This window comes from Quercus lobata, chromosome 5 (assembly GCF_001633185.2).
Source record: "Quercus lobata isolate SW786 chromosome 5, ValleyOak3.0 Primary Assembly, whole genome shotgun sequence".
Classification (NCBI taxonomy): Eukaryota; Viridiplantae; Streptophyta; class Magnoliopsida; order Fagales; family Fagaceae; genus Quercus; species Quercus lobata.
The window spans coordinates 87,215,154-87,287,242 of record NC_044908.1 but is presented as its reverse complement, the minus strand read 5'-3'; the positions used below and the strand labels follow the sequence as shown (position 1 = coordinate 87,287,242).

At 33.9% G+C, this 72,089-nt stretch overlaps 4 protein-coding genes, 1 long non-coding RNA gene and 1 pseudogene across 5 annotated transcripts; 5 read left to right on the top strand and 1 right to left on the bottom strand.

Annotated features, from left to right (window-relative positions):
- Positions 1–21,270: 21,270 nt before the first annotated feature.
- LOC115991402 lies at positions 21,271–23,598 on the bottom strand. Its single transcript, XM_031115097.1, has 2 exons — positions 23,425–23,598; positions 21,271–21,825 (listed from the first exon to the last, which is right to left on the bottom strand). Exons 1-2 carry the CDS (start codon positions 23,596–23,598, stop codon positions 21,271–21,273), a joined length of 729 nt encoding a protein of 242 aa, XP_030970957.1.
- An 11,167-nt stretch (positions 23,599–34,765) lies between these two features.
- LOC115988455 (receptor-like protein kinase FERONIA) lies at positions 34,766–37,690 on the top strand. The gene has a single exon (XM_031112029.1). The coding sequence runs from the start codon at positions 34,771–34,773 to the stop codon at positions 37,396–37,398; it is 2,628 nt and encodes an 875-aa protein (XP_030967889.1). The 5' UTR covers positions 34,766–34,770; the 3' UTR covers positions 37,399–37,690.
- Positions 37,691–42,543: 4,853 nt separating this feature from the next.
- LOC115988460 lies at positions 42,544–43,134 on the top strand. Its single transcript, XR_004091524.1, has 2 exons — positions 42,544–42,830; positions 42,909–43,134. It is a non-coding gene; the product is annotated as an uncharacterized LOC115988460 (long non-coding RNA).
- Positions 43,135–51,440: 8,306 nt separating this feature from the next.
- Positions 51,441–52,149, top strand: LOC115988458 (DNA-directed RNA polymerase III subunit 2-like). Its single transcript, XM_031112033.1, has 4 exons — positions 51,441–51,537; positions 51,726–51,796; positions 51,874–51,954; positions 52,049–52,149. The coding sequence occupies exons 1-4, from the start codon at positions 51,495–51,497 to the stop codon at positions 52,124–52,126; spliced, it is 273 nt and encodes a 90-aa protein (XP_030967893.1). The 5' UTR covers positions 51,441–51,494; the 3' UTR covers positions 52,127–52,149.
- A 5,513-nt stretch (positions 52,150–57,662) lies between these two features.
- LOC115991401 lies at positions 57,663–60,681 on the top strand (annotated as a pseudogene).
- A 6,696-nt stretch (positions 60,682–67,377) lies between these two features.
- LOC115988698 (cytosolic sulfotransferase 15-like) lies at positions 67,378–68,476 on the top strand. Its single transcript, XM_031112296.1, has one exon. The coding sequence runs from the start codon at positions 67,399–67,401 to the stop codon at positions 68,404–68,406; it is 1,008 nt and encodes a 335-aa protein (XP_030968156.1). The 5' UTR covers positions 67,378–67,398; the 3' UTR covers positions 68,407–68,476.
- Positions 68,477–72,089: the final 3,613 nt, after the last annotated feature.

The following is a 72,089-nucleotide window of genomic DNA, read 5'->3' as shown; positions in this document are numbered from 1 at the left end:
TAGCTAGGCAGTGCCTCGTGGCTACAATTATGCATCAGCCTATAACTGAGTCCTTGGCCTTTACTGAGGGAGGCTTATAGCAGTCAAAGTCTCCGATTCCACCTGTAAATGGGCCTTCCGATGATGCAAAATGTGAAGATTTAGAGAGAACTGCTGTTGGTGATGACCCAAAGAATTTTTTTCAGCTTGGGGCTTGATTACCGCCTCAGGAAAAGGAAGAGTTGATGGAGTTTCTCAAGAGGAATGTTGATGTGTTCGCTTGGAATGCCTACGAAGCTCCGGGGGTGGATTCGAGCTTCATCTGCCATCATTCGAATGTCAGTCCATCTGTCATCCCAAGAAAGCAGCCACCTTGGCGCTTATCCAAGGATCATTCTAATGCTGTCAAAGATGAGGTGATGAAACTTAAGCAGGTTGGGGAAGACAATGTAAATTGATTGATCGAAAACTGAAATTTCAGCATATATTGTCATATATGGCTTACTAGACGTGCTGAATTTTCTTATCTACTATTCTACGTTTTTTGCTGAATATTATCCACTATTCTACGTTGATGGGTCTAGTTTGGCTTTATATATGGTGCTAAGATGTCTTTTTCCAAAATAAACTTTGATGATGTACATTTTATTTCAATGAGTTTTACTAATTATTCCTTCTATAGATTCAATGAATATGTGTAAATGTTAATTTCAAATACAGTTTAAAAGTCTTGTAATTCACCTAACCTTTTGAAGGCGAAAATAGGTAACTAACAATAATTTTCCAACTATATAGTTAGTAGTTCCGGTTTCCAAACTATATTATTTACTAGCATCTTGAGTCTTAGAGACTCGATTTTGGCCTATAAATCGAGTCTTTGAGACTCGATTTCCATGGTTTGATGTTGCATTTTTTTCCTACCTGGAAATCGAGTCTCTAAGGCTCGATTTACAAACAAAAAAAATTTAAAAAATTTTAAGTCCAAGTCTCTCGTACAAGCACAATCAGAAAAAAAACAATCATATTCTAAAAATTTGAATAAAATTCATCAAATTGTGAAAATTCCAAAAGAGACAAAGAAAGAATCATACAATCTGTAATCGCCTTGAGTGGAGCAGGTGACGTCGGACCACGGCAACAAATCTCCATCTCCACAAGGATTGTCTCCAACCCAAGCATACACCACTCTCCACCCTAGCGACGCCTTGATTTCGTTCAAAGCTTTCGCTGCAGCCAAAAAACAACAGAGAGAGAGAGAGAGAGAGAGAGAGAGAGAGAGAGAGAGAGAGAGAGAGAGAGAGAGAGAGAGAGAGAGAGAGAGAGAGAGAGGATTAGATCAGAGCTTGGGTTGCGTGCTGCCTGGGCGCGGCCTGGGTCTCGCGCTGGGTCACGCACGGTGGTGGTCTGCGATCCAGCACGATTTCTGTTTTTTTTTTTTTTTTTCTCTGGATTCTTCTCTGATATTCTGGTCTGAAATTTATAAGGGTTATAAATCGAGTCTTAGAGACTCGATTTCCATGTGGTCACCACGTGAAAAATATGCTACATCAGACCATAGAAATCGAGTCTCAAAGACTCGATTTATAGGCCAAAATTGAAATTTTGAAACTCAAGATGCTAGTAAAAAATATAGTTTAGGAACCGGAACTACTAACTATATAGTTGGAAAGTTATGGCTAGTTTCCCATTTTCGCCCCTTTTGAAGTTACCAACAAAGAAGTCTAGTTTCAAATAGACCAACTGTTTTTTTTTTTTGTTGTTGAAAATATAGCATCCTTATCAAGGATGCTAAAAGGGGTATATGCTAAATTTTAGCATCAAAACACTAAAAAAGCAACTCCATCAAAGCTTTCAAATTGTAAAATTTTTGGCATACTTGCACAATGAGCTTGTATAATACAAGCTCACTGTAGCTTAAATTGTTAAAAAAAAAAAGTTTTTTATTCTCATGTGGTGAGGTGGTTGGCTGGTTGTTTGTGTTAAGTTGTTTTATTATTATTTTAATAAGTAATTTATATTATTTAAATAAAATGGTAAAAAATATAGAAGTTTTGATGTTTGATGTATTTTAAAGTGGAATGGTATAATAAATAAAGTAAAATTTTCAAGTTTTAAATGCTAAAAATTTTAGAATTCTTGATAAAAATGCTCAGAGACGTGCTAAATTTTCTTATCTACTATTCTACATTTTTTGCTGAATATTATCCACTATTCTACGTTGATGGGTCTAGTTTGGCTTTATATATGACGCTAAGATTAAACATGGCAAAACGGGTCAGAATTTTCTGACCCGACCCGAAAAATACCCGACTCGAACCCGATTTTTTTGACTTGAAGCAAAAACGGGTTGACCTGTGACCCGACCCGACCCGACCCGAACCTGAACCATTTTTAAAAATTTTTTTTTTGGGTAAAAAAAATAGTGAAATTAAGACAATATTGGTTTAATTGTTTATTGTGAGATTTAAGGAAACAATTGATACATTTACATAACTAAATGCAAATTAATTGAAAAATAAATGGTTGAGCATTCTGTAATGAGTAAAGGTTTTTAGATATCAAATAGCAAAGTATATGCCAAGATAATCTAGTTACAGTAAAGTTAAAAACAGATTTAAAATTGTAGATATGTGTGAGACACATTCACAAATGTGAAAATAGTAAAGCAAAAGTATCAAATTAGCATAAATTATGAATGTTTATATCTATTTTTTAACAATTTATGTTAAAAATAAATGGCTTTTCAAAATAAATTATGATATTTTCTAGAGTGTGTGCTGCTTAACAATGATATGATCTTCATAAAAGAGACTAGGTATAAATAAGTAAGCAATCAAACTTTAATGTATATCTCAAATGGAAATAGAGTGTCAACCACAATTGATAATAGATTATAAAATTAATTTTTAAAATTGTAACTTTCTTATATGTTTTTATTCTTTATCAAATGAGTTATCCAATAAGTCATTTGTAATTTTTTTTTGAAATGTTAATATTGTGTAAAAATAAAACTTGTATATTTGTTTTACTTATCTTTGTGTTGTTTTGTTTTAGATAGTAATGTTAGGATTTGTATAATTTTAAAATTATTGAATAAGTATTAATAAGTTTAACTGAGTTTATTCTTGATATAAGTAGTGAATTCAAAATAATGCATTTTACATCAAGTAATATGTTGCATAACTATCTAAATGGCAAATACATATTGTTTTCTTTATAAAAAAAAAAAAAAAATTTCATGTGAAAAATACGGAGCAACCCGACCTAACCCGTAACCCGATTGACACGAACCCATTTTCAACCCGTTTAAAATGACCCGTGACCCGTGACCCGATTGACCCGATTCGAACTCAATCCAACCCACCCATTTTGCCATGTCTAGCTAAAATGTCTTTTTACAAAAGAAACTTTGACGATGTACATTTTATTTCAAAGAGTTTTACTAATAATTCCTTCTATAGATTCAATGAATATTTGTAAATGTTAATTTCAAATACAGTTTAAAAGTCTTGTAATTCACCTAACCTTTTGAAGTTACCAACGAAGAAGTCTAGTTGCAAATAGACCAACTGTTTTTTTGAAGATATGAATGATGACTTTTATAACGCACATGATTTTTTCAATTAAAAAAAAAAAAACACGTACAGAGGATGAGTCCAGATGGTACTCTTCTTTTACAAGTGACTTTTGACCCTACATGGTACTCTTCTTATAGGCCTTATCCTAGGGAACTACTGGTGGCAGAACATAAAAGAAAAATATGATGCTGTGTGTAATTTTGGTGTGAGACAACAGTAGACAGTCGTCCAGTATTTTTTTTAGTAGTCTCTTTTTTGATTGGGTGTTGTTATAAGTTTTTTTTTTTGAATTATTTGATTATTAAATAAATGGTATTTTAAATTTTTTTAAGTCATATTTAAAGGTTTTAAAGGAAGTGTTAGGAAGAAGTTTTTTTATAGTGACTTAACTGAGATAAGTAATTTTATCTTAATTAATTTTATTTTGTTTATACTAATATATTTTAACTACTAAAAATTATTTATAATTGTTACAATTTTATTTAATTGTATTATTGATTGAGACTCTAAACATATACAAATTGAAACTCTAAATATTTAATTATAAATCTTTAAAATCCAACCATTATTAGTCCCTCCCAAGTCCCAACTTTATGAACACATTTCTCTTTTTGGTTTTCAATTCAACATGTCTTATCAGTGAACTCTGCTTCTTGAAACACGTGTCATAGACCCTATGCTTTCCAATTAGTTATGTAACTTTCCTTTTACACTATGAGTGCGTTTGGCTACTGTGTTTTCCTGCGTCTACGTTTCTGTTTTGCGTTTTCTTTGTTTTTTTTTTTTCTTTTGCCCGCATATGTTGACTTTGGTACACAAAAATTACTGATTTGCACTGTAGCAGTACTGTTTATATACTGTAGCAACACTGTTCACGCATTAAAAAATATTAAAAATGGGTCCTACGTTACTTTTCACACATTTAAAAATTATTTTGCTACAGTGTTTTCAGTTTTCAGTTTTCAGTTTTAGCAATAATAAGCTCAATCCAAACGGACCCTATATTGAATTTTTTTTTAAAATTTTTTAGAAACAGGTCAGTGCCTGAAAATTTTATTAAGAAATAGAACAATCCGCTAAAACAAAAGCGTTTACATGTGACGGAACAGATTCCATCAAGTACAAAAATTCTCCATATCATTCTATCAAGATGTGTTACATCTTCAAGTGTCTAACATAGGTAATTCAATAGCTCTTAGTTATGTTGCATGCATCCCAAATTTTGATCCAGTATAAACTTGTTTAGGTTATTATTGCCGTAGGGGGGTGCCAGGGAATTTTTAGGGGATAATTAAAGTTAAAGCAAAAATTATTATTTTTTAGTATGGTATTATTGACAAGTTTTCAACAATATTGGTGACAAAAATTATATATAATATATTTATCTATATATTTTAATTAAAATTTTTTTTAAGCATTTTTATCGATCAATAAAATGTATTAAAAAGATCTCATTGTATCCTAAAATACAAAAAATTAAAAAGAAAAAAACAAAAATAGTCAAATTTCAGCTAACAAAATTAAATTTTAAGAGAAAAATTTATTAATTCATTCTTGAAATATACTAAAATTAAAATCAATACAAGATAAATTAATAATACAATATAATTATCTTAAAATATGCTAAAATAAAAATTTTAAACTTTAAAAACAAAAAAAAAATCTCTCAACTCTCTACCTTTCCGTCTATATTCTTACATTTTTTTTCCTTTATCTTCATCTTGATTCTTGATCTTCTACCATAAATTCAGCGGACACGTTTATTTGTTTCACTGTACAGTGCACATGCCGGCCCTAGTTTTTACTTTTTAGTCATAGGACACGTTTGTTTATTTCACTGTACAGCGCACAAGCCGGCCCCGGTTTTTAGTCATAGGACACGTTTATTTATTTCTACAGGCTGCCAGGCTAGGAAAATATTAATACAAAGGTTAAATTACGCAGACTATTATGAGGTTTGTGATAATAACAATTAAGGTTGCGTTTGGATTGGGATGAAAACTTCTGCGTCTGCGTTTTGTTTGGTTTTTTTTTTTTTTTTTTTTTTTTTTTTTTTTTTTTACGCGTTTTTGAGCTTTTTGAGTGTTGCGGCTACTGTTCATGCACTGTTCAATGAACAGTAGCCACAAACTTTGACTTTTTCAAATTTTTTTGGACCAATCAGTGCACATCGTGTACTGTTCATGGATCCACAAATTTCACTTTTCAGCAACTTTTTTATTACAAATGGGTCTCACGGTACTATTTACACATTTAAAAATTATTTCGCTACAGTATTTTTCAGTTTTCAGTTTCAATTTTCAGTTTTCAGCTGTATCCAAACATACCCTTAAAGTGTAGGAGAAATTGGAGGGAACTACCACCCATGATTATGTGATTAAAATAAGAGCATCCATCTACGCATAAACTGTGCAGTGTTACAAGTACGATTTCGCATAAAATTAGTCTTTTATTCTCCTTTAGTTGTGTCTAAAAGCAACTAGTGGAAATTATTTGGGGTTAGGAGATACATTTGAATTTAAATGTAACTGATGTGTAAGAATGCCTTTATTTAAAGTAGATTATTTCAGTATTATTTATGTATCTTGATTTTTTTTAAGAGAGTTTTAACTTATGAGATCTCCTTTTGATAATAATTTTTTATCATCAGACCAAAATATCAATCGATTTTTAGTATAGGTGGGGGATTGAACCCCAGATTTTTTATTAAACCGTTAAAAACTTTACCAATTGAGCTAACTGGAACCCACTATCCACTATGTATCTTGATTTTTGAATGAAAGAGAGAATGAAATAATTTTAAAACCAAAAAAATGTTTTTTTCTCCCATGTTTAGAAGATTAGTCACCTCAAATCAGACTAAAATTCTATTCATTTTCCCAAATATAATACAACTTGTCTCATAACATTTTCAATGGATTATAAGTTTACTTTTTGACAGTGAGAAAGGGGTTTCCAGTTAGAGTGGGAGTCTGTTGGTGGGGTGGAAAAATGGATTTGAACCCATTAGAGTAGTTCTGCAAATCAAAATTTACCGATGTCATTCACCATATGAATAGTTGAAACTAAAGATGTATGTCTTATATTTCAACTCTTCCATTTTACCACTAAAACAAGGCACAAGGGTCAAGTGATTTGTTAATGTTAATCCACACTCACTGATTTCTTAAGCTAGGAATTTAATTGTCATGGAATTTAATTGTCAAGGCACAAGGAATTTAATATTTTTTTGTCCACCAGTAATAGTCTGTAACAACCTATCACTTAAGATTTGTTGTGAAAACGTTGTAACTTAGCATTTATCAATTTGTACTTATAGTGACACGAATTGATCTATGATTTTCGCAAAAACAATCCAATAGCACCCACTCAACGCAGAGTTGAAGGCTTTAAAATTTTCCGTGTCCCCTTATTTACGTTGGATTTGTGTAGTCTGCTTTGATTTAAGACAATGTAAATTGATTGATGGAGTCCTGAAAAAATTAAATTTCAGCAAATCATATATGGCTATTACTAGACTTGCTAAATTGTCTTACCCCCTAATCTACGTTAATGGGTCTAGTTTAAGTTGTTAAGATGTCTTTTCCCAAGAGAAACTTAAGGCCTGTGTGGTAATGTTGTTCTAGTAACATTATTTTAATGTTGTGAAAATACATATGGGTGAAAAAGTGTTATATGGAAATATGTATTATGTTGTTTAAACAGCGAAACTGTTGTTTAAACAACACAACCAAACAGACCCTCAAAGTTTCAAACAATATACTTTTTATCCCAATGATTTTTACTAATTATTCGTTGGATAGCTTCAATGAAAGTGTGTAATTGCTAATTTCAAAAGTGTTTTCTACAAAAATTGTTTGTATTAATACAAGAATGACAACTACAACACGTTTTAACTATGATTGCTAGGGAAAAAAAATGTGTATTTGTGCATTAAAATATGTACAAGAAGTGTGAAAAAAAATTTAAAAAAATTCCGTATTTCATTTACTTTCTGCTCATATTAAACCAGAATACACATCATAGTTGAAAGCTCAAAAATGTGTTAAAAACATAAGAGCTGTTTAGACTTCCAAATAAAAGTTACGGCTCGATAGATTTTACACTAACTTAATTCTAAGTGTGGAATAGTGTAAATGCGAGCAGATAAACAAACAAGCTACTCTAAACCATAATCAAGACAACACAGCAGTAAAATGGAATGTAAAAGAGTAGGAAAGAGAGATGCAAATACAAGATAACATGCCGATGTGTTATTGAAGAGGAAATCGAAGAACTCGGTGAAAAACCTCTCCACCGCCCTCCAAACGGCAATCGATCCACTAGACAATCAGTTGGGATACATGGGTTAGCAAGAGACCTTCCAAGCCTAATCTACCCGTTGTACCTAAGCCCTCTAAACTCCTACTCCAACAAGGCTTCTCGGAACTATATCTTGTCTAGCTCTCCAATCTTGCAACAAGCTCCATGTTGCATTTGCCATCCTTAGCTTCTTCCAATACTTCCTAGCAGCACCAAAACCTCACTTGACACTCTGAAAGGGTGTAGTAAGTGTTTAGGCTATCAACCTCTCAATGGTATGGAAATGGAGAGGTAGGAGTTGAGAAAAATCCACAAGCTATTGTGTAGAGGATTGTAGGTATAATAATCTCTAACTCTCAAGGTGTTTGGCTAGGGCTTTCTCTCAGAAGCACTCATTTACATTTGTGGGTAATATGGGTATATATAGTGTGGGTACAAAAAGTGTGTATCAGATAGTACAGTCTGGCAAAACAGAATGTCATGCGGGTGTCTTGCGGGAAGGCCTTACCCACGAGATACTCACAAGACACAGCTATCTCCATTTGTACTAACTCTTCGCATTCAAGTCATGTGCAGGGCACATGCATTACTTCGCGGGATGCTAAGTCGCGAGATTCCCGCGAAAACCTCTTCAATCTTTAATAGCTTGAGCTTTCACACACTCTCTCTCTATCACATAACCCTTACAATCAAATCCCACAATAAATACAGTATACGAAATATTGAATAAAATTACAATAAAATTTGATACGGAATTAAAGCCAACAAAACACATAGTTGTAAATCACAACTTTACAATAGTGCTAAGTCTCTCCTTGATTCCAACTTAATAAAGTTGATAATGACATTTTTAACATTTTGCAATGACTTAATGTTAATAGATGTTTGAACGCAATGACATTAATTGAAGACGTTATAAACTGTCAGACCCCATATGAGCATTTTATTTTTTATTTTTGAGAGTTTCAACCCATATGAGCTTTTAGTTTCGCCATATATGTCTAGGTGAATTTGAAAAACTATGTCATAAATTTCTTATTTCATTTACTTTCTGTTCATAAATTTATGTCATGTTTATTTTCAATCCGAGACACCAATCATTTTTTTTGTGTAGGGGGGAATTGAATCCCAAACTAAGACACCAATTAGATTTTTGTGTAAGCGATGATTGAACCCCAGATCTCTTATACAATCATCAGAAACTTTACCAGTTGAGCTAATTGGAACCCACTGTTTATATAATATACAGATAAACAAAAATTTATATGCTAATTGAACAATGAAGTAGATAATAATAATAATAATAAATAAATAAATAATACTGTGTAAGACCAACGTTTTTGTAAAACAAAAACTATAATATTTTATTATTATTTAAATAAATTGTTATTTTTCAGAAGAATTATTTAAATAAGTTATGATACCTTTTTAAAAAAAAAAATTGGTATATAGTTTTAATTTGAGAAATTTTAAAAAATCTCTTTCAGTTTCGCCATATATGGCTAGCTGAGTTTTAACTTGTAAAACCATGCCACATCCCCTTATATACGTTTTTATAGTCTACTTTAATTGAAGACAACGTAAATTGATTTATCGAAAACTGAAATTTCAGAATAAATTGTCATATATGGCTTACGAGACGTGCTAAATTTTGTTACCCACTATTCTACGCTGATGGGTCTAATTTGGCTTTATATATGGGGAGAAAATGGGCTTTTGCCTTTATTTTTTAAAATATCGAACAAAATACCTTGCCCTATATCTGAAATTATTTAGGAAAATGTTCCTATTTTGAAACTCAATTTTCTAAAAATCGAATTTCAATTTAAAACTCGATTTTTAGACAATCAAGTTATAGCGAACATAAAAAGAAAATAAAAAAATAAAAAATTTGTGGAACTCGTGTTCCATGAACTTGAGTTCTTTGAATGGAACTCGAGTTCTTTTTTTTTTTTTTTTTTTTTTTCTAAGTTCAATTTCATTATAACTCAATTGTCAAAAAATCGAGTTTTACATTTGAAACTCGATTTTCTAAAAATCAAGTTTCAAAATAGGAGTATATCTCTAAATAGTTTCAAACATGGAGCATTTTATTGGAAAGATTATGAGAAAGGGGTAAAACCCCATTTTAGCGTTATATATGGTGCAAAGATGTCTTTTTTCAAAAGACACTTTGACGATGTACATTTTATTCCAATGAGTTTTACTAATTATTCATTCTATAGGTTCAATGAAAGTGTGTAATTGTTAATTTCAAATGTGTTTTACTTTTATACCCTAATTGTTGGTATTAATACAAGAATAAGTTCAAGATACTACAAATTTGAGTATATTAAACTTTATAAATTTATGTGTCAACCTTTTTTTTTTTTTTTTTGAGAGAGTTTCAACCTATGGTGTCTGTTCCTGATGATAGCTCTTTATCATCAGACCAAGACACTAATCAGTTTTTGGTGTAAGCAGGGATTGAACCCTAGATTTCTTATACAACCATCAGAGAATTTACCAGTTGAGCTAACTGGAACCCACTACGTGTCAACTTTTAAATATAAAAGAAGTATATAGCAATTTTTAAAATAATATTACTATTGTGAATATGTGCTACCAATCATATTTATTATCATGTCGATTTGTAAACCTTTTACAATAATATTGATAGCAACTTTAGTATTTTCTAGCTAAGGACATCTGCCAAAGACTTCAACTAGCTTAATCATGACATGAAATCCATATCAATAATTTTTTTTTGAGAAACAACTATGGTTGATCCCAATAAATTACAATATATTTAATATAGTTTATAGTTATCAAGTACAAAAAATTCTCCATATCATTCTAACTTAGGTAATTGCTCAAGTATACCTTAGTTATGTTGCATGCATCCCAATTTTTTTTATCATGTATGAACTTGTTTAGGTTATTATTGCCATGGGGGGGTGTTGGGAATTTTTTTAGGGGATAAATAAAGTTGAAGCAAAAATTACTATTTTGTTGTTGATTCCAGTATATGATATTATTAACAAATTTTCAACAATTTTGCTTACAAATTTTCTGTTAGGTATGAAATTCAGACACCACAAGAGATATCATGCTGAGCAGCAGCTTAAGAAAGGAGATAAGGAGTTGAATCTAAACGCAATAGCAGATGAGGATAAATATAAGTGTTAGTAGAGATTAGGAATAAAAGATCAAATAGTATTATCTTTCAATTTGAATTTAAATGTAACTCATAGTAGTTTGTACTATCTTTTAGTTTTAGAATAAGATTATTTCAATCTTATTTATCTACATTGAATGGAAGATGGAATTGAGCATAATTATAACAAAAAAAACAGTCTCTTTCTCTCATTTTCAGGAGTATTTTGAAAATTGTTCTTAAAAGTGAAAGCTAAACATATAAATTATGAAAATTATTATCTGAAAACTAGTTTCAAGTTCAATTTTTTGAAAATTGTTTTTATAATGTTTTGAAAACAAAAACAAAAATCCTCCTACCAATCAGGCCCTAACATTTTCAATGGATTATGGGTTTTACTTTGTGGCAGTGTAAAAGGGGTTTTGAGTTGGAGTATGTTGGTAGGGTGGTAAAAAGGATTTTGAAATCATTAGAGTAATTTTGCAAATAAAAAATTTACTAAAATCATTCAATTATTGTTTTTTGAATTAACGAACCCAAGACAGTAAAGACGTATATCATATTTTTTGCATAAAATATTATTAATAGACAAAAGCGTATTGAATTGAAATTGAGAAAAAAAGGAAGATATGATTTCATGAGAATGAGATTTTTTAGAAGTATCATCTATACATGGGAAAGGAAGAGAGTTTGTAAGTGTGTAAGAGTTTTGGCGTTGGTTTACATGTGGGAAGGGTTAGACTTGGGTCAGAATATGTAAGATAATAGTTGGACTTAGGTTTTTCATAAAGTTTGGCCTATTTTTAAAAGTTAATCCATTTTGTAGAGAGTAACATTTGATCTAATTGTCAAGAGCAGCCTATATTTTATATAATAGTAAAAATAAGTTGCTATAATTTATTGGATAAAAAAAAATTTATAAAAAAAAAAAAGCTAAATGTAAAATTAGAGCTCCAAGTAGTAGTAACAATAGTCCGCATGTAAACTTGTAATACGGCTTATGCTTTGCTTTAATTATCTACTATCTTTCAAAAATTAAAACCAGAAACCACTACTACTATTTGTAGCCCACGGTTTTCTGACTCTTAGGGCCCGTTTGGTTATAGTTTTCAAAAATTGTTGTTTAAAAAGATGTGAAAATTGTGGTTTAAAAAGTGTTGTTGAAAAATGTATTTTTAGTGTGAATAAAACAAAAAAATGTGTTTGGTATCATGGTTTAAATAACATTTTTCAGTGTTCAAAAAATATAAAATATGTGTTTGGTATGTGTGTTTTGAATGATAAAAAAAGCTGACCAAAGTACAAAATAAATATATTTTAAATTAGGAGAGAGAAGCCCATAAATCAGGAGAGAGCCAAAACATTTAAAAAAAAACTGACAAAGTATGAAAAAGCTAACCGGCACTAGTGTTTGTTGTTTGAGATAATTACGGAATTGCCACTAAGCACTAGTGTTTATTGTTTAAAAACTATTCGGAGCTGATTTCAAAAAATGGGTTTTATAACATTGGTTTTTGAACAATGTTTTCCAAACAATAAGGACAAAACTGGTACACCAAACATATATATATTTTTTTTGAACACTAGTGTTCAGTGTTTAAACATGGTAACCAAACGGCGTCTTAATTGCAAAAGATAACAACAATGCATTTTTATTTTTTTGTTAGAAAAAAGATAAGAACAATGTAAACATCACTTTTTCTTAACAATGGTGTCTAATCTATGAAAAGAAATTTCAGTGACTTTCGTCTTCTTTCTTTTTACTATTTACGGCAAATAATTTATAATTATCACAGCTATAAATAATTAAGATTGATTTTATGCTAATGAAATCATACTTGTAACATTGATCATTTGATATGTTTCTTTTCTCTCTTTATACACATACTTCTTATTTATTGTATGCAATTTTTTATTTCTGTTTCACACTAAGATACCATGATGAGTTTTGATTAAAGTGTTTTAGAAATATAGGTTGTCAAAATCTTCTATGCCATGAACTCTCTTCCTGCAAAGCTTTTCAAAAGTCTGTGTTAGGGTAGATTTTATTGTATTCAACAAGTGAATATGAGTTGAGTGATTTATGACTTCTTTTATATTTCATTTGTTTGTTGTGATTTTGTCACGGATTGCCAAATGGAGAGATTGTTAGGACATATATGGAATATGTTATGAACATATGTCATTTAGAATTGGCTAATCCTTTGACAAAATACACTTTACTTGTAATTGGGTAGATCTAGGATGTGTTTAATACTTCAAAGAACAAGAGTTCAAGTCCAAATATTGAAGCCATGCAAATTTGTCCAAGAATGAAGTGAAGAAGTGTTGTTCATTAAATCTCGATAGATACTTCGACAGATATATCTATCGAGTTTTAATTCTTCGAAACTTGACAGATATCTCGACAGCTGTATCTATCGAAGATTACGAAAATCAGATTTCCAGATATGTTTTTGATGCATATCCATGCTATGTGTTTAAGTTTTCTTTTATTACAACCCTAGACATATATAAGGATTATTTTAAAGCCGTCTCAGTTGATGAAACTTGAAGCAAAGGTTTTATTCATGCATATTATGACCAGAGACAATTTTCCTTATGAATGCTCTAAAATGTACAAAAACACAAGAGCTGTTTAGACCCTAAGTAAAAAATTACGGTTCGATAGATTTTACTCTAACTTATACTAAGTGCGGAATAGAGTAAAGGCGAGCGGATGAACAAATAAACTACTCTAAGCCATAGTCAATATAACACAGTAGTAATATGAAAGCTAAAAGAGTAGGAAAGAAGAATGCAAACACAAGATAACACGCCGATATGTTATTGAAGAGGAAACCAAAGAACTCGGTGAAAAACTTTTCTGCCACCCTCCAAGTGGTAATCGATCCATTAGACAATCAGTTGGGATACACGGGTTAGCAAGGGACCCTCTAAGCCTAATCTACCCGATGTACCTAAGCCCTCCAAGTTCCTACTCTAACAAGGCTTCTCAGAATCGTGTCTTGTCTAGCTCTCCGAATCCCGCAACAAGCTCTATGTTGCATCTGCCATCCTTGGCTTCTTCCAATACTTCCCAATAGCACCAAACCTCACTTGACACTCTGAAAGGGTGTGGTAAGTTTTTGGGCTATCAACCTCTTAATGATATGGAAATGGATAGGTAGGAGTAGTGGAAATCTATAAGCAAATGTGTAGAGATATCTAGGTATAATAATCTCTAACTCTCAAGATTTGTGACTAGGGTTTTCTCTCTAAAGCACTCTTCTACATCTGTGGGTAATGTGGATATATATAGTATGGGTATAGAAATTGTGTATCACATAGCACAGTCTGGCAAAACAGAATGTTTCGCGAGTGTCTCGCGAGAAGGTTTTACCCGCGAGCTACTCGCGAAACACAACTGTCTCTATCTGTCCTGACTCTTCGCATTCCAATCATGTGCAGGGCACATGCATCATTTCGCGGGATGCTTAGTCGAAAGCTACTCGCGAAAACTCTTATGTCTTCAATTGTTTGAGTCTTCACACACACTCTCTCTATCACATAACCCTTACAAATAAATTCCACAATAAATACAGGGTACAAACGATTGAATAAAATTATAATCAAATTTAGCACGGAATTAAAGCCAACAAAACACATATTTGTAAATTACAACTTTACACCCTAGTTCATCTTTCTCTTGAAGAAGCTACTGCGTTTGCACGCCGTAAGATTTTGTGACCAAGGAGCTTCTTGATCTTCATCGTGCGGATGAACTGGAGAACTTTGCAACTAACATCCTTCACAAGTTGGTGTGTTAATCACGTACTAGCATCGATTGATTAGTCACATACTTGGAGCCGTGCATTGAAAGGAGAGATTGTCACTATATTACAAGTCCAATTGAGTATTGGGGTAAGGGTTCTACTGTAAGTTGGTATAAGGTATTGAAATTCCTTTAATTGTAACCGCTTGTTTTGATAATAGTAGATTCTTGGGAATGGTGATCTTAAATTCACCCGGTGGGGTTTTGCCTCGGTGGTTTTCCCTATTTGTAAAAAAATCACATGTGTCAAATTTATTTTCCGCTGCATTTAACTTAGTTGGTGATTTGTTTGTGCTACCACGCTTATTGTATGTAATTGAATCTAATTAACTAACTTGGCTAATTAATTGATTCATTTACCAAATGAGTCAATACATTCTTAGCCTATCAATCAAAAACACAATTTTCATCAATTTTGCTTGAATCTAATGTCATATTCTTTTTTATATAGTCATCATCCCCTTATGCTGGTAGGGAAAGTACCAACAAAGTGGTGGAATGGTACAACCTTCTCGCCCTCGAAACCAGGGCCTACATTTGAGAAGCGGGCTTAGAGCCCCTCATTAGCCTCCTTCTAGAAATATCCGCGAGTACCAGTTTGGTGCAATGCTTCATTGAGAGGTGGTGGGATGCCACCCACACCATTCATATTGTTGAGCGGGAGATGACAATGACTCCCTATGACTTCTACCATATGGCCGGCCTTAGCTTCAAAGGGGTCATCATCAACTTGGACGGTGTGTCGGGCGACCAGCTAGGTCTCGACATGTTGGGGAGTATGTACTCCACTAAGACCCTCCGCTACTTCGACTTGGTGTTAGGTTACATGCATCTCCCATAGAAGACCACGGAGGAGCGCATCTAGATGGCTAGGGCCTTCCTTCTTCACCTGTTGGGGGGCTTACCTCTTTCCCACTGGTGGATAAACGGTGTCCTTGAGGTGGTTGACCCTCTTCCAGGACTTTTGAGAGGCACGAAGGGCTAACTAAGGGTAGGCATGCCTTGCCTATCTTTACTCCACCCTCGACACTCTTAGTCGAGGGACCTTGCAGTAGCTTGTGGGGCCTTGAAAGCTCCTTGAGGTTAGTTCTCTTTCCATTCTTTACATTTTTCTCTTGTATCTTGTAGTCTTGCAAATTGTATTGTCTTGAAAATTATCATCTTGCATCCCTTATCTTGCAAACCGTCATCTTGCATGTAACCTGTGATTTGTGCTTCTTTTTGCAGCAGTGGGTGGTTATGTATGGCCTCATAACTCTGGGCACTGCCCTAGTTCTAAAGGATTTTCCTCGAGTGAGGGCTCACCTTGTTGGGTTGACTTCTGATGAGGTAAGTTCAAAAGTTTTAGTTTTTTTACGCTTCTTCATGCATTTTTCTTAAGATATCATTCTTCTAACCTCAGGTTATTATAGGTGAACTGGATCCCATGGGCTGATCAACCCCTTCTTTCTTCTCGAGACTTGGAGCCTACCACTCTTATCACTTCAAAGATTACCCAACCTTTTAAAGAAGCGAGCTTGAGGGCATTATATTTGGCGAAGAGGGTGTAATGCTAGTTGGTGGGTAGGGATGACCCTCAGATTCTGATGGACCCTCTTAAGTTCATGCTTGCCCCACACTACATGACTGATGCTAAGTGCCACTTATGGGGGAGTGGTGTTCCCTACGTCGGGAAACTTCTCAAGGGGTTGGACTATGAGGAGTTCAACATCACCTGCCTCATGCCTTCCCTCATTGCTCAAGTATGTGCTCAATCTCTTTTTTTTTTCTTCCTTTCCTTTATCTTGTTTGTCATGCCTTCTAATGTGGAAAACTGTAATAGGAGGAGCTTACTACCGGTGAGCTCACTGACCCTCCATACCTACCTTGGACGGTCTATGCCTATGGCTTGGATGGCTTCGCTCGGGAGAGCGTTGTGCTCCATAATCCTAATGTCATTGGCTTTTCCCTCCCAACACTTGGGCTGTAAGTTCTTTCTTCCTTTTGTTTTTTCTCTTTTTGCCAATTTTCTCTTTTTGTTTTAGTCATTAACCCTTCCTTCTTTGAATTGCAGCCCACTATCTAAGAGCAGGAGGAGTTGGTATGGCCAGCTGGAAATCTCAAGTTGGAGGTGACCAACTATTCGAGGAATATGTATGGTCCTGGAGGAGTGGCCCACCTAGGCGATGGTGATGATGATGATGATGATGATGGTGGTGGTGGTGAGGAGGAGGATTTGGAGGTGACTCCTAGCTACCAACCAAGGAAGATGCGGCACCATTGATTACCTGCAGTTTAAGACACATAGGCATACAACACAAAGCCTTCTCTCTCTCTCTCTCTTTCTCTCTCTCTCTCTCTCTCTCTCTCTCTCTCTCTTTTTGCTTTTAATTTTTTTCATTTCTCTTAGCAAACATTTGGATTTAAGTTTGAGACAAAGGATTGTATTTAAGAACATCTTTTCACATTTGGTGGTTCCTTTTTTTTTCCTCACATTTGATAGTTCCAATATCACATTAGGTAGTATCGACATCACATTTGACCGTACCTTTCTCACATTCAGTGGTATTTTAATTTTTTTTTTCTCACATTTGATAATTCCATCATCACAAATTGGATAGTACCAACATCACATGTGACCATACTTTTGTCACAATTGATGGTTCCATTGTCGCATTAGGCAGTATCAACAACACATTTTACTGTACTTTTCTTACATTTGGTGTTACTTTTATTTTCTTTTTTCTCATATTTGATGGTACCATTCTCACATTGTACAGTACCAACGTCACATGCGACTGTACTTTTGTCACATTCGGTAGTTTTTTTTTTTTTTTTTTCTCACATTTGATGGTTCCATTGTCACGATATAGGCAAAACCAACATCACGTTTGACCGTACTTTCTCACAACGTTAGTACTTTAATTTTTTTTTCTCACATTTGATAGTTCCATTGTCACATTGGATAGTCCTAGCAATATCACATGTGATGTACTTTTATCACATTCGATGGTTTCCTTTTTTTTTTTTTTCTCACATTCGATGATTCAATTGTCACATTAGGCGGTACCAATGTCACATACGAGTGTACTTTTACCACATTCAGTTGTACCCTTATTTTTTTTCTCACATTTGATGGTATCATCCTCACATTGTGCAATGCCAACATCACAAGTGACTGTACTTTTATCACATTCAATAGACAATCATGCACATCAAAAGTTTGTCTTACATCAGAAGACATTTTTTTTCTAGGCACAAGACTACACAACATTGTGAAGCCATGAATGCATTTTTGAATAGAGTTTTGGATAGGCAGACTAAGCTTCATGAGTTGTTTCAACAAGTTGATAGAGCACTTTCACGTATTTGACACAATGAGATTGGGGTAGATTTTACTTCAAAATATATTGAATCTATTCTGATTACTATGTTAGTTAAAAGTTGAGAAGCATACCACTAATATATTGACAAGGGAGATATTCCATATGTATATGTTACAATTTGTTTACTAAAAATCACTTTTCCATGAATTCACATATGAAAGCATAAAATTCACTAGTTCTATTTGTATGTACCATAGATGATCTAAAGAAATCAGACCACCTACTTACACTTGGATCTAAATATGGTAATTTTTATCTCATAATTTTTATAACTTGAATTGATACATAAATCACTTTCGGTGCTATACTATTTTAAATCTCTTGATGTGAATGCTATTTGAAACTATTTTTCCACAAGTTCACATATGAAAGGATAAAGAATTTATTACTTCTACTACAAAGAAATCCATTATAAGCATCTTGACTACTACTTACTCTACTACTTGCTCATCACAAGAAGGAAAAAATTAATATACAAAGAAATCCACTACAATGGGTTTCCTTCACATCTATATTTGAATATCATGAAGGCAATAATTGAAAAAGAGATAATCTAAAGCATCTTGCAATGGGCTTGCATGTCTGGATCATTTATTCCTAAGTTCTCAATAAGGCAACTTCTAACATGTAGGAATTTCTTATCGTCCCTTCTGCAACTCAAGTGTTAAGAGAAAAATGAGATGTTCATAAGAGCACATTCTTTGCATAGAGCCTTTATTATTCATCTATATGACTAAAAATGATTCAACAATTTTGACTTATCTAGCTCAAACTGAAAATATCAATGTTAGGACATATGTGAATGATATTAGGAATACATGTCATTTAGAATTGGCTAATCCTTTGACAAAACGCACTTTACCTGTAATTGGGTAGATCTAGGATGTGTTTAATATTTCAAGGAACAAAAGTTCAAGTTCAAGTATTGAAGCCATGCAAATCTGTCCAAGAAACAAGTGAAGAAGTGTTGGATTTTAAAGCTCGACAACTAGTTCGACAGATAGCATCTATTGAGGTTTAAAAGGCTGCTTTAGCCCGATGCTCAATAGCTACTCGATAGATACCCTATCTATCGAGATTTATGAAAATTAGTTTTTCAGATCTGATTTTACTCCAATCCATGTGTACGTGTTTAGGCTTTCTTTTCTCACAACCCTAAACATATATAAGGATTATTTTAAGGGTCGTCAAAGGTTGCGCAAGTGTAGAGCAAAGTTTTGTTCATGCAAATTGTGACCGGAGACAGAATTTTCCCTAATACATCTTTCTCTTGAAAAAGCTATTGCGTTTGTATGCTGTTGGGTTTTGTAGCCAAAGAGATTCGTGATCTTCATCGTATTGATAAACTGAAGAACTTTACAGCTAACATCTTTCTCAAGTTGGTGGTTAGTCACGTACTTAGATTCGTGCAAAAGAGTAAGACGCATGCTGGGATTCGCGCATCGATTGGTTAGTTACGTACTGGGAGTCGTGCATTGAAAAAGAGAGATTGTCACTACAAAACACGTCCAATTGTGTATTGGGGTAAGGGTTCAATTGTAGGTTAGTATAAGGTACTAAGATTCCTTTACTTGTAACCGCTTCTTGTGATAATAGTGGATTCTCGGGAGTGGTGACTTTAAATTCACTCGGTGGGCTTTTGCCTCTGTGATTTTCCCCATTCGTAAACAAATCACAGTGTCAACTTTATTTTCCGTTGCATATTAACTTAGTTGGTGATTTGTTTGTGCTACCACACATTTTGCATGTTAATTAAATTAATTAATTAACTTGGCTAATTAATTGGTTAATTTATCATAAGGGTCAATATATTCTTGGCCTAACAATCAGCAAGTTCAAAATCATATAAATAAGTTTAAAACAAATTCAAAAAAACAGCAGCATGTTAAAAAATAAGGATACGATGAACCTCTAAGAGGTTTCTTATAATCTGAAAGTTGAGTAATAATGTAAATGATTACTGCTGCAATTGATATTGGGCTTCTTCTAAAATTTAGGAAAAAGAAGGTTCATTATAGAAAATTGCTGACAAAAAAAAAAAAATCAACAAACCTGTTATCAAAGCACATGAAAATTTTAGTCACACTTAACACCATATTATCTCACATTTATAAGTTCCTATAAATTGTGGTCTCTAAATCATACAATCATTTTCAAGTATTTGTGCAGCTTGCTTCATTTGAGTTGGAGTCAGTTACTCTAAAATCTAACATTAACATAATAGTCCAAAAACATGGCTCATTCATCTTATAATTAGGCATTAGGTCAATATGCCTTGCATTAGTTTTCAGGGAAAATACAGATGAATGGGGAAAATGAAGAACCAGTAGCAAGATCTCAATTAAGGAGATACTTACAAAGCGAAAGAAAACCTCAATTGTTTGGATTAAAAGCATTAGAGCTGATGGTCAACATCTTAGAAGCTACTGTACCCACTAAAAAAATAGGGGTACTGTAGAACAACCCATAACTCAATAATGATGTTATATACATTTATAAAGTTGGATTAAAATTAAGCAGCTTTTCCTTTCAATTATTTTTGTTTTCCTCAATTTTATTTTTTGCTCCCTTGAGGAATCCCCTGATGAACTTTTTCCATTACCCTCTTGGCTTCTTCTTTCTTCAAGTAACGAAGGTGTACACCATCATAGGACCTTCTATAGAGTTGTCCTTCACATAGGATGTATTATGTTGCCATTATCCTAATGGAATGACGTTCTCACTTGTCGGCACCATCCGGATATGCCCCTAGTTCCAAGAACTTCACAATGTCTTAGTATCATGGAACTTCCTCTTCCTCTATGGTTAATACTAAAGCCTCGGTCTTCCCTTTGTGCATTTCCTCATAACTTTACTTAATCTCTAAGGGACGTGTCCACACTCCCTCGGGTATTTCAACCATGAAGGCCAAAGTAGGTAAGGCATCCGCAAATTGATTTTGAGTTCGAGGGATGATTGTGTACTCAATCTTGTCAAAGGTCTTCGTTAAGTCTTCCATGTGTTGTTGTTAAGGCTTCAAATGTTCCTCTTTCACCTTCCACAACTTTTGTGCTTGGGCTATAACCAAAGTGGAATCTCCAAAAACACCGGCCTCTTTTACCCTAAATTCTCGAGAGCTTCCATTCCAACTATACAAGCTTTATATTCAGCCATGTTATTTGTAACTTCAAAGTTCAACTTGATTGCCAAAGGTATGTGAGATCCCTCGGGAGTGATCGAGAGTACTCCTACCCCATTCCCATATTGGTTTACGGCTCCATCAAAGTACATCTTCCGTGTCCCGAACTCAACATCCAAAATGTCCTCATCTAGAAAGTCTTCTTTACCATTTTCTCCCTTTATGGGATTCTTGGCACAAAAATCTGACACAATGCTTCCTTTGATAGTTTTTCTAGCCACATATTTCAAATCAAATTTTGCCAACAAGATCAACCACCTTGACAATCTTGCTACCACCCATATTTGAAAGGGTAAAACGACATGTCTCAATCTTTGTACGACTAAAACAAGTACAAAGCATGACTTTTCTATGGGAGTGTACCTAGTCTCATAATCATGGAACCTCTTGGTCAAGTAGTATATGACCCTCTCATTCTTCTCATCATCTTCTTGTGCTAGCATACTTCCAACTGCATCCCCTATGATAGAGAGCTATAGGAGTAAGAATTTTCCATGTTGTGGAAGCACTTGGATAGGGGGTGGAGGAGATATTCCTTGATAAGTTTAAAGGCTTTTTTAGCACCTATCGTTCCATATTTGTGGTTCATTCTTCCTCAGGAGTTTGAAGATGGGCATACAAGTGGAAGTGAGCTTGGCAATGAATTGACTAATGTATTTCTATCTGGCCGATAGATTCTCGACAGCTTCTCGATCCAACGAGATGTTTTTGCCGTTGACAGATCCTCGACAGCACCTCAACAGATTCATTTCTGTCAAGATTTAGTGCTCAACAGATCTCGATAGATACCTCGATCCATCGAGCTACGATTTCTTTATATAGTTTGAGCGCAAATCAGATTTATTTTTCGCTTCTCTCTCTCGACATAAAATCTTTTCTCTCGCCCTAAACACTTCTCCCTTACTCAAATCTCTCTACCCACTACATTTTCGGCCTATATCAAGTTCAGATCACTTGGTAAACTTCCTAAAACCCTTCATTTTCATGCATTCATGCATTTTTTTACCTAGGTTTTAGGGTTTTTGAAAATTTTTGGGATTTTTGTGAAATTGTTAGGTTGGGTTTTTTTTTTTTGATTTGATATTATATGCTCATGCATTACATTCTCATTGCATTTTAACAATGTTTCATGCATTTAGATGTGTGCTTGATTGTTGGAAAAAGTGTGCTGGTAGGTTTGGATTGGGTTTTTACCCATGATGAAATTTATATTTAGCACGTCAAATTTTCATGCATTTTTCATGCATACGTCTTTTCCTTCTTTTCTATTTCTTTGTATCTAGTTGTAATTGTGTTCTCTCTTTCTCTCTCTCTGAGTTAGATTGCGCTATGGCACCCAAAGCGTGTAAATCCACTCTGGCTCAAACCCTCTTGGTTCTGGGTCTTCTTCTTTTGATCCTATTCCCTCTCTTCATGTTCAGTTCCATGATGGGAAGTCCCAAAAGGACTTCCTAGAAAACTTTCAGAAACATGGTGTTCATCCGAAGTGCCATGTTATTCTGTAGGACTTTGCTGACACTCCTCTCCCTGGTGTCATTTGGACCTGAGGTTGGGAACCACTATGTGAGAGACCCTTGAGATGTCTGATCATGTTTATATAGGAGTTTTATTCCAATATACATGGTATTGATACCTCTGTATCTCGGTTTGCCACAACATTTAGAGGTACACATATTGTAGTTACCCTGGATCTTATATCTAAGGTACTACATTTCTCGTGGGTAGCGCATCCTGACAACCTCTGTTATGTGCGTCTTTGGACTGTGTCCAGAGACAAGTTTTTGTCTCACTTTTGTGAGAAACCTTCCATATGGGGTGTGAAGCAAAACACCTCATGCTCGAGCTTTGCAAAAAGTCCGAGGTTCTTTAACTTGGTGATGACATTGACTCTTACTCCATTGTCTCGCTATAACTCTATTACAGAGCCTCGTGCTCATTTTCCTTTGTCTCTCTTAGAGGATCTTTCCATTGACTTCCCCTCTCACTTCATCACTTCTATCCTCAATGTCTATCAGGATACGCATTTTCTTTTGTCTTTCTTAGAGGATCTTTCTATTGACTTCCCCTCTCACTTCATCACTGCTATCCTCGATGTCTATCAGGATACAGCGACTTGTGATAAGCTCATCTTTGCTTAAGCTATCACATGGATCCTTCGCCACTTTTCCATCTCCATTCTTGATTCTCCTTGCTAGACCATTATGGGTGCCATCGACACTGGTTTTGTTCAACAGAGCGAGGCTCATCTTTAACCGAAGCAGCCACATGTGGAGTCTACCAGTCTTGTAGCTTTTGTTGTTCTTTCCACCTTTGCTCCTTCTTCCTCGACTGGTGATGTGACCCTAGAGGCCATCATGGTACAGCTTCAGCGCATGGATGCTTGCCTTGACTGTCTCTCTGATGAGTTGTGTCAGGTGAACACCTATGTTAGTTGGTTTCACCTCTTCTCCATCTCCTTCTCTAGAGGCTTTGACAGATGAGGATGGTGATGAGGACGATGCTAGCACTTCCAATGATGATGAGATGATGACCTCTTAATGACTTACCCTTTGTCATTCATGACAAAAAGGGGGGGAGTAGTTTTGGGATGAGAGTAGTCTTGTACTTAGGGCGAGAGTTAGTATAGGACATTTTGGTTAGAGGGAGTGTTTATAGATCTTGAGGGATGTAGTGAGGTTCTTATGTATTTTCTTTTCTTTCTTTTTACTTTAGCCTCATGTATACCGGTCTTGTGACCACTTATTGACATACATTGTACTTATCTTTTCATATATATGATGATGTATGTTTTTCTTCACCTGTCTTTACATGTTTTGCTTCTTTTCTTTCTTTATACACATGTTTCTATATGTATGCAATCTTTATTTCTATTTCACACATGATACCTTGATGAGCTTTGTTTAAGTGTTTCAGAAAGACAGGTTGTGAAAGTCTACCATGCCATGAACTCTCTTCTTGCAAAGTTTTTCAAGAGTTTGTGTTAGGGTTAGATTTGTTTTGTAATTCAACAAGTGATTATGAGTTTTATGATTTAAGACTTCTCTCATGATTCATTTGTTTGTTGTGGTTTTGTCACAGATTGTCAAAGGGGGAGATTATTAGGGTCATATTGATGTAATTGGCTAATCCTTTGACAAAACGCACTTTATTTGTAATTGGATAGATCTAAAATGAGTTTAGAACTTCAAGAAACAAGTGTTTAAGTTGAGTATTGAAGTCATGCAAGTCTGACCAAGAAACAAGTGAAGAAGTGTTGTTCATTAAAACTCAACAGAAGTCTCAACAGAATCTTTTCTATCGAGATTTTATCAAGAATTACGAAATCAGAATTTCCAGATTTGATAACACTCCTATCCTTGAGTATTTGTGTAGGGTTTCTTTTCTCACAACCCTCTACATATATAAAGATTAGTTTAAGGGCCGTCACACTGGATGCAAAGGTTGTTACATGCATTGTGTGACTGGAGACATAAATTGCCCTAGTTCATTTTTCTTTCTATAGAGCTACTGCGTTTTTACACCAAGGGTTTTGTGACCAAGGAGCTTCCTGATCTTCATCGTTAATGAACTGAAGAAATGTAAGGTTGAATTTAATCAACTATTTTATTGGCTTTATTCCGTACCAAATTTGCTTGTATTTCAGCATTTAGTAATCCTGTATTTAGGTGGGTTTTGTTGTAAGGGTAGTGAGTAAGATAGAGTGTTGATTGCTCAAGAGTGTGCAAGAAAACAGAGACTTGCGGCTTGATCTCGCGGGTGGCTCGCTGTTGCAAGCCGCCAGACGCAGCACACGTGCCAAGCATGCCAAAAGGTGAACAGTCATGCTAGCTGGAGCATTACAGGAAAAAACAGGACAACTGGCCATATGGTTATATCGCGACTGGAACTCTCGACTCAGTCAAGTCGCGAGTCCAAGCCGCGAGTCACCCCTGTTTTGAAAAACCTGACGTTTCACATTCTTCTCTCACCTCAGTATAAATACTCCTTATATCCACAAATGAAAGAGAGTTTCCAGAGAGAATTTTGAGAGAGAAACCCTAAAGAAAAATAAGATTGTTTCACCTACAATCTATACATTAGAGTCTCCTCAAATTCCTCAACTCTCTTCCTCTCCATTGTCAAATCCTTGAGAGGCATTTTACTAAAACCTTGTTCTCACCATATTCATCACTGTGAGAGGGATTTTTGGTTTTCTGGGAAGCAGTTAGGAAGGAACCAATCTACATTGGTTGATACTACGGTCTAGTAGCGGAATCCGGGAAGTTAGAAAAGAAAAAGGTTCGGCGCAACCTCGTTGGAGCAAGAAGCTTGGAGGGCTTAGGTGCACTGGGTAGATTAGGCTTGGAGGGTTTATTGCTATCCATATATCCCAACTACATTTTCTAGTGGATTGTTTACCGCTTGGAGGGCGGCAGAGAGGTTTTACGCTGAGGGCTTCGGTTTCCTCTTGGATAACACATCGCATATTGTTTTTGTGTTTGCATCTTCCTTCCCTTTTATCTTTATATTTTATTATCTGCTGTGGGTTGTGATTTTAATTTGGCTTAGATTGTTTTTCCAATTCTATATTACAGCTTATGTTCATTTTCCACACACTAGTTGTTTGACATAAAACTTGGATTGTTTAATTTGTAAATTGGGGGTCTAAACGTTCAAGGGTGTTTATATACATATTTGAACTTTCAATTGGTATCAGAGCAGGTACACTTGTTGTGGTTTAAATACCTAAGTGTGATCCTTGTCCCCTTGTGTTTATTTGCCATGGATTGTGCTTTGTATGCCTCTTTGTATGATTTGGTTGGTGATGAATGTAACATGCCATGTGTTTGTGAAAATGCCTCTATGAGTGTTAATCCTCATAAGTGTGATGACATGTTATTTGAATCTATGGGTGTTGTTAACGAACTTTTGAAGAAAAATGCTAAGAAGTTTCAAAAGAATTTGAGCAAGTTATTTTGTGAAAATGATGATTTGATTGCCAAGCTCAATGAATCCAACAAATTGGTTGAGAAATATAAAAAACTTGCTGAAATTTCTCTTGAAAAGCTGAAAGAGTTTGAATGTTTGAATATGGACTTGGATGCTAAACTTGTTTTGTTTAACAAACTTGTTGATGATCTTAAATGTGAAAATGAATCTCTTAAGATATATGCCAAGTGTTTGATTGCTGAACCTATTGTTAAAAATGATGAAAATATTTGTTACAATCATATTATGGTACTTGATTTTGTGCCTAATGTGTGTTCTACCTTAAAGGACAAATCGGTGTACATTCCTCCACATAAAAGAAATCAAAAGGTAGAGAGAAAGACTGTTAAGTCAAAGCTTTCGTTTAGGCCTCAACCTAAGGTTTTGAATGGATCTAAGTTTGTTTCAACTTGCCACCATTGCGGTGTGGTTGGTTATATAAGACCTCAATGTCATAAGTTGAAGAGGGAACAAAACCATGTTGCTAGATCCCTTCCCAAAAAGCCTAGTGGACCTAAACACATTGTTTGTCACCATTGTGGTTCCTTTGGTCATCTAAGACCTCATTGCTCTAAGTTTCATGCTTTTAAAAGAATCAAAAGAAAAGAAAAACTTAAACTTTTTGGAAGTTGTGCTAAACAGAGTAAACTAGTTTTGAGTGAAAATAGCATCTTGTTAAAGAAAATGTTTAATGCTCTTAACTCCTTGACTATGTGCATCTCCGGTTCTCATTCTTCCAACCCTCATCTCACTTCTTTTGAGACACTCATTCCAAACAATCGTTCCGTTTGGATGAGGAAGGGTTCCTGTGGTTGAGCTTTTGCTCTTTTGGTTCTTGATCTAATTTTTTCGATCTTTGTAGGACCCTTCATGGATTAAATGTCATATCTTCATGCATTTTGTGCATCTTGCATTTATTTGTATGCATTGTTTTGTTTTTTATCTTACTTTTATATTTCAGTTTTGTGTGAGTAAAAAATCCAAAACCACATAAAAAGTGAAAAATTCAAAAAGTTTGATGTATATGTTTGAGCACATATCACATGTGAGTTTGGCCTTGTACCTTTGTACAAATGGCTTTGTGCATTTACGAGCTTAGCTTGTTATTTTTGCACTTATATCTTTGTGGGAAAAATCTTGACATCTTTGTGTGATTGTTATAAATCGATCTTTAAGCTTGTCATGAATGATTAGTTAATAGTCATGTTGGTTTTGATACTTGCGTAGACTTGTGCTTATATCTCTTCCTACTCTTTTATTTTTATTGCTTAAAGAGCTTAATAAATGTAAATCTCAAAATGAAAAGAGATAATGAGCTGTAAAAGCCGTCGCACATACTAGTATTCGATTAAGAAAAAGGGAAAGCGACTTATATGAAAATATATGATGCCTGAAAAGTCAAAGGCTTGTTCATCAAATTGAAATATCACAAATTTAAGGCATCGATCTCAAAAATGAGATGTATTGCTCAAAATGAGTTGTATTGATTCAAAATGATCAAATGATATGAATTGTGAGGAGCCAAATGAAAAGCTTCAATCTTATGTAATCATTTTCTTGTGGGAGGTCATATATGTTCATTTCTATAATTGAGATAGACTATTTGACTTAGTACTAGTTGTGTATGACTTGATTGAATTGATCATTGAAACTTCACTTTAGACTAAGGACTATTCCACATTTGATACACACACTACACACATGCCTAATGTTCAATAAATGTCTTATTCATTTGTTAGATTGTACTTGTCTAAATGTGATGTGTGTGTGCTCAATCTTATATGGATTAATCCAAAAAGATTTTTAATCATTTTATATGTTTTTGGAAGTGATTTTTATCAATCTTTGTGTTCATGTTTAGTGTTTACTTTGTTTTTAATTGTTTAAACAAGTTCTGTATTGAAAAAACAAGTGTCAGAGTTTTTCGCGGCTCAACTGGCGACTCGCCAGTCGCGAAACCCCAGTCGCGAGTTCGTCCAGAAGCTTTTGGCGACTCACTCCCGACTCACGAAACTTTTCGCGACTAAACCTCGCGACTTGCCAGTCGCGAAACGCCCAATCGCGAAATGCCCAGAAATCGCTTTTTAAAGGGCTTTTTGTGGGAAACCTGTTTTAAACCTCTCCCATCCTCTCTTAAACCCCTCTTTCACTATTTTTACATCAAAACCCAATCAATTTGAATGGTTTTTCATTCCATTAACATCTCTAAGGTAATTATAAACTCTTTTCATTAATTTTGATCCTTAGATTATGTTTTGGAGAGTTTTGTGCTCTTGGTTGGGATTTTTATCATAGGGGTTGGAAAAACTTAATTTTTGTCAAATTTCTTCATGGGATTAGTTTCTTTTGCTGATTTGCATTGGATGTTGGCCCCTTGTGGTAGAAAGAACATGTATTAAGGGTGGATTTCATGATGTTCATGCATTGTTTTACATTATTGTTCATAATGTGCATGCTAGGTGTTTGATAAAATGCCTCTTAGACATTTTCTCGCTTGTTTGGACTCCAATGAGTACCAAACTTTGGGGTTTCTCATGTTTCCTCATTAGGAACATGTTTGGTTCATTGGTTGTGTATTTAATATACCTTACCCCACATGTGCATTTTTCATGCATTGGTCATGCATTGCACTTAGCCACCTCTTGCACACACCCTTGCTACCTTTGTCATGCATTGGTCTTGACCTTGCTTCTTCATCCTAGCATGTCATGTCTACCTTATGCTCTGTAGCATTTTACATTGGCTTAGATTTGAGCTTCATTTTCTCATTCATCTCGCACTCCTCATGCATCATTAGCATTGTTCGTACCTTCATCTCTTGCCCTCATTTCTTCTTGACCATTTGTCTATTCTTGACAAAAAGGGGGAGAGTATACTCTAGAGAGTATACCGGAGTGTTTTTTCATTTCTATATGACTCTTGTGCACATCCTTAGGGGGAGAAATTCTATTTCTCATGCACATTTGTAGGGGGAGAGATATTCCATAGGAGAGATGCATATACCAAGGGGGAGAAGACATTGAGATAATAAGAAAACTTTGTTTTGTTTGTTTCTCTTTATGTTTGTTTTCTTGTATTGCATCATGTTTGTGTTTTGGACATGCATATATCCCTATGCTATTGTACTCCATTGAATGCATGTTCGGATGATCATTTGCTTTGCTATGTGATCATTGTAGTCAATTCTATATGACTGTTTTGGGGTTTGATCAAGTTGCTCACATGTTTCATATCATATTTATTTGATCGCAATTTACTTGTTACATTATACTTGTCCTTTTATTACTTGCTTTACCTTGAGGGTCTAATGTGTTTTGTGCAAGTGTTTCAGGTTACAAGTATATATGTTCCAAGTGCATCATAGCTTCTCATCACTTTGAAAGGGAGAAACTTTAAGCATTTTTAGTTTATATTGTTTAAGTTTTTATTCAATATAATGTGCTTTGTACCCATGTTGCTTATGTAAGCTTTTAGAGTTATGTTTTATGCATATTCTGTAGGCTTTATGATTTGTACCTTGCTTAATGCAGCCTTTTATGCTTTGTTTAAATCAGTACTTCTATCTAAATGTCTTGCATTTTGTTTTAAGTACTGTCACTCTTGTGCCCTTGTAGGATTGTTCCTAGATGCATATACTTAGTGTATTATGCATTGGTTGAGTGTTATACATACAAGTAACTTGCTTTGATCTTGTTAACTTGTTTTGATCTTGTTAACTTGTATGTTCAAGTGTTCATTCCAAGTGTGAATGAGCACTGTGATCACTACCTTGTGGTGATTACTTGGTTGATCAAGCCATATTTGATACTTCACTTCATCTTTGCTTGATCACCTTAAGCCTGTTTCATATGCATTTCATACTTTTCTGCATATAATGATCATGGTGTATTGTTGTGTTTCAGGAGTTTTATGTTCTTATGATTCATGTGCTTCACATCTTCTAGAGTTAGGTGTGAGTGAGTTTTGTTCAACTGTTCCCAACTCACACGTTAAGTCTAGAGTCTGTTTTAGGGTTTTGTCACGGAATAGCCAAAGGGGGAGATTGTAAGGTTGAATTTAATCAACCATTTTATTGGCTTTATTCCATGCCAAATTTGCTTGTATTTCAGCATTTAGTAACCCTGTATTTAGGTGAGTTTTGTTGTAAGGGTAGTGAGTGAGATAGAGTGTTGATTGCTCAAGAGTGTGCAAGAAAACAGAGACTCGCGGCTTGATCTCGCGGGTGGCTCGCTGCTGCAAGCCGCCAGACGCAGCACATGTGCCAAGCGTGACAGAAGGTGAACAGTCATGCTAGCTGGAGCATTACAGGACAAAACAGGACAACTGGCCATACGGTTATCTCGCGACTGGAACTCGCGACTCAGTCAAGTCACGAGTCCAAGCCGCGAGTCACCCCTGTTTTGAAAAACCTGACGTTTCACATTCTTCTCTCACCTCAGTATAAATACCCCTTATACCCACAAATGAAAGAGAGCTTCCAGAGGGAATTTTGAGAGAGAAATCCTAAAGAAAAACAAGATTGTTTCAACTACAATCTATACATTAGAGTCTCTTCAAATTCCTCAGCTCTCTTCCTCTCCATTGTCAAATCCTTGAGAGGCATTTTACCAAAACCTTGTTCTCACCATATTCATCACTGTGAGAGGGCTGTTTGGTTTTCTGGGAAGCAATTAGGAAGGAACCAATCTACATTGGTTGATACTACGGTCTAGTAGCGGAATCCGGGAAGCTAGAAAAGAAAAAGGTTCGGCGCAACCTCGTTGGAGCAAGAAGCTTGGAGGGCTTAGGTGCACTGGGTAGATTAGGCTTGGAGGGTTTATTGTTGTCCATGTATCTCAACTACATTTTCTAGTGGATTGTTTACCGCTTGGAAGGTGGCAGAGAGGTTTTAATCCGAGGGCTTCGGTTTCCTCTTGGATAACACATCGAGTGTTGTCTTTGTGTTTGCATCTTCCTTCCCTTTTATCTTTGCCTTTTGTTATCTGCTGTGGGTTGTGATTTTAATTTGGCTTAGATTGTTTTTCCGATTCTATATTACAGCTTATGTTCATTTTCCGCACACTAGTTGTTTGACATAAAGCTTGAATTGGTTAATTTGTAAATTGGAGGTCTAAACGTTCAAGAGTGTTTATACACATATTTGAACTTTCAAGAACTTTGCAGTCAACAATCCTTCTCAAGTTGGTGTGTTAGTCACATACTAGGATCTGTACATCATTAATTAGTCACATACTGGGATTCATGCATTAAACGGAGAGATTGCCGCTACAGTACAAGTCTAATTGGGTATTGGGGTAAGGATTCAACTGTAGGTTAGTATTAGGTATTGAGATTCCTTTTACTTGTAACCACTTGTTTTAATAATAGTGGATTCTCGGAAATGGTGACCTTAAATTCGTTTGATGAGGTTTTACCTCAATGGTTTTCCCCATTCGTAAACAAATCACCTGTATCAAATTTAATTTCCACTGCATTTAGTTTAGTTGATAATTTGTTTGTGCTACCACGCCATTGCGTGTTAAATTGAATTAATTAATTCACTTGGATAATTAGTTAATTGATTTGCCAAAGTTGTCAATACGTTTTTGCCATATCAATTTAAAAATCACTTATATGATGAACATTTTAAACTCCAGTGTCTACTTCACACAATTGTTGTGTGAGTCTTTTGGTTAAATATTGTAGAAAACAAAGTATATTTGTGATATGGGTATTGTTCAAACTTATTTGGACAAATGAGGAGAGAAGCAAATTTAGATAATACCATTGCTGAAATTCTGAAAAAAAAAAAAAAAAAAAATAGGAGAGAGAATCTGAGTGCTTTTCTGAGACCAACTTCATTTGTATCTTCATAATCCTCATCCTCAACATTTGCCTTACTGTGAATCCCATCATTGATTTGTAGAATTAATATTTTCAATTTTTTATTTTAAATAAAGTGTGATCCCATCACTGATAATTTAATAAATTTTTATATTTATTTTAAATACTTTATTTAATTTAAATCGGCAAATTTACATATGATTTTTGGCTTTGCAAAACCGTTAACTAAAAAAATTGGTACTTTAATGCTATAAGATTTTTACTGAGAAATATTTTCATCTTAGAAATCTTTTAGTTATGTGATTACGATAATAGTAAAAGTTGTTGCACGTGTGGCAATTAATTAGAATGTCTACTTGAAGAAACCATGGTTTACTTCCTAACTTTTATTCTATAAGTAAAAAAAAATTGGGTGGCACATGCTGCCCCTTTGAGAGAAAAAAATTAAGATTAAACTTCTATTTGAAGAAAAAGAAAACCTTGTATGTAAATTTACAGTAACTATTTTAATATATGAGTATTTATTTGCCACGATAGTTTTTTACAATCTATTTGCTAAAAACAATATCCATTCATTAAAAACTTCTAAGAGTGATAATGAATATTATCTTCTTCAGATAATAAGCAATTGAGTTTTGCTAAGACGTCACAATATATAAATTTTTGCAATGAATGATGTGAACATATACTACAATTGAAGGTCTTCATCAAATACTTGCAATTATCCACAATAAAGATTTTGTTATTCATACGTCATTTTTTTATTATATAACATTTTATGAGTCTAACCACGATATTTAGCTTACTTAGTTTTTAATAAACACCATTTTAAGTAAGAAGGGAAATAAAAAAAGAAGAGGATAACGAAGACATGTGTCATTGAAGTTTCAAATAGATAAAATTTTAAGTCTAGAATATTTAAACATAGGAAAATCAATGTTCTTTAGGTAACAAATAGAACATCATATATTACCATTCCAACTTTCCAAGTATGACTACCACATAAAAAGCAAAATACATAGAAAATGTTTTGGGATGATGTTTTGGTAAGCCAAAATATTTAAACCTAGAAAATGTTTTGTGCTTGAAAAAGTGAATTTTGGCTTACCAAATTTGACTATAAAAAATAAAAAATAAAAAAATAAAGCTCAAACCAAACTGCATACTTGAGGGAAAAAAACAAAAAGAAAAGAAGAAGAGAGCTCACCAATTCTCCTTATTTTAAGGCTTTTTAGGTAATAATATTAAATACTAAGTGTTATATTTACAATATTTGTACAATATTAAATACTAAGTGTTATATCTACAATATTTGTACAATACTTTTACAACAAATTTTGAACCCACTACTAAAATTGTTTTTCATCACCAATAATAGTCAATAATAATTTGCTACTTAAGAGATTTATTGTGAAAATGTTGTGGACAATTTTTTTTTTTTTTAATATTAAAAATTTTCTTTCTCACCTAAACTCACATTTTTGGCTTGTTTCAAAAAAAAAAAAAAAAAAAAAAAATTGAATAAACCAAAGGTCCTGTAGCTAGAGCCATTGGCTCTTTTTATATAGTTAGTAAAAATATCATGTCTATATAAGATTTTTCAAAAACCATAAGCTTAACTTAGTCATTATAGCTAGGTTGTTATTTAAGCCAATCACAAGTAAGTTAAAAGTCTACATACTCAAATTCTTTCATGATTTTTTTTGCATTATTGCTATGATAACAAGTTCTCAATGGTAAACAATAAATTGCTATCAACAATGGGCTTATGGAAAAATCAATAACGAATTATATATGAAAGATTACTCTATAATAAAAAAAAGTCTATAATTTCAATTTTTTAAACTACTTTTAGCTTAATAATTAGTGGGCCTTTCTTTTATGCATATTCTTTCTAAAGTATGAAACTGATGGCTGCATTCAACGCATAAAAGATCCCTATTCTGTGGGAACACCATGTCTGATTAGAATAAAAGAAGGATTGAAAATTAATAATAAAGAAAACTTTAGTGCTTATGACTGACTCTAAAAAGCAAGACGAGGTCTCTAAAGGTGCGTTTGGGAAGCGCGTTTGCGTTTACCAAACGCACGTTTTGCGTTTTCAACCTTTTCAGCCTTTTTTTTTTTTTTTTTTTTTTTTTTTTTTTTTTTTTTTTCATGCGTTTTGGCCAATTTTGTTATTGTTTAGCAACTTTTCAGCAGCAATATTTGACTTTTTCCGTGAACAGTGCATACCGTGCACTGTTTATGGAGCACAAATTACACTTTTTAACAACTTTTTCATTAAAAATGGGTCCCACGGTACTATTTACATATTTAAAAATTATTTTACTACAGTGTTTTTCAGTTTTCAGTTTCAGTTTTCAGTTTTCAGCTGTATCCAAACGGATCCTAAGACCATCTTCTCGAGTACTCGGTCCACCTGGTCTCGAGCTCTCACACGCCACAATAATATTATACGAGAAACCTAAAAGACAAAGCCAATTATTGAAAGAAAAAAATAAAGGGTAGATATATAGCTTGATCATATAACTCAATAATGGTGTTATATACCTTTATAAAGTAGGAAGAAAAGCAGCTTCCTCCTCTCAATTATTTTTGTATTCCTCAATTTGTCTCTTGCTCCCATGAGAAATCTCTCGATGCTCACACCGATTGTTTCCATCTTCTGCATATTCTTCCTTCTTTATCAAATCACACTAGTAGCTTCTTCCACCCCTCCTCGTGACGTCCCTGATGATGCTATTACCCTCGACTGTGGCAGTGCCAATGCAGACAAGCCGAAGGATATGTATAGGCGCAACTGGACTGGCGACTTTGAGTCCAAGTTCTTTCCCAAAGAAGAAAATAATCTCAAATCTAATACCTCTAGAGCCCCACTAGGACGCATCGTCACAAGACCCCCTTACTCCACTGCACGTATATCTTATTCTCAATTCACGTACGTATTTCCAGTCACCGTTGGCCCGAAATTCGTTCGGTTGCACTTTAACTCAGTCATTTACCCAGGTTTTGAAGGGTCTAAGGCCTTATTCACTGTCATAGCAGGTTCGTTCACCTTACTTAGAAACTTCACTGCTTTCATTCCTGATTATTCTTTGCAGGAAAAAACTTTCTTCAAAGAGTTCTGCATCAATGTCGGGAAGGATACAAAATTGAACTTAACTTTTATCCCTTTTTCAACTCCTTTCTATGCTTTCATTAATGGAATTGAGATCGTGCCCATGCCTGAAGACCTGTACTACAAGCCAGAAGGTAAAAGTGAGGAAGGCATTCCGTATCCCAGCGGAAATCGTTCCATAAACGATGACATGTCACTCGAGATGGTTTATCGACTAAACGTGGCTGGTAATTTGATATCACCAACGGATGATACTGGCTTCTTTAGAGAATGGTACTCGGATAATAATTATTTCAGGAGTACTGGAACCCTAATACTACACAAGCCAGTTCTGATACTCGACTACGTAAAGATACCAAATTACACTGCACCAGATGATGTCTATCGGTCTGCAAGGACAATGGGTTTAAACCGCACCAAGAACAGGCTTTCCAATTTGACGTGGGGATTACCAGTTGACATGGGATTTTATTACCTGGTGAGGCTTCATTTCTGTGAAATAGACCCCAATATGGGTGACGTTGATCAAAGGCGATTCATCATATTTATAGACTATCTTTTGGCCGACATGGATGCTGATGTAATATTTTGGACTCACAAAATCGGTACGCCTGTTTACAAAGACTATGTAGTAATGATCCAAAAGAAGGGAGTTGAGGACAACAGCTATATTCTCTCGATTGATCTACACGGCGAACCCATTTTAAACGGTCTGGAAGTGTTAAAACTGAGCAATACTGACGGCAATCTTGCTAAACACGGTGCAGAAATTTGGATCGATAATCTACCACCACATGATCCTCATCAACCAATAGCCATGATGTCCAAGACAAAGAAATTCATTGCCATTGGAATTGGTACCGGTTTCTTGGTCCTACTCTTTCTTATGGGTTGCATGGTATTTTGGAAAGTAAAGATGTCGAAACGCTACGTTTCTTACTACCCACCATCAAGGTGCTGGTGCTTGTGCTGGCTGAGGCTCAACCCATACAAAGGAAAGCAAACAGGGAAAAAGACATCCTCACTGAGGAAAGAACAGTGCCATCACTTTTCACTTGCCGACATCAAAATTGCAACCAACAACTTCCATGAAGATTTAATTATAGGAAAAGGTGGCTTTGGCAACGTATATAAGGGTCAAATTGATGATGAGGAAACCATGACCGTGGCAATCAAGCGTTTGAACCCTGGGTCGCGACAAGGTGCCCACGAGTTCCAAACTGAGATTGAGATGCTCTCTCAGCTCCGATATGTTCACCTAGTCTCTCTTATCGGATACTGCAACGAGAAGGGTGAGATGATCCTTGTCTATGATTACATGGCTAATGGAACTCTCCGTGAACACCTTTATGACACAAACAATGACGCACTCCCATGGAAAAAGCGGCTCGACATATGCATTGGAGCGGCACGTGGATTAGACTACCTTCATAGAGGTGTGAAGCATACTATTATCCATCGAGACGTGAAGACCACCAACATTCTATTGGACGACAAATGGGCTGCCAAGGTTTCAGATTTTGGATTGTCTAAAATGGATCAAAATAATACTGCAGTTAGTACCATGGTTAAAGGTACCTGGGGCTATTTGGATCCGGAATACGCACGTTGTCAAAAGCTTTCAGACAAGTCTGATGTGTACTCATTTGGTGTAGTGTTGTTGGAGGTATTATGTGCCCGAAAGGCACTAAATCAAAAACTAGAGGAAGAAGAATGGAACCTGGCCCATTGGGCTCGAAAGTGCATTGAGAGAGGGACAATCAATGAAATCATTGATCCATATTTGAAGGGGAAGATAGCTCCAGTGTGTTTCAAAGTGTTCATGCAGATTGCAGAGAGTTGCACGCGTGATCAAGGCATCCAACGGCCCACAATGGGTGATGTGGTGGAAAAGCTCAAGTTGGCATTGGATCTGCAAGAGAATGCGGACGCTGAGAAAGAGAGTATCAATCCTAGTGGTGAGCATATTTACTTGGATACATTATCATTTTGTATTGATGTTACGAATGGTCTTTGGGCTACTAATGTTCACAAGGAACACGGGATGACATCGGATAGCACAGGGATTGGGACTGGGTTAACATGTTCAAGTTTTGAGATGGATGGTATCACATCTCACAAGACATTTTCATAAACTCCACTAAAGTTTAGGAAATGGGTTTTTGTCTTTTCTTTTATTTACTTTTAGATTCATAAATAAAGTTCTCAATCTAGGTTGTACTATTAAGCAGATTAATTATTATAATTATGTTGTTATGAAGTCTTGTGAAAATATAAGGTGATGTCAAGATCTTGCCAACTAGAAATTATAGTGACGAGATCTTGCCAACTAGGCCCTCGATTCCCAAAATGGCTTCAAACTCAGAAAAATTTATCTTGGCTTGATATTTCTAATTCTAAAATTTCAGATACTCTTTCCAATTCAAGTTGGATCTTTTCAAGTCAATTTTTGTTTATGAATTTATCTCACAACCAAATCAGTTGTCATGCTCCAAATTTGTCAATGGATTTCTCCTTTTTTCCTTGTGATAAACTTGAGTTCCAATAAACTAGAAGGTGAAATACCAAGATTTTTATTTAAAGCTGCACATTTGGATCTTTCCAAGAATTTTTTTTCAAAGCAAGTCCGATCCCTATGTACAACCACTAATAGAAACTTTAACTTTCTAGATCTTTCCAATGACCAATTATCAGGAGAGTTGCCTAACTGTTGGATGCATTTTGAAGGATTGAAAATTCTTAATTTGGCAAACAATCAATTTCATGGGAAAATCCCAAGCTCAGTGGGCTCTTTACTTGGGATTGAAACATTGGATTTAAGCAACAATAATTTCAGTGGGAAACTTCCTTTGTCATTGAAGAATTGCACAAAGTTGGGATCTATTAGTCTTCAATATAGTAACTTGTTGGGAGAGATACCAATGTGGTTAGGGAGCAATTATCCAAATTTAATTGTCCTTTTACTTCAATCTAATCACTTTTTTGGAAGTATTCCTTCACATCTATGCCATTTAACACATCTTCAAGTTTTAGACCTTGCCTTAAACCAAATCTCAGGAAGTATATATATCAATATGCCTAAAAAATATCACTGCTTTGACTTTGAAAGGGACTCCATATTCAACCATCAACCACTTTTATCAAAACCACGTCACCCCAAATAGTTACATTTTTAGTAGCTATGATGATCATGCAATTTGGATGTGGAAAGGAAAAGAGTATGAGTACAAAAGTATTCTTGGATTATTAAAATTCGAGCAATAAATTAAACGGGAAAATTCCTAGAGAAATATTGGAACTTAATGGATTGATTTCTTTGAATCTCTCAAGAAATCTTTTAACTGGAAGAATCCCTTCAGAGATTGGTTTGTTAGAGTCATTAAATTCCCTGGATCTATCGAAGAACCAGTTGTGTGGTGGAATTCCTTCAAGCATTTCTCGAATTAATTCTCTAAGTTTCTTGAACTTGTTGAACGATAACCTGCCAGGCGCAATTCCAACTGGTCCTCAACTCAATACCTTCAGTGCCACTTCATATGAAGTGAGCCCAAATCTTTGTGGATTTCCACTTCCAAACAAATGTTTAGGAGAAGAAATGACTTAGAACTCAGTTGAGAATAGAGGTAGTGAACATGCTGGCATTCAAGAGGAGGAAGATGGGTTTATAACAATGGGGTTTTATGTTAGTATGGCCCTCGGAGTTGTTGTTGGCTTTTGGGGAGTTTTTGGCACAATACTACTAAAAAGGTCATGGCGATTCTCCTATTTCAAGTTCTTAAACATTGTCAAAGATAAGATGTATGTGACAGGAGTAGTGAATATGGTTAAATTACAGAGGCGGCTTCAAACATAATTGGTAATACTAATTGTTTATCTACTATGTTAATTATCATTATCATGAATATCATTCTAATTCTAAATACTATTATTATTTTTCTGTTTTATTCTTTCTTCATTCATCATTTTTTTTCATGACCAGAAAATTAGTATTAATACTATCATTATTAGTCCTAGCTTTATGAACATGTCTCTGTCCTTCGTGAACTCTGCTTTATCAAAACACGTCATAGACCCTCTACTTCCCAGCCCTTCAGTTAAGTTACAAACTTTCAATCCTTTTACACAACTACTAATAAATTACACCATGTTATTAAATATAGTTTCTAGTTATCAAAATCAAAATTCTCCAAAGCACTATTAAGATGCGTTACGTCTTAAGTGTCTTAGTCTCTTAGGTAATTATATATGTTGCATGCACCAAAAATATTGATTCCAGTATCAACTTGTGTTGGTTATTATGGCCATAGGAGACGAGGATGTTAGTGATTTTTTTTTTTTTTTTTTGGATGGATAAAGTTGAAGCAAAAATTATTATTCTGCAGCTGATTCCAGCATGAAATTATTGACAGATTTTCAACACTCATGGTAACAAGTTTTCTGTTAGGTCCGAAATTCAGACATCACAACTGCTGAGTCACAAGGAAGGAAATAGGGATGACATACACAGCAACGGATTGGATCAGTTTGAATTTAAATGCAGCAGCAGATGAGGATAAATAAAAGATCAGATTGTATTATCTTTCAATTGAATTTAAATGTAACTGATGGGAGTTGGTTCCTATCTTTTAGGATAGATTATTTCAGTCTTATTTATGTACTCCATATTGAATGGAATTAAAAACAAAAACTCTCTCTCTCTCTCTCTCTCATGTTCAGGAGGTTATAGTCACCTTGAATCTATTCAGTTTCTCAAGTACAACTGGGTTCATTAAATTTTCAATAAATTATAAGTTTACATTTTGGCAGTGTAAAAGGGGTTTGAAGTTGTAGTGAATAGTGTGAAACAGGTGGGAGTTGAATTTTTTTGGAATAGACTCAAAAAACAAAAACAACTAAGATGACATCATATTCCCAAAGTTGAAATCTCTCGCGTTTTGGGGTTTTAAAAAGTGGGAAGAATCGATTTGGATTGGAGAAGAAGAAGAAGAAGAAGAAGATAACGGTTTTGTTACTAATACTATAATAATAATGCCACGTCTTCATTCTTTGACAATTGAAATCTGTCCAAAGTTAAAGTCATTGCCAGGTACTACTCCATTGAAGGAATTGTTGATCTACTACTGTCCACTTCTCCATGAACGTTGCAAAAAAGGGACCGGAGAGGACTGGCCAAAGATTTCTCACATCCCAAACATGAAAATTGATTACAAATATGTGCAAAGAGACAATTAATATCCAATTTGATTCAGACTGACATTCAACAGTAACTCTCCTTCCTTGTTTGTCTTCTTTTATTTTATTTTTTTCAAATATATCAACTCCCAGTTTGATTATTAGATTGAGTAAATAGATGGAAGTTTAGTGACCTCCAACTCTTATCCAATTTTGTTTTTGATAATTTGATATGTATAACAACAGGGGAGAGGTGTTTTGAACATTGGTTCTCCTATTAAAGGAGAGCAGGTTATTCCACTTAGCTACAAAGCTTTTGGCCTCATCCAGTTAATTCTAAGTTCTATTTTGTACTTCCATTCCACTAATTATGCATATCAATCCATTTCCACTGAGCAGGTTATGCTATTCTTTTGGGCCTGTAGTTGGAGGATGACGAGAGATGAACCATCTAAATCACCAAATTCTTCAGGTCTGTGTTTTTTACGTATTCCAAATCTTCTTATTGTAATTGATAATACAGTGTGTTTTCTCACATATTAACGAACACTGAATATCCCAGTTTTGTTCAGTAAAATAATCCTGCCAATTGAACTTCATTCTTTGTATTCTTGAATCTGAAAGAATAAAAGGTTTGAAATTGGAATTTATTTCCTCTTACTTTATTTTCTATTTTTACTGTTGATTAATGAAGTATATATGAAATTAATTACAGAGATTGTTTCATAGTATAATCTGCTCGTTGAAAAATCATGATGTTTATTGGAGGATCCTCATTATTTGCATTTCATTGTTCTTTAATGACTTACCTAGAGTCGCATCCTTAATCCACAAAAAATATTCATATTCATACATCACCTAGCAACTGCAGCTCTTGTACATCCTTTTTGGAAATCTTCATATTGATTCTTAATGAATTTGGCATAAGATAGAAGTGACAAAGTAACTTTGACATAATTGAGAGCCTCAACCCCAAAAGAAATGGTGATTTTCCCACTACAAGCCATCCTACTATTGAGCAGCAAGCAGATTGTTTGAACCTAGTCCAAAGGGTTGGGAAAAGATGTGTTGTCCAAAAATGAAGCAGAAAGTCAGAAACCTTGTTGGCTATCAATGGTACTGTAATTTTGTTCTTTAATATTTAAATATTTCAGTTGTAACCTCTTCCACTGTTTTCTTTGGTCTTGTTTACTTATATGTGAACAATTGTCAGGAATCCTTAAAGGATCATCATTGGTCAATCCAGTGTGCTGAGTGGAGCACAGCCATCTGGTAGCTAAGAACATAGGTCAATTACTATTCTCATTAATGGTCTTATTTCTTTCCAATTAATGGTCTTATATCTTTCCAACACATTTCTCTTCCATTAATTCTTCTTAATCAAAACAGCCAATTTATAAAGAGAACTTAAATCAGCCTCACCGAAATCTTGTAGCTGAAATAATTTCGTGCAGGATTCAAGGCAATGTATTCTAATTGTGATGTGGATTGTTGCTTGATTCCTGAGTCACCCTTTTACCTGAAGGAGTTGTTGGAGAATTTGGAAATAAGCTAATCCAGGACAAGATTCTGCTGCTATCTAAAAAATTTAAGATATAGATACGAGGATGTATTGCCTTGCTTAGGTGTTGAATTTGTTGTTTCCATGCCTGACAAGTGTGCACAGATCACCATTGAAAGTTAGTATACAAAGAACTGAGTATTTGTGTAGCAACTAATTCTAACTTTATGCCTTGGCTATAATTTCCTTTGTTTTGCTTTCAGCTATGGTACGACCTATAAAGTAATTGAAAAACTGCTTAAGGCACCCCATTTTAGTTGGACTAGAATATTAAATCTAGTAGCCTACAACGTGGTGAATTGGTTGTCACTAGCTTCCATTTGGCAACATTTCAAAATTGTCAGTCATTATACAACATGCAAATGTAAGAACCATTGATTTCATTGTAGGAAAATTATGAGGGGGTAAATGATTCCCCCCCCCCCCCCGGGAAGAAATTCTAATCATAAAGATGAAAAGTTCTTCCAAGTAATCACTAATCACAAGGTCAGCAATTATCAATGTATGAATTTCTAGCTTTAGTTTTTGGTGTTTAGTATACTATCTACTTTGCTAATTATCAATGTTTTATGTTGTGGATTTAGGAGGTTGAATATGGAAGCATATAGATTTCTTGTCCTGGTGATTGAATAGTTTTGTGCCTTGGTAGAGGGGGAAGAGTGGGATGACCCCTGTTTCTTACCATTGGTTTGATTGTTACACAATTTTGGAATGAAATTTTGAATTTGAACATACCTGAAGTTGAAATCAATAGGTGAAGAAAAAGAGATTAAGGCATTGAATTCGTATTACATTGGTTCAATCTGGGCTCTTCAATTCTAATTCACCTACAGGTACTTTTATGTTCTTTTTCTTCTTGTGATGCTGTTACATTTGCTTTATAATCCAAGGTCAGTAACTTCTATCTCCAGCCTTCATGGGCCCAGGAATATTTTGAATTCATTCAAGAACATCATGCACAAATGTTCCATCCTCATTCGGCCTCATCCAATCTAAACATAAACTGAATTATTGACCTTGTATATAGAACTCTATGCTCAGTTCATGGATGCAACAAAAACTGATAGATGATGCTCCATTCAACATGATGAATGTAGCATGTCATGGATGTCAAGCACTTATGCATGAACAAGAAACTGAGCAATTGCCTTTATGTGTATCTGTAAATTATTCTTTCCAAATTTTTATATTGAATGTGAATGACGTTTATCTCCATCCAAGCAGATGCTTGTGTTTGCGGCAAAATCCCCTCGTTTAGTAACAACAAATAATTTTCTGAAACTGACTCAAATTTCCTACCATTGAAAAACCCAATTCCTCAATTAATTTTTTTTTTTTAATTTATAAAAAAGTCAATAAGCAAAGCACCCATTTTTACGCACTCTAGGATTGAAATACTAAAAAAAGAAATACAATTTAACTGAAACGAACTCAAATTGCTACCATTGAAAAACCCAATTCCCCAATTGAAAAAAGCAGAGGAATTTCTTTGTATCTGGACACGTTGCCAATAAGCAAACGACACTGGAAGATAGCGTAAGGACACGTTGCCGGTGACCATTGACAAGCAAGAGATAAGGCTGAGAGCCGAAATCTGGAGGAACTGGAGGCAAGAGCACAAAGTCTACAATGGAGCAAGCTTGAACCAGTTGATGGCAATTAGAAATGGCAAAATGGGTCAGACCCATTTGACCCAACCTGTTTGACCCGTAACCCGTTTGACCCGTAACCCGATTAACCCGTTTAAAAATGACCCATTTTGAGAGATTGAAAATTCTTAATTTGGCAAACAATCATTTTCAAGGGAAAATCCCAAGCTTGGTGGGCTCTTTACTTGGGATTGAAACATTGGATTTAAGCAACAATAGTTTCAGTGGAGAGCTTCCTCCATAATTGAAGAATTGCACAAAGTTGAAATTTATTAATCTTCAAGATAATAACTTGTCGGGAGAGATACCAATGTGGCGTGGGAGCAACCATCCAAATTTAATTGTACTTTTTCTTCAATCTAATCGCTTCTTTGGACGCATTCCTTCACATCTATGCCTTCTAACCCAACTTCAAATTTTGAACCTTGCTGTAAACCAAATCTCAAGAAGTATACCAACATGCCTCAATAATATTATTGCTTTGACTCACAAATGGACTCCAAATTCAACCATCACCATTCATATCAAGATTATGTCACGCCAAATGGTTTTGTGGCTGGTAGCTATGATGATCGTGCAATTTGGATGTGGAAAGGAAGAGAGCGTGAGTACCAAAGTATTCTTGCACTAGTAAAAAGCATTGATCTTTCGAGCAACAAATTAGTTGGGACTATTCCTAGAGAAATTTTGAAACTTGATGGATTGATTTCTTTAAATCTCTCAAGAAACCTTTTAACAGGATGAATTCCATTGGAGATTGGTTTTTTGCAGTCATTAGACTCCCTAGATCTATTTAAGAACCAGTTGTGCGATGAAATTCCTTCAAGCATTTCTCTTATTAATTTTCTAAATGTTTTGGACATGTTGAACAATAACTTGTTAGGCAGAATTCCAATAAGCCCTCAACTCAGTACCTTTAAGGCCACTGCATATGAGGGGAATCCAAATATTTGTGGATTCCTACTTCCAAAGAAATGTTTTTGTTAGGACATATGTGATTCAATGTTAGGAATATATGTTACTATTTTTATGTAATTGGCTAATCCTTTGACAAAACATACTTTACTTGTAATTGGGTAGATCTAGGATGTGTTTAATACTTCAAGGAACAAGGTTTCAAGTTCAAGTGTTAAAGCCATGCAAGTCTGTCCAAGAATCAAGTGAGAAAGTGCTGGATTTTAAAACTCGACAGCAAGCATCTATCGAGATTTAAAAGCTTTTGAAACCCGTGACTTGACAGCTAGCTCGATAGATGGCTATCTATCAAGGTTAATGAAATTCAATTTTTCATCCAATCCGTGAACATGTATTTAGGTTTTCTTTTCTCACAACCCTAAACATATATAAGAATTATTTTAAGGGTCGTCAAAGGTTACACAGTTGCACAAATGTGAAGCAAAGTCTTGTTCATGTAAGTTGTGATTAGAGACAAAATTTGCCCTAGTTCATCTTTCTCTTGAAGAAGCTGCCATGTTTATACACCGTAGGGTTTTGTGACCAAGGAGCTTAGTGACCTTCATCGTGTGATGAATTGAAGAACTTTGCAGCCAACATCTTTCTCAAGTTGGTGATTAAGTCACATACTAGGATCTGTGCATCTATTGGTTAATCACGTACTAGGAGCTGTGCATTGAAAGGAGAGACTGTCACTACAGAACAAGTCCAATTGGGTACTGGAGTAGGGTTCAACTATAGGTTGATATAAGGTACTGGGATTCCTTTACTTGTAACCGCTTGTTTTGATAATAGTGGATTCTCGAGAGTGGTGACCTTAAAATCACTCGGTGGGGTTTTTGCCATGTAGGTTTTCTCCATTCGAAAACAAATCACCGTGTCAATTTAATTTTTGTTGCATTTAGTTTAATTGGTGATTTGTTTGTGTTGCCACACATATTGTTTGTTAATCTAATTAATTAATCAACTTGGCTAATTAATTGGTTAATCTATCACAAGGGATCAATACATTCTTGGCCTATCAATTTTGGAGAAGAAATAACTCAAAACTCAACTATGAACAGTGGACATGCAAGCATGCAAGATGAGGAAGATGGGTTTATAACCCTAGGGTTTTATGTTTGTGTAGCCCTCAGACTTGTCATTGGTTTTTGTGTGTGTGTGTGTGTGTGTGTGTGGGGGGGGGGGGGGGGGGGGTGGTTGGCACATTACTACTAAACAGGCCATGGCAAATCTCCTATTTCAAGTACCTGAACTATGTCAAAGAAAGGCGTGTGTGACTGGTGCAGTGAATATGGTTAAATTACAAAGGTAGCTTCAAATATAATTGGTAATAATTGTTTCTCTACCATCCTAATCATTGTTATTACCATCCACGTCATTCCAATAATTATTATTGTTGTTGTTATTTATTTTCCTCTTTTTCATTCATCGTTTTTTTTCCAAAATGACTAAATTAGTATTATTATCATCATTATTAGTCCCAACTTTATGAACATGTCTCTGTTTTTGTTCTTCATTGATTCAACATGTCTTAGTGAACTCTGCTTTATGAAAACACGTGTCTTAAACCCTCTACTTTCCATTAGTTACGTAACTGTCCTTTTACACAACTATGGTTGATCCCAATAAATTACACTATATTGAATTGAATAAGTACAAAAATTCTCCATACCAATCTATCAAGATGCATTACATCTTTAAGTGTCTAACTTAGGTAATTGTTCAAGAAAACCTTAGATATTTTGCATGCATCCCAAATTTTGATCAAGTATCAACTTGTTTAGGTTATTATTGCCATAGGGGGATGTTAGGGAATTTTTTAGGAAATAAATAAAGTTGAAGCAAAAATTAATATTTTGTATTTAAATCCGGTGTGATATTATTGACAAATTTTCAACACTTTTGGTAACAAGTTTTCTGTTTGGTACGAAATACAGACATCACAAGAGATATCACAACTGCTGAGCCACCAGGAAGGAGATAAGGAGTTGAATCTAAACGCAACAGAAAATGAGGATACATTTAAGTGTCAATAGAGATTATTACTGACTCTTGAGGAAACTATTGTAATCTAGGCAAAAACTTGAAGCAAATGAACTTGTTTATAGTGACCATATTCTAAACATTCTAATTGATTAGTTGTACGAATTTTTTTTTTTTTAATTGTAAAATGGTTATAGGTATGTAACATTTAGAATTGCTTTTTGAAGATAACATTTAAATAAAAGAAAAAATAACATAAATATAAACATAAACATAAGAGGAGAATTTTATTGTACTCATAATATATAGTTTTTTTTTTTTTTTTTTAACAAATAAAAGCATTAGAAAATGTTTATATATAAAAAATTATATCAATTTTGAATTTATTAGGCTTTTTACAAATTTATTTAATACATATATTTTGTAATGTCATATGTATCATGTGTATTTTGAATTTTCGTATCAATATTGATATTTGTGAATATTGGTTTCATTTTTTTTTGGTGCATAATATGTTCGGCACATTCCTTAGGAAGTCTTTAGTTCTTTTGACCACTCTTAAATCAACTCTCAAGTACCAAGTGAAAATGTTTTGCAAATGAATATGTTAAATTTTTAGTAATTAAATAAAAGAGCATGTGCCAAACTAACAAGTATTTAACATGCAAAAAAAATGAATCCAATAAATTGACTCTTCATTGAGTTGATTATAATGTCCAAGGCTTATATAATCTGGGAGAATAAAACAATTTATTAATTGAAATTGTCATACAAATTGGATTTTAGAACACAAATCCCAATAGATCATCTAATAGAATCCACTACATCCCCTATGCGGAAGTATACAAATGAATTAAATTTAAGGTTTGTGGTAGAGTAAGGAGAAGTAACATTGTAGCAACAAGAAATGAAATCATTGCCCATGGACTAATGAAATAATTGTGATTTAGTTTTGCAATCCATACTTCTAACGTCATCTATAGTGCATATTCACATTGTTGAAGATTTTAGAGTAATTCATTAGATGGGTTGACGAAGTAACCAAGCTTGAATATCAAGGAGATTGCTTAATAATCACCAAATCCAATTTTCCACAATTCCTTTGAGACACACCAGTTCAACATCATGGCAATATTGCTCATATGTAATTAGATTTTGAAAGTTACACTCTGCTCAATCCTCAATTGTCAAAGTTGGGATTTCCATTACCTAATTTTTAAACTTTAAATCAACTATTTTTCATTTCAATGTTTTTGTAAATTCAAATTTGGCCCTATGAAGTAGTGTGACATTGACTCCCAATTCTTTGAATTATATACTATTTCACGGAAAGAATGGCACATGTTCATACAGACCAGACCAAGTAAATGCTCAATATCATGGACTGAATCCCTAGATTATAAACAAACATAAACAACAACAAAAAAAAAAAAAAAAAATGTACTCAAACATATTTTTCTTTTTATAAATACAAATATTAGCAAATATAAAAATTAATTCTATCAATATGTGACTTTATTATGCTTTTTACAACTAAATTTATTGATTATATAATAATTTTAATATTGTTCCAATGAATATCTATTATTTAATTTAGAAATGTAATTACAATCATACATGCATTAAATATAATTACGGTTAATCTTGTAGTTATCCTTTTAGCCAATTAATCTTGGCTAAATTAATGCCACTATACAAATAAAATGGGTACTCTAAAGTAATATTATTGTAAAAATTATATTCTAATAAACATTTTTTTATCAAATCATAATTTTAAGAATGTTAAAACTATGATTAAGTATGAAAAACTTAATCATTATTTTATAATGTTATGATTTGGTTTCCTTAGGTGTTATCATATGCAGCCTATTGTTATGATGAGTTTGTTAGCCAAATTAAAGATGTTTGGAATGCTGTGATGGTAGGTCTATCATTTACGTGAAGTTGTTTAGGTGTTCCAGAGTTTGAGGAAAAAATTACTGCTCTTTTCAGTTTTTACAGTCATTAAATAAAATGTTGGCTTTTTTGTTTTGTTGAGAAAATTGACCCATGGGTCAATATTATTGCAGAAGATTATTTCAGTCTAATTTATCTACATTGAATGGAAGAGGGAATCAAGCAGAATTATAACAAAAAACAGTCTATTTCTCTCATGTTCAGTAGGATTAGTGACCTTTGAATCCAACTAAAATTTTATGGTTTATAACAATATTCAATGGATTATGAGTTAACTTTTTGGCGGTGTAAAAGGGGTTTGGATTTGGAGCGAGAGTCTGTTGGTGTGGTGGTAAAAAGGATTTGAAACCATTTGAGTAATTCTGCAAATAAAAAATTTACTGAAGTGATTCAATTATTATTTTTGAATAATTGAACCTAAGACAGTAAAGACGTATATCTAATTTTTCACTTCTTCCCTTTTGCTACTAAAGCAAGGCACAAGGATAATTTTTTTGAATCCATGGTCACTGATTTCTTAAGCTAGGAATTTGTCATGACTATCTAGCTAATTTGCTTCATCAAAATTGATAAAGTCATAGTTACACGAGTCGTAGTGAAACCAGTTATATATATATATATCTTCGCCTTTTTTTTCCCCAGTTTTTTCCCAATGCTACAGTGCTACTCATTTTTTACAAGATTATATATATTCTTTACTTAATTATGAAATTAACTAAAATCTAAGAAAATAATATAAAAAAATCGATGCTTTGAAGGGAATCATACTCCCTCATACTTGAAAGCAGGAGATGGGAGTTGTACAAATTTGTGACATTAATTTAATTCAGCTGTAACAAAATGTGGATGACCCTTACATAAATTTATCTTCATTAGGGGACTTAATGTGGCCCACATATATTTTATTTTGATATTATTTATCTGAATTTATTATTTATTTGATAATAAGAGTGATAGATAAAAGATCTATCCTATTAGGAGTCTCTAGTCTAGCCTTAAAAAAACCTGTGTTCGCCATCAAAACAATTTCTAAGGAGAAGGTCATAGACCTATAGACTAGAAGCTCTTCTAATTCTTTGCTTTAAATTGAGTTTTTTATTTTTATTTTTTTTATTTTTTATATATTTATTTTATTTTATTTTAAATCATTTGAACAACATTAGCTGCAGGTATGTTTTATTTTTTTCCGCTGCTTGAAATTTCTTACACCTTAACCTCTGTGTTAACCATGACTTTTTACTACTTCCAGTTCCGGTATGTGTTGGGTAGGTTCACTGTAATAACTATCACGCCTTTGAGAGAGAGAGATTGATACAAAGATGGCTGGAAATAATAATATCACCATCAATGAAATACTTCTCCCATGTTAAAGACTCGAACAGTGGAACTAGCTAGGTCTAGATGTCTAGATCTTTTAATTCTTTGACCCTGGTCTTTACCGAAATCAAAATTTGCTACTTGTCTTTTGTCTAAGCTAAGAAATTTCATCTTTGAGGAGATTAAAGTTATCACTTCAAAAGTTCACCGCCAGATACTCTTTTTTTTTTTTGATGGAAACACCGCCAGATACTTGAACCATACCATTGCTTTTTCTTTAGCATTTTCCTTTTCTTAACAATTGTTTCTAATCTGTTGGAACAAATTTCCAGTGACTTTCGTGTTCTTACTTTTTACTATTTATCTTTTTACTACGTGGCAGCTATTTATCTTTCAAAAGCCCACAAAAAATATGGCTCAAATAGGGCCCAAGTCAGTTACTCGATCATGGGTTTTAAGGGCCCAAATTCCAAAAATAAAAAAGACTGAATGGGCTCTATACCTATTTTTACGGCAAGATGGATCAATGAGCCGCAACCAAAAATATCTTGTAAATGTGATTTGACAAAGATTAGTGCAAGAACTGAAATTTGATTGGTTACACACTTACACTTACACCACCAGCTAACCAAGGCTTTTTCTTCTCTCTCTCTCAAAAAAAAAAAAAAAAAAAAAAAAAAAAAAAAAAAAAGGCTTTTCTTTTATTTTAATTTTAATTTCAATATGATTTGTAACAAATTAATAGCATATTCTCTATAGTGATTATTATTATTTTTTTTTTTTTGATAGGAGTGGTTATTATTTTTACAGTTAAGTCAAGGCATCAAATGATTTTTTTGAGTTTAAGATACATGCGGTTCAAATTTGTCTTTAAATCACCTTTTAAACCATAATGTACAATTAGCATTTTATGTCCAAAACCTTGAGTGACAATTCAGTATATTCCCCTTCTTTTATGTCCAAAAACCAAACTAAATGGGCTATAGCTTAAATTCCACATTTGGTATAAAGTCTATAACTGGCCCATAAATTCCAGCAGTCCTAAAAGTTCTGGTAAATTTCTAGAAAAATACGTGAAAGAAGAATACATTGTGAAAAATAAAAACAATTTATTTAGGTTGTGTTTAATTTGACGGAAAATATTTAAGTGTTTAGTTGTATTCCTAAAAAATACTTCGAAATATATTTTTTAGTGTTTGGTAACGTTTTTTGTAAATGCCGAAGAAAACATACTTTTTCCTATTTTTTCATATTTTCTCATCTTCCAAGCACATATATGATAAAAAATGGGAAAAAATTTTAGATTAAAAAAAAAATTGAGATCGGGCACTGGTGGCGACCTGCCACCAATGGTGGTGGTTGACCACTGAAAACTGGAGGTGTTAGTGGAGTGAAAACTAGATATATTAATAAAAGTGGACAACATGGAAAATGTTTCATCACAACTCATGAAACAAAAGAGATGCTGCTCTGCATAATTACTTGGACACTGAGAAAGTAGTTGCTAATGCAATGTGACTACAGTTTATGATTGACTCTCTTGTCATAATCAAATTTTATATCACTTTGATCTCTGTCTTGATTGGCATTTTAATAATTGATTAGGTTACTTTTCTAACTAAGCGTGTGGCAATTATGTCTTTTGCTGCTTCCCTCTACATCATTTTGTTTCTGCAATGTTTTTCCAGTATGTAAAATCATAACTGCACAGCTGACTTTGAGGCAATTATGTCTTTTGTTGCTTCCCTCTGCATCATCTTGTTTCTGCAATGTTTTTCCAGTATATAAAATCATAACTGCACAGCTGACTTTGAGGGGAAATATGTTTTCAGTGCTGTGTTTACGTTGCTTCTGATAGAGGTCGAGTTTGTCGTCCACTTGTCATTGCTGACAAGGGCATATCGAGGATCAAAGAACATCATATGAAGGAGTTGTTGGTAAGTCTAATTTATGCCTTGTTTCCTTAATTAAGAGTTTTAATTTCAGAACTGATTTTATTTTTTGTTCTTTCAAGGCTGGAGTCCGTACGTTTGATAGTTTTTTACAAGACGGGTTGATTGAGTATCTTGATTTTAATGAGGAGAACAATGCTTCGGTTTGTTACATTCTAATAACTTTTAAATTCCTTTGATGCTATGTTGCCATTACTTGATTCAATTTCTCTTGTTGCATAATTATCTATTTCATAGATTGCTTTATACGAAGGAGAGGCTACAACAGAAACAACACATATTGAAATTGAGCCTTTCACCATCCTAGATTCCTAGGTGTTTGTGCTGGGCTTATTCCATTTCCTCATCACAATCAGTCACCTAGAAATACTTATCAGGTTTTTATTTTTTTTTTTTAATGTGCATAACTTCTCCGATTGCTATTTTGGATTCTAAATTTCAGTGATCAAAAATGTTTCACCCTTGTGTCCTGAAATTACTTATTTTTATCTTCATAGTGTGCAATGGGGAAGCAAGCTATGGGAAATATTGCATATAACCAGGCAAGTGGATTTATTCTATGTTGTCAATATTTTTTTTTTTTTTTTTTATTTTTTGTTTTGTGGCAGGAGCCCGATTGTTCTTTCTTTACCTTCCAGCATGTTTGTCATGAAGTTACAAAATATGCTTTCCTCTGCTTCATACAGAAATTACTGATAGTTTTGTTGTTCTGTGGCTTCTTTTAATGCGTGTTGGATAAATTTAAATCATCAAGTATAATTCAATTGTTTGTATAAGCTGTATAATTTGTGTGTATAACTTGGCTGAATTACAACTTTAATCTGAAACTTCCAAAACCACTTCATTAGGAGCCAAAAGAAAAAGGCCAATGCGCTGAGACGTCACAATTATAAATCATTAATCAGATACTGTCTGTTGTCACACCCCAAACCCCAAAGGGTTTGAAGCATGAGAAAGACATCTCAAGGTACCTGTAGATTTTTTTCTTTCTTTCCTTTTTGACAATCCAATCCACAAAATTATATCAAGTTCTAATATCAAGGATTATCATAATAATTCCATTGAATATACTCTCAGAGTAAGTCAGAGTTCTAAGCAATAATTACAAAGACCATTGGCCACAAAAGAATAGAGGTTTGAATAATTAATTACATATCATCAGCTTGTCTCATCAGTGGGAAATAATATCACAGCCACTATAATATACAAAAGAATGAGTCAAGCCTATTCTAAGATGTACATCATCTAATATACCCATTACCAAAGTTCAGCCTCCATTAGTAGTTAGTCTAACTACTATTAGCCTCCAAAAAGCTGTCTCAAAAGACCGTTGTCTACTCTGAAATGTTATAAAATAATGGGTTGAGACAGAGCCCAGTAACAATGATGGTAGACCGTTGTCTACTCTGCAAGTTTCATGATAGTAACAATTTACAAATCATGCTTTTAATTCGGGAGTTTCCAAATAGTTTCTACAAAACCATTTCCCAAAAATAATATGACAAGAATGAATAAATTGACACAGCACAAAGCTTCTCAAAATGTTCTCATGAGATTACATACTATATATTCCTCAAAATATCTCAACATGAAACTACTTACTATACTGTGAGCAATACCAACACCGTTCCAAACCAGAAAATCTAACCCAAGGCCACATGATAATCGCCGACACAAAGCCGGAACTCATCGCCGACACAAAGCTAGAACTAATAACCAGCACAAAGACGGGTGCTAAGATACTAATGTCACACAGACTATAGTATCTAGTTAGGTAATCACCGAGTAATATCATGTCACAGCACATGGGTAGAACATAAAAAGCTCACATAACTTTAATTCAAAATACATAATTCATTTCTAAGTAGTTTCATAAAATACTTGAATGCCCAAGATATTCACAAGGTTCTCAAAGCCTTCAACTCATTTCTTGCCAAAGAGATTTTGTATTAACTTTCCAAATAACATAGGCCAAGATAAAGCATCTTTATATTTTTGCAAATAATGCAATAAATCCATACTACGCATTTTCTAGAATTTAATCAAAGATGCTAGTCTTTTCTTTGCTAACAAATCATGCAAATCCCCCATATGCAATAAGAATATGCATTTTCATATATAATCATATATAGTAGGGTCATAACACAACACCTTTTAGAAAAACATAGTTCCACCATTAATTTTCCAAAATGTGTTTGACCCAAAAATAATGGTTATGCAACGTGATTATTTTTCCAAAAATCCCATTAAAAAGCTACTTACCTCGCAACCCGTAAAAAACCTAATTTTCCAAGCTCCAAAAGAAATTAGCTAGAACCTAAACAATACCAAGCAAACCTATCAAAATAAGCATAAAGCTTGAAATTGTATCTAGCTACATATTAGGAATTGCCAAATAAGCACTAAATTAGGCAAGCCTAGATTTAGCCTCACAAATAATATTTTCCATCTCCAAAGTTTCTCAACCAATTACTTTACAAGACATAGACTCTCATTATACTTATGAATCATACAAGGTATTATTTCTAACATCAAAACCTCAATAATTAATAAATAGTTTCCACAAGGTTTTCACAGCATTATCAAGAGACCCATGACACCAAAATCACAATATCCTTTCAAACAAACAATTTAGATCTTTAACTAGCTCCAAATAAACCATAAAATTATATTCACAATTTATTTCACAAGATATACCTCAAAACCCTTAAATTTTCACCATAACAAGCCTTAGATACCCAACATTGTAAAAATTATGAACTCACTCAACAAATACATCCACCAAGACCAAAACTCATACGTATAACACATGAATATCATTTCCAAAGCTCTTAAATCACATGAAAATCATTATTAAAATTTGGGTAAAATAACCTCAAACAAGAACATAATACTTATCAAAAGAGATTAAAACTTTTACCTCAATTAACTTATGTGAAGGTGTGATGTTCTTGAGTATTTTCTAGTGATTTTGCCGGAAAAAATGGTAGAAGTGATGATGAGGAATGTACCGGTGGGAGGGTGAGGGAGAGGAGTGTGTGTATTGTGTGTTGTGTTGACTGAAAAATAAAAAGAAAAGGAGAACAAGAGGGAGAGCGACCGGCCAAAGAGAGAAAAGAGAGAGTGGATTGTGTGATGGGTAGTGGGGTTAGGTGGGGAGCACGTGGGAACCAACAATCTGATCTTTTTTTTTAACTGATGGGACGTTACAGTCTGTTCTATTAGTTATTTTTGTAGTTGTATTTGACATTTTATGGTGGATCTTGTCTATTTGGTCTTTTCCTTTTCAGTGATAAATTCCCTTTCCAATGGTCTTCTGTGGGTTCAAGTTCCACAAAATAAGAAAACTACCTTTATGTATGCATTTTTCTTTTCCCGTGTGAATAGATCATCCATAGTTGTTTATTATGGCCACCTTCATAATTTTGATCTGTATGACTAATACTGCCCAACTCTCTTGATTTTTAGTTACGTCAGATGGACACCCTACTATATACCTGCTGGTGTATCCTCAACGACCTCTGTTGACAACAAAAACAATTGAGCTGGTTAGTATGCATTATTTGAACTATTGCAGGCAACTTTTTGCTGTGAACTAATTACTGCTATTTTAGGTTGGAAACGATAAGCTTGGTGCAGGGCAAAATGCCACTGTTGCTGTGATGAGCTATAGTGGCTATGACATAGAGGATGCAATTGTCATGAACAAGTCATCTTTAGATCGTGGATTTGGCCGTTGTATTGTTATGAAAAGGTACCAAATTCATCACCTATAGTGGTTTCATTTTTTAATGATTGCACAATTTCTTGATAAGTAATAAGTTTTATTAGAAAAACAATTAGAATTCACCTAGTACACTGGAAGTATACTAGATGAACACGACAGCTAAGCCATTTGAACAAAGTTCTTAGGAAGTGCAATTTCAGATATAGAATTTTTCCCCACATCCTTCAAAGTTTCTTGCATTTCTTCCCCTGTAGATGCACTGCCAACAAGGTGGTAAGTCAACAACCTTGCCAAGCATCACCCATTGGACCCAAAAAGAGCAAAAACCATATCCCACATCTCCCTTGCAACAGAACAATGCAGCATCAAGTGATCCATTGTCTCCCCACCCCTCTTGCTCACACAGCACCATCTCACCAACACAATGTTCCACTTCCTCAGGTTATCTGTTAGTATTTTTCCCAAAGAACCAACCCATAGAAAAAAAATCCCACTTTTGTTGGGACTTTAGGCTTCCAAATGCTTTTCCAAGGAAAATGCTCAACTTCAGCGGGGGCTAGAACTCTGTTGTAAGCTTTAACCTTGAAACCCTTCAACTTGACTGGCTCGAACACAGCTTATCCTCTTCATGACCTTGCACATCAATAGAATACAAAAGATCCAAGAACGATGAGAGTGACTCCAATTCCCAGTCCTGTGCTGCTTGAATGAAATTTATTTGCCAATGAACAGATCCCTTGTGGAGATGCATATGATCTGCTACTAGTGCTTCCTTATCCTGTGCAATATGACACAACTCAGGAAAGGTGCCCTTCAAGCTAACAGTACCACACCAAGCATCAGACCAAAATTTTATTCTAGAACCATCACCGACCGCAAACTTGATAAATTGAGAGAACTGTGTCCACTCCCTCTAAATATATTTCCAAAGAATAACCCTATATGGCCCGGAAGTAGCCTTAGTGCACCAACCTCCCCTCCTAGGGTTGTACTTTAGATTCTGCTACCTGCCTCCACAGCATGTTTTTATTTTTCCTACTTTGTGTTCATTGTACATGATGTAGTCTTTGTTTACTAAAATTATTCTTATAAAAAAGGTTCTTGCATGTCTTCAATCGCCCAAGTAATTAAATAAGTATGGCCGCTTATCTTAGTGTTCTTTAACAGGTATAGTGCTGTGCTTCAAAAGTACGAAAATGATACACAGGACAGGATACTCAGGCCTGATAGAAAGGGTTATGGTGCAAAACATATATGCGAGTAATACATACTAATAGTTGGTGCAGTATCACAAGGTATAGATCTCAATTGTTCTGCATACTTATTTGGGACAGATAGTACTATATCTCATATTGTCGAAGTATATCTATTCCCGTGAATTTAAAATCAATATGTAATAAAACTGTTTTAGACAATGTAAATAACTATTTATTGATAAGGGTTTTCTATCTATCACAAGTGAATAAGTTTTTTATTTTATTATTTTTTTATGAAGAACTAAAATTTATTAACCAACCTCAACTCCCATTCCAATCCAAAGCATCACAAACTCCATTAGCCGTCTGTTCTGCAACCACAAGATCCATTCTGCTTGATCCTCCTTGAATAGAGGATCTAATTTCATGTGGCAGTAGCAAGATGTACATGTGGGAATGACAAGAACATGCTGTGCATCACAATCTTGAGGTTGCCAGCACATCTGGAACCTAACTCCTCCGGTAATTGATCCTTAATCAGTACTGCTGTCAAACTTCCATCAGCAATTGGCCTTGCTCAAACGTCAACAAAGGTGTCTCCATTGGGAGCTTCATGGGGTCACAATCCATCATTCAGTGTGATGTGGAAACGGATGCTAGTGATGAGCAAACACAATTGACATGTTGACCATGAAGCCTGGATGCCGTGAAGACTGATGAGCACTAAAAACTTCTATGTTGTTGTAGTTGTTATTACTATTATTATTATTATTGATTCCCCTTCCCCCCTTGGGGCCAAAACTAATAAAAAAAAACTAATAATAATAAATTAATAATATTGGGCAAGTGTGGATTGCATTGTTATGGACATATGTGATTTGAATGGTTATAATTGCCATGGTTGGGTTTCACTTATCAATTAGGAACAATGTATATTTTTATGGGTTTTGATGAATGGGATTTCCTGGTTTGTGGACATAATATTCAAAAAGTAAATTAACATTTGTTTGGATTTTAATTGAAATTTTGTTTGCAAATATCAATTGCTTCAACCAAACACAAACTTTATTTGAAAAGGAAACGATTCTAATAACAAAGAGAGACTCAAACTATACATATACAAGAACAAACTAAAGCTAGAAGCATAACCAAAAAAAGTTCAAATATGAAAGCAAACTACCCAATGTTGATCTTTTGAAATCTTTGCTAATTAGGACTTTGTTTGAGTGGTCTAGGATTTGGGGCTTTACACAATGTTTTTCCATATTTGATTTCCTACAATCTGTAATTTCCTCTTCTTGATTTGTTCGTAACTATTTCAAGTATATTTTGTTCACTATCGTGAACACGATGTACTTTTTTCGATAAAGCTTTTATTACCTATTAAAAAAAAAAAAATGAAAGCAAACTACCCAATTGAAAGTTAACCAAAATATCCCTGTTAATTTTTTTCCCATACTCTGAGAATGCTGAAAGTACATTTGGAAATTATTATGAGGTTTTATTTTTTATGGAAGCCAGATTGACTCTGAGAATCCCAAGGATCCCATTCTTCATCATTTTCCTTTTGTTCTCTGGTTATTTGTTTCTTTGAATTGCAAATGTTTCCTGTATATTCTTTAATTCTGATATGTTCTAACATGTGTAGATACTGGATGATGATGGGATTGCTTCACCAGGGGAAATTATTAGCCCACAAGATATCTATATAGATAAACAGTCCCCTGCTGTTACAAGGGGGACGAGAGTACCACCATCAGAATTACCAAATATGTTAGTTTCACTTTCCGGCGAAAATTCTTGATAGATTCCTTTAACAACAAGATTGCTTATGCTTGTTTTTAAATGCAGAGGATATAAGAGCAGTAAACAAACATTTAAGGGTCCCGAAGGGGAGTCTTGTGTAGTGGATCGAGTGGCTCTTCATAATGATAGGCATAATAATTTATCTATCAAATTCTTAATTCGCCATACTCGTAGGCCAGAGGTAAACAATTCTAATCTGGCCTCAGTTTATATGCTATACAAATCTTATATTTTAGGTTGACTTTCTTTCTTGTATTTCATGGGCAGAAAGGAGTTTGTGGCACCATTATCCAGCAGGAAGACTTCCCATTTTCTGAACGTGGCATTTGCCCTGATTTGATTATGAATCCTCATGGGTAAATAAGTTAAAAGTTTGGAATAGTGGAAAACTTAACAAGCAAGTGCGGCAAGAAGATTAATACTGAATTTTCAGTACAGAAAGATTCTAGAGAGAGAGAGAAAGAGAGGAAGAAAAGAAAGAGAGGGAACTCAGACCTCAATCTAAACTCAAATATGAGATTCTAAAATTCACTATCAATCTATCTATCTTTACAATGCACGTACATGGATATTTATAGCTTGGGAGTTGGTTATTGTTGATGACATCGTCCATAACTAACTCACATTTATCACATGCTTGAGTACAATTGTAACATACTAATTACAAGCTAGATTTAATAAAGCACATGGCTTTTGCTTCTAAAAACTTTCTTAAATCTAACATGTGCATGTGCCACTAATTAATTTTCCCTTCAATTTTCTACAAACTTGGCACATGTGGACACAACTGCAATAATCATATGGAACGTGAAATTCAGTCCTTATGCTTGACCGGCCTCGTGCCATGTCATAATCATCCATGTTTTGTGTTATAATCTATAGTTGCTAGCAGTGCAAGCACCCAAGATGTAACTTAATGTTTTGATATTCTGTTACGATCAGTTGAATGACAGTGGGGAAGATGATAGAGCTTCTTGGGGGTAAAGGTGGAGTTTCATGTGGTAGGTTTCATTATGGCAGTGCCTTTGGGGAACCAAGCGGTCATGCAGACACAGTTGAAGCTATGAGGTGCTTTCTGCATCTTTATTATGACATCTGATTATTATGCATTTTTCCATATTTCATTTTTTTTACCATGCTTCATTGCTCTGTGACAGTGAAATTCTTGTGAACAAAGGCTTTAACTACAACGGCAAAGACTTTCTCTATTCAGGTTTAAATTTTTACATCTGAAATGTGTACATACGGGAATTCTATTGCAACCGTTCATTTTAATTCTTCTTTTGGAGCTTTGTTACGTATTGTGTTCAATTTTTTGAAACCCCAGGGGTGAAAGGAAACTTATTTTCAATTTAAATTAGACCATGGATTTCTAGCATGTTTCTGGAAGTTACTATCATTAATATAAGTTGGATGTTCTCATAACAAAAATAATTAAATTGTGTCATTTCCTTTTTATCATTAGTGTCACAAGTTTGGTGCATGGAATATGACCTTGGAATGGAATTACTATTTTGTGTACTTATGTTTGTGAACTAGACCTTGCATGCATATGAAAGGAAACTTCCTAATAGTTTTTTGTCTTCTCCAGGTATCACAGGTTGCCCACTGGAAGCATATATTTTCATGGGTCCTATTTACTATCAAAAGTTAAAACAAATGGTAAGATTCGAAGCCTCCTTTATTATGTTCCAGAGTCCAATCATGCTTATGAATCCTAGGTTAGAAATTTTATGCTGTTACATAAAGCATGTCATATTGATTTAGAATATTAGCTTGAAAATATTTATTTTTGATATTGATTTTTTGTGATATCCATTATTTCATGACAAGTAGGTCCTAGATAAAATGCATGCTCGAGCCGATGGACCCCGTGTTCTGCTAACAAGACAGCCTACAGAGGGGAGAGCTCGCAATGGAGGTTTTTAATTTCTGGTTCTTAGATATTTTATCAGATGCAAATTTACCTTGCATAGTTCTAATTTCTGCTAACCTTTCATTTCCCAGGACTACGTGTAGGAGAAATGGAACGTGATTGTTTGATAGCTTATGGTGCTAGTATGTTAATTTTTGAGCGCCTAATGATCTCTAGCGATCCTTTTGAGGTTCAGGTATCAGCTCATGCCTATGCCACTCCTTGATAATTTGTTTGCTGAGTATGTATTACAATGCTCGCTTGTAAGTCATTTAACAGGAAGACTAGTATATTAGCATCATTATCGTCTAACATATTGTGTTCAGCCAGAAGAATTAAAATATGATTTCTAAGCACTGTTTTCCTCAAAGCTCTCCTGGTACAAGACTGCTGTCTGACAAAATTCCAGCAGAGTTTCAGCTCTTTCTCCCAAAATTTTCTTGATTTTCTGGAGTTGCAGCCCTTATGTATAGGGTGGAATTTGATCAGAAATCAGCTCTTCACCAGCCCATAAGATTCTGTATTAGCATCTGGTTGTCTATCCCTCGTATTCCTTCTTTTCTATTGTAATAGCTATATAAAGCTTCCTTCTTAAGGATGCCTCCTGGCTGCAAGAACACGACTGTTGATAGAGATCAGCTTCCAGAACAGATCTGGAAAATATCCAGTTATGCACTTGGAACGAAACCCATTTTTACTGTAACTTGGGCATGTCTTTGAGACTTTCAAGGCTCCTGCTCTAATAGTGCAATGCTGTTTGTCAAAGCCATTTTATTTTTCTCTTTGTCAAAGCCATTATCTAACTTCTAAAGGCTTATTTGGACCTTTTTAGGACTTCACTATTGCTGTTCCAAAAACTGTCAGTACAAGGGATACTAACCAACGAAAAGGCTTTTTGTGATTGTTGTGGATATCTTTGGAGAGATTTTTAATTATAACTTACAGTAATTTCCTTTAGACCAACAGGTCCAACACTATGTTGTGTGTAAGCAAAGTGCTTATTGGTTTTTTTTTTCCTTAAGATTGTTGTGGTCCTTCAAGCTTCACATCATTCTTGTTATGCTAGACCTAGACCTACATGTAATTAAGAATTTGTCTCATACCAAAAATTTCTTTTTTGGAACTGATTTGATTATTTAGCTCTGTGGCAACATCTGCTTTTTGGTGCAGGTCTGCAGAATATGTGGTTTGTTAGGATATTACAATCATCATCTGAAAATTGGAATCTGTTCATCATGTAAAAAAAAGGGACGGTATGTCTACTATGAAGCTTCCGTATGCATGCAAGCTCTTAATCCAGGTATGAATTGACATTGTATTGATTGGTTTTTCCATAGCATAGCTCTCATTTTATTCTGTTGATATTTTCTTTCATTGAGTTATATAACTTGGTTGAGATCTCATCTTTCTTGTTCGATTTGTTGGAGGTCTCTATACACAAGTTATTACTTTATATCTTATGTCCCGGTTTCAACTACATAAACTTGGTGTTGGTACTTGTTGTCTGTGTATTATTTTCTCTGACAAAGAAGAATATTTTCTCTTTAGAGACTTTATCTTCCTTTTGACATGCATTAAGAGCTGTATAATGACCTATGCATTTTTTTGTTACTCCTATACAGTTTGTCTGATTTCACTAGATTAAATTTGGATCTATGGCAGTGTATTTGTAGCATCAAGATTTGCACATGGTGTTTTGAAAACATTTAAATGTGGTGCTACATTCTTGTGAAAAAAAATGTATAAAATCGAAAACAACAAATTGAAAGAATACAATTATAAAAAATAAAAATAAAATAAAAAAATAAAAAATGTTTGCATTTCCACTGTTCACTCTTGGATGAATATGTTTCCTCCTGTCAGTCGTTGACAGATGTTTTTTGTTTAAATTCTTACCACTCAATTGCATGCTTTCAGGAACTCCAATCGATGAATATTGTTCCCCGCTTAAAGCTAGCCGAGGCATGAATTGAAAGAGATTCTCTTTAGTTCCTAAAGATCATAAAAGGAGAGAAGGATTTGTCAATGGGTTTTGTATACTGCACGTATCCTTCTGGAGGCTACTGCTATCCAGCTAATTTTTCATTGCGAAGTTCGATCAGGAATGTAAATTCGAGCTACATGGAAGTCTTGTTAGAGGGATGCACAGCCGTTGAGCACACTTTTACTCATCTAAGCCAACCATCATGCCATCTATCTATGACATATAGAATTTTATAATGTAGAATGGGTTCTCTCTTAGCACATGTAATATATATTTTTTCCATTACCATTTTTAGCTTTTTTTTTCTTTCTGTGAGGAAATTATAGGAATGGATGGACTTTTTCATGGATGAGACTACAACCTTTGATTTGTTCCTATTGATCCATCTTTTGTGTGTTTTTTTTAATTATATATATTTTTTATTTACTTTATTGAAAAAATCAACAAAAGCAACGTAAATTGAGGCAAAGGTGGATACATTAATTGTTTTGTAGGTATATATTTACCATTTATGTCTTTGTATCGACCTAATTTGTTTTATAGGTATTTATTTACCAGGTAAATCAATGCAAAAGAACGTTTTGCACTCTCTATTTTCACAACTTTTCGTAAAGTTAAAATAGCATTAGAAGTCCCCCAAGGAAGACTACGGACCAGTGACAGAGTTGCCAATTCATAGAGTCTTGATTTTTTGGTAAACATATTGTGGATCATACATTTTAAGCCAACTCGGAACTTTTGGAATTATTGGATTAAAAACTAGGTAAAGGGTCATTATCATTATCAATATCAATTATCAATTATAGATAAGTTCCACAAAAATGGCAAAAAATAAATTCAGTTGTATGACTAAAAATAAAGATTTCAACAAATGTGATTCATACGAAGGAAAAAAAAAAGGATTAATTCATTAGGAAAAACAAAATTATTTTGAAATAGACTCATTGCCAAATTAAAAATAAATACGTAAACCTAGAGTAATTTACTCTGACATCAAGTATTGTAAATTCAATATATATGAAAAATTTAATGATAATTGCGCTTTGAATTTGCAAAAGAGCCACTATGTGAGTGTTTGGATCCAGCGGATTCGGTGTCTGTGTTTTCCTCTTTTTTTTTCTTTTGCACGCGTAATGGGAGACAAAGGCTATTGTGCATGAACAGTAACCAAAAATTTTGACTTTTCAGCCATTTTTAGCACATCAATGGGTCCCACGGGACCACAAACTTCACTTTTCAACAATTTTTCATTAAAAATGGGTCCCATGATACCTTTCACGTATTTAAAAATTATTTCGCTATAGTGTTTTCAGTTTTAGTTTTCAGTTTCAGTAAAAATAAACTCAATCCAAACGGACCCTATATATTTTTCTTGATGAATTTGTGATATTATTTGTTAATATTCTATTTCAGATAAACCGTAATGGAGCTCTATCCCATCAATATCGATAGTCCCTCACTAATTTTCGTATAAAACATTTCTTAGATTTATTAAGGGTTCTTGTACAAGGAAATTATGTGAAATACATATAGTTTTCCCCCTACGTACGCATGTGATGCTATTCATTCACTTTCTAAGTACGATTAAATATGTAAGTTTTTATTATTATTATTATAATAAAAATAAAAATAAAAGATGCACATTCAAAGGAGAGGGGATAGAGCAGTTATAACACAAACGCATACGAAAAAGTTTAATTTAACTTGGAAGACATACTATTTATAAATCTATTCAAACCGTTTTGTATCGGTTAAGTAATATAATAAATATGTAAAAATGGTTGAGGCCTTATGAATTTTGATAAGATAACACCTTATTATAATTTATGGTTATAATTATTTTATTGAATATATTAAGCTAAAGAGGTTAAATAATTTTTGATATTGTAATGCTTTTTTTTCATTTTCTTTTATTGTCAACTTGAACTTAGGGAATTGGGGAGGTTAAGGAAGGAAGAAGCAAAATTTACCCCTCTTTTCTTAGGTTATTTTTTTTATTAGGGATCAAATTAAAAGAAAAATCAATATAATAATTGAAAAGTGGAAGATATGGGGCATGCCATGTACACAAAAAATGTTACAAGTATGTCAATATTAATTTTTATTAAAAAAATTATTGAGAGAGTCTCATTGTTATTAATTACAAAAATAAAAATAAATAGTTACAATCTTTCTAAGTACGTCTTTTGTACACATTTCATATTTGTATGATATTATAAAAAATTTATTTCAATACTATTTTCTAAGTACATTTCTTGTGGACACTTCTTATTTATATTTTGCTTAATTATCAAATACTAGAAATGGAAAAAAATTAATGTGTGACAATATAGACGGAGAAGTGTTTATGCATGTAGGTATGAATTTTAAGCAAGATATACTATCAGAAGCTTTATTTAACCCAATGCTAGCTTCACCTTAAATCCATTTTATTGTGAATAGGAGTTATCATTTGACTTAGAGTAAATTGTGTTCAAGAAAAGTATCAGAGTTAATTAACCACAATATCCTTTTAAATTCATTTTAAATAATTCTTGATCGCTTTACCACTTTTATAAGAAAATAAAGTTTCATAGTCAAGATGTCACAAAATAAAATACAATGTTGACACGTGAGTTTGACATTTCATAATTTTCGATAGCTTAGAAAAAAAAATATTAACTTTTAACTCATCAATAAAAAGTGAGTGATTTTGACACTACCTTGAGAATTAGATTTATTTATCTTATTAGAATGAACTTAAAATTAAAACTCAGAAGTCACAACAATAAAGACCTACAAGTCGACAACTCATGCCCACAAATCAAGACAACTACATATGGACTTCAAATGGCACAAAGGAAATAAAACCATAGTCCCACGTGGGAAACCATGCATACATGGTCCCCCACAAATTAATGTACCATATTTTTAAAGACACAAAACTAAATACATCAGCAGTGTTTGAGAAAAGTACATTGTTTTGTGTATATGTGTGATGTGTTATGTAATTGTGGTTATGTTCTTTGTCTGTCCACAATTTTGACAGTGAAACCATGTCGATTGCCCTTTATGTTTTCTAGGCATGCAGAAGATTTGTCTTTTGCTATAATTCACTTGGGAAATGATGCCAAATGTGAGTTGGGACAATAATACTTTTTAGGATTTCAATTCTTCCTTATAATTTTATGAGATTTTCTGTTTTTTTGAAAGCAATTTGACGGATGTGTAAATCTCAAAGAATTATGAAGAAGAGTTGAAATTGCAAGGGTTTGTTTCTGCAATTATTCCAAACTACTACATTGAGTATTTTTCAAATTTTTGCCAATATTAAATATATCTATTGCCAACTGCCTAACCATGTAATTGACACCACATAATTTGAGTACCAAACACATTTATGTTTGTTCACATGTTTTCCTAGTGTTTTTTTTAGCTATTTAGCTTTTCCCATATAAACACTAAATTTAAGATAAAAAATTATATATTATATATTACAAGCACAAGTATGTATATATTAGTCAATCCCTTCACTACTTTCCATTGTCACTATAGTATTCTCCGTTAAAAACACTACTTAAGCTAGAAGATAACTCATTAAATATCAATGAATATAAGTTACCTAACTAGATGTTAGGCAAACATCAATGACCTTACAATGTAATAATAACTAATAAGTTTTATTTTTAACTAAGATTTCAAGCCACGAAAAATTATGTGGGATTCATGGGGTTAAGAAATTTTTTTTCCCCCAACACCTCTAAAATGATATATTATATATTACACTCACATGTATGTATAAATTGCCGACCTTGATGTGGATATGTTTCAACCTTCCAACATTATTCTTACAAACTTCATTTTCAATTTTATGACTGATTCCAGTGCACATGAATTAGGTGGTACGGATCCAAAATGAAACGGATTGAGTAGACTAGAGAGCATCAAATTTCTCATGGCTACAAAGTGGAGTCTTCTATTACATTGACATTACCACCATTATTCATAAGATTCAATGGCTCAACAATTTGAAGTGTTTAAACCATTTGGGTAGGAACAGGTAACCCAATTGTATAACAACACATAAATCAACTAATGCTCCCCAACATTTTGATTCTAATGGGACTGCTTGATGGTTGTATATGATATTACACTTGCTCTTATTTTACCAGCTTTTGCCCCCTTTCTTCATTGATTGAGGCATTGCTCATATGAAGAATACAAGTCAATACCTATAAGAAATTGGGGTTTTAAAGTTTAAACTGCTAATTTGGATTACTTTTTATAAAATCAAAATTGTGAAATATCTAAAATTTTTCCTAAACTTTTTTTTTTCCCCTTGTGTGAAGAAAAAATTTTGGAAGCCAAATTGCAGCCACATTCAAAGTTCAAGGAAAAAAAAAAAAGATAAAACATTATAATTATCAAAATTATAAATTAGCAAGTATTAATTCATTGATAATTTTCCGTTAAATTCTTAACTATTTCAACAATACAAAAGTATGTTGAATCTACTGCATAAAACTCCCATTTTCACAAAGTTTAGAAGTGGTTGATAAGCAAGCAAAGATCCATACAGTAGCAATAATTTTTTTATGTAAAGATATTTGTAGGGTGCATGAATTTTACAGTGCAAAATATTTGTTAGAATAAAAAGGTGTTTTCCTTGTGGAAAATACATAGTACTAGCTAGCTGTGGGGGGGAAGGATTTCAATTCAGTCACTATCAGTAAAGAAACGCCCAACTTAGCTAGGCAGACGTAAAGAAGTAGAAAACTTAATAAGGTAACCAAAACATGCCAAAAATGGCACGAGAAGCATCACTAGTTGTAAGCCCACAATATAGTTTTTGTGATGCATGCGCGTAACGTGTACAAAATATCCAAACCCTTCTAGTACAAAAAGATGAATGAGTTCAACTATAAATAAGTGGCCTTATATGACCTAATTTTCATGCCAATTTCTATCAATACTACTTCAATGACTATCACTCATTACCCAAAAAACCAATCAAGTAATGGAGGAGAAGAAGAAGAAATAAGCCATGAATGCAAGGAACTTCTTCTTTCTCTTCCCAAAGAAAAAGGGTGGAGAACCTCTCATCTCTACAAGTACCAAGAGTTTTGGTGCCAAGCAATTGAAATCCAATCCATAGTCTCATTCCAAAGGCACTTCCAAGCAAGTGACAATGATGTTGTATTAGCCACCATTCCAAAATCAGGCACCACATGGTTAAAAGCTTTGGCTTTTGCTATTGTGAATCGTAAGCGTTTTGCTTTGGAAAATAATCATCCTTTGCTTACTTCAAACCCTCATGATCTTGTGCCTTTCTTTGAGTACAAGCTCTATGCCAACCGCCAACTTCCTGATCTCTCCAACCTTCCACACCCTAGACTTTTTGGCACCCATCTTCCATTTCCTTCCTTGCCTGATTCAATCAAGAAGTCCGGTTGCCGGGTTGTTTATATTTGTCGAAACCCTTTTGACACTTTCATCTCCTCATGGCATTTTCTTAACAAAATTGATCCTGGATCTAAAGCTCCAATGTCACTAGATGAAGCCTTTGAAATGTATTGTAAGGGCGTAATTGGATTTGGTCCCTTTTGGGACCATATGTTGGGGTACTGGAAAGAGAGCATAGGGAGACCTCACAAGGTGTTGTTCTTGAAGTATGAGGACCTGAAAGAAGATGTCACTTTTCACTTGAAAAAGCTAGCAGAGTTTCTGGGGTTCCCATTTTCTTTGGAGGAGGAGAGAGCTGGTGATGTTGAAAAGATAGCAAAACTTTGTAGTTTTGAGAATATGAAGGAGTTGGAGGTAAACAAGGCTGGCAAGTCTATTAAGTACTTTGAAAACAAAGCCTTGTTTAGGAAGGGTGAAGTGGGAGACTGGGTTAACTATCTGACACCAAGAATGGTGGAGCAATTGGCCAAGGTGGTGGAGGAAAAGTTAGGTAGTTCTGGTTTGTCATTTAAAGTGTTCTCTTAGGATAAAGAATAAAGTCCTTTGTTCCATTATTAGTGTTCTACTTTATATGCATACTCTAATTATAGTCTGCCACACATTTTTTTTTTCTTTTTTAAAAAGTAACCAAAGTTTGGCATGCTACAATTAATGGAGTATAGAGTAGAATATTAAGATTGAGACAGGATTTTCATTCTAGCATAAGTAATACGGGTGTTGTTTGCATTGTTTTGTGTACAACTCCTTTCCCATGTAGGTTGAAAGGTGGAGATCTTCAAGTAAATTCACATGTTAAATTAATGTGCCGCAATTCAAACAACTTGGCTTCTTAAAGTTGTAAGGTATTTCTCTTTTGTGCAAGTTATTTCATTAGCATGTTATTATTAATGAAATTTTAGTTTTTGGCAACTCAAATGAAAAGATTCTGTCTTTTTTCCTCACCTCATTTGACCAAACTCAAATAATGTCTAAAGATTGTTATTTATCCGAAAATCATTGTTATCATTAATATAATAATATTATTTATAGTTATTAGCGCAACTACACACTAAGTACTTGATCTCTTCTAAAAAAAAAAAAAGTACTTAATCTAAGATCTTTTTTGAGCATTTTCTCAAAAATATTTGTTTGAATTCATTGAATTATTACCAAAAAAAAAAAAAGAGGTAAAACTTAGGTATTTTTAGATTTTTCAATTAGGTTTAAAGATGTGTTTATATAAGTCAATGTAGCACATCTTTTTGAATTAAAAAAAAAAAAATTCAACCGTATCATTTATTAGTCAATGCAACCAGTCATATGTTTAAATTTAATTAGAGAACCTAAAATATAACATTAAAAAAATTGTACCATATTTAAGTAGGTTTGCTATGAAAAAGTACAACTATTACTTTCTTGATTTGCTTTCATGGAGTACTAATCATCATGAAACTTCACTCATATGTGTATATCTAACAGTTGTACATACAATTCTCTTTTTCAATATTAAATATGAGAACACACTTTGTAATACCAAAAGACAATTTATGTATTTGATGTAAATATAAAGGAATAGAACTTCTACACCCCACAATAAGATATCTACTTTATGTATGGGTTCTATCAATTGTAGTATGATATGTATTTAATTTTTTTTTTTCCATTTTTAATTTTGATTGTTTTATGAAGAAATAAAAAAGGCACGTGTGATAGATTGCAATTGGTAAAATATAAAATAGAACACTCAAAAGAGGACAAAGGATTTGTATTCAATTCGCATTAAAAAAAAAATGATTTGTATTCAATATGAATAAAAAGAAACTTATTAAAAAAAAAACAAAATAATGCGTTTGAAATAAAAACTTGTTTAAGAAGGGTGAGGCGATACACTTGGTAAACTATATTTGTCCCATAGTATGGTGGAGCAATTGTCCATAATCATGGAGGAAGTTAGGTAATTCTTGTTTGTCATTCAAAATTGTTGTCTTAGGGCAACCCATACATGTGCTCAGCTTGTGCTATTTGCACTGTTAATTTCTCTTTCCTTTACAATGTAAGACAGAAAGGTGAAGACCATGTTATACATATAATCTCACAAGCTCGGATAGGCAGGCTTAAATATAAAGAATATTATGATTGGTATAACTGTATCATGTCACCACGCTTAACTTTCCTCCCTTCAAAATTCAAATCAAATTAGAATCAGGTGGGTTGTAATGTCAGTGATTAAGCACTCTGCGGCAGCTATTTATCGTTCAAAAGCCCACAGAAAATACACATAAATAGGGCCGAACTCAGATAGTCTTGAAGGGCTTGGGTTTTAGGGGACCAAATTTGAAATAAATGATGAAATGGGCACCATACCTATTATTTCAGATAGATGGATCATTGAGTAATGGATCACCAAGGCCCACATGACGACAATCTTTTAACGGCCATGTACAATCAGCATTTTATGTCCAAAACCTTGGGACGCAACACAATTAAGTTGGCAGGGGCATATTCCGCTTCTTTTGTGTCCAAAAATGAAATTATATTGAGCCATTGCTTGAATTTCACATTTGCTCTCATAGGGCTGCTTGAGCGATGCCTATATAACAAAATATTTTACAAGAGATGAGTTTAAATTACATCTGATGTAACTCTTATAAACTTACACCTTTTATACACCGTAGATTTCTAAAAGATCTAACACTTAAAAAAAAAAAATCATTAAATGCTATTATTTTCCACCTTACTACCTAATTAATACTAGCATTCTCTCTCTCTTTCTCTCTCTCCTTATTTATTGCTTTCCACTATATAATATTTTCTTCAACACAATCTAACAAAATAAATTGAAAAATAATCTCATAATCATTGATTTCACAAAACTACCCATAACAAGAGTCAAATGACTTTCAATTTGCTCCTTAAAATAAATAAATAAATAAATAAAGGTGCTTATTTATACTTTGTAAATAATTATTCAATATACTTTGTCCAAGCTAAGGATACTTATTTTTTTCTCATTTTTTCAACAATCTACAGGCTTATAAAAATCAACTTAACTTGTGGGTTCCAGGTAGCTCAACTGGTAAAATCTCTGATGGTTGTATAAGAGATCTGGGGTTCAATCCCCACCTACTCCAAAAACTGATTAGTGTCTTGGTCTAATGATAAAGAACTACATCAGGAGCGGACACCAAAGGTTGAAACTCTCTAAAAAGAAAAAATCAACTTAACTTCTTTAGACTTGCATAATATAATATTGCCTGAAATATGTTAGTTCTTCCAAATGAATGAAAATGATCTTAGTTTTCTTTGAGATGAATATTAACTTCACATTATTGTTCAAATACAATGAAGGAATGTGGTTTCATTCAGTGATGGACTACCTCACAAAGGTAGTGGCATCCCGTATTTCTACTTGACAACTTTTGATCCATCTACCAAAGATGCGATGAAAGATGAGAGGTCTTCATTCACTGTCAGCAAGTATCCTCTTCGAACTTGTGGGAAGATAAACCCTGAGAATCCCAGTTGTGCAAGAACTACTACACTCACAGGAAAGGTGAGTTACAAAATCAGTTTTATCTAATTTTAATATTTGGATTGTCACATAGCTTGAAGAAAAAAAAAATAAAAAGAACTATATGTGCGTACATATATATATATATATATATATATGTGAGTGTCAACACTATGAGTGATTATTTTGTCTATCTTTCTAGTTTCCAATTTGCTCATATTTCTTCCATTCTTATGCTTGAATATGCTTAAATATGTTATCCAACTAATTAAAGTACATTTGTAGAGATAAGTTTTAGAAATCTACATCAGGTGCCAAAGATCAATGTTAATGTCACTAATTGGATAATATATGGGCGTATAAGAAAGAGAACCTTGTGTGCGAATAAGAAGATTTTATTTTTTATTTTTTGAGAAATGTGCTTATAAGAAGATAGAGCTAGATTATCAACAGTACGGGATTAATTAGTGATGTCAATAAGTGTGTATATATATGCACACTACAGTAAGATGACAACTGAAGTAATATTATTTAAATAGTTTAAATCATAGTTTTTTTTATTAGATAAATTAAGGATTGCCCATTAGAGAATGATAATAGTGGAAAGCAATAAATAAGGAGAGAGAAAAAGAGAGAGAGAATGCTAGTATTAATTAGGTAGTAAGGTGGAAAACAATAGCATTTAATGATGTTTTTTTAACCGTTGGATCTCTTAGAA

Coding starts and splice junctions, on each gene's coding strand:
- LOC115991402 (XM_031115097.1), bottom strand. CDS start 23,598: ATGAGCCTCGCTCTGTTGAACAAAACCAGTGTCGATGGCACCCATAAT. Junction 21,826..23,424: donor TCGAGGATAGCAGTGATGAA/GTGAGAGGGGAA, acceptor TTACTCCTATAG/CTCTCTATCATAGGGGATGC.
- LOC115988455 (XM_031112029.1), top strand. CDS start 34,771: ATGAGAAATCTCTCGATGCTCACACCGATTGTTTCCATCTTCTGCATA.
- LOC115988458 (XM_031112033.1), top strand. CDS start 51,495: ATGTCTTTTGCTGCTTCCCTCTACATCATTTTGTTTCTGCAAT. Junction 51,538..51,725: donor CATCATTTTGTTTCTGCAAT/GTTTTTCCAGTA, acceptor ATAGAGGTCGAG/TTTGTCGTCCACTTGTCATT. Junction 51,797..51,873: donor ATCATATGAAGGAGTTGTTG/GTAAGTCTAATT, acceptor TGTTCTTTCAAG/GCTGGAGTCCGTACGTTTGA.
- LOC115988698 (XM_031112296.1), top strand. CDS start 67,399: ATGACTATCACTCATTACCCAAAAAACCAATCAAGTAATGGAGGAGAA.